Source organism: Papilio machaon, chromosome 28, assembly GCF_912999745.1.
Source record: "Papilio machaon chromosome 28, ilPapMach1.1, whole genome shotgun sequence".
NCBI lineage: Eukaryota > Metazoa > Arthropoda > Insecta > Lepidoptera > Papilionidae > Papilio > Papilio machaon.
In genome coordinates, this window is record NC_060013.1 from 2,838,152 (window position 1) to 2,910,240 (window position 72,089).

General features: G+C 36.2%; 5 protein-coding genes, 2 non-coding genes and 1 pseudogene across 8 annotated transcripts; 4 read left to right on the top strand and 4 right to left on the bottom strand.

Annotated features, from left to right (window-relative positions):
* Positions 1-9,800: 9,800 nt before the first annotated feature.
* LOC123722683 lies at positions 9,801-11,168 on the bottom strand. The gene is made up of 2 exons (XM_045685150.1): positions 10,036-11,168; positions 9,801-10,001 (listed from the first exon to the last, which is right to left on the bottom strand). The coding sequence occupies exons 1-2, from the start codon at positions 10,754-10,756 to the stop codon at positions 9,979-9,981; spliced, it is 744 nt and encodes a 247-aa protein (XP_045541106.1). The 5' UTR covers positions 10,757-11,168; the 3' UTR covers positions 9,801-9,978.
* A 1,319-nt stretch (positions 11,169-12,487) lies between these two features.
* Positions 12,488-16,122, top strand: LOC123722597 (annotated as a pseudogene).
* A 2,180-nt stretch (positions 16,123-18,302) lies between these two features.
* Positions 18,303-19,295, bottom strand: LOC123722681 (histone-lysine N-methyltransferase SETMAR-like; the record flags this gene model as incomplete). Its single annotated transcript, XM_045685148.1, is given in 1 exon segment — positions 18,303-19,295. A coding segment is annotated over 1 exon segment (993 nt), but the record flags the coding sequence as incomplete, so codon positions are not given.
* Positions 19,296-23,033: 3,738 nt separating this feature from the next.
* LOC106713098 lies at positions 23,034-27,865 on the top strand. Its single transcript, XR_006756538.1, has 2 exons — positions 23,034-23,302; positions 26,903-27,865. It is a non-coding gene; the product is annotated as an uncharacterized LOC106713098 (transcript).
* Positions 25,363-28,157, bottom strand: LOC123722680 (protein ALP1-like). 2 transcript variants are annotated; one of them, XM_045685147.1, is made up of 3 exons: positions 27,859-28,157; positions 26,317-26,531; positions 25,363-26,052 (listed from the first exon to the last, which is right to left on the bottom strand). In XM_045685147.1, exons 1-3 carry the CDS (start codon positions 28,155-28,157, stop codon positions 25,643-25,645), a joined length of 924 nt encoding a protein of 307 aa, XP_045541103.1. In that variant the 3' UTR covers positions 25,363-25,642. The 2 variants fall into 2 exon arrangements, with proteins under 2 accessions (XP_045541103.1, XP_045541102.1); XM_045685146.1 differs by having other exon boundaries at positions 25,363-26,531.
* Positions 28,158-32,853: 4,696 nt separating this feature from the next.
* Positions 32,854-35,412, top strand: LOC123722682. Its single transcript, XM_045685149.1, has 2 exons — positions 32,854-33,507; positions 34,588-35,412. The coding sequence occupies exons 1-2, from the start codon at positions 33,181-33,183 to the stop codon at positions 35,194-35,196; spliced, it is 936 nt and encodes a 311-aa protein (XP_045541105.1). The 5' UTR covers positions 32,854-33,180; the 3' UTR covers positions 35,197-35,412.
* LOC106712848 (putative nuclease HARBI1) lies at positions 33,431-35,951 on the bottom strand. Its single transcript, XM_045685145.1, has 2 exons — positions 35,330-35,951; positions 33,431-34,339 (listed from the first exon to the last, which is right to left on the bottom strand). The coding sequence occupies exons 1-2, from the start codon at positions 35,735-35,737 to the stop codon at positions 33,530-33,532; spliced, it is 1,218 nt and encodes a 405-aa protein (XP_045541101.1). The 5' UTR covers positions 35,738-35,951; the 3' UTR covers positions 33,431-33,529.
* Positions 35,952-37,301: 1,350 nt separating this feature from the next.
* Positions 37,302-39,695, top strand: LOC106713155. The gene is made up of 2 exons (XR_006756537.1): positions 37,302-37,774; positions 38,832-39,695. It is a non-coding gene; the product is annotated as an uncharacterized LOC106713155 (transcript).
* The last annotated feature ends 32,394 nt before the right edge of the window (positions 39,696-72,089 follow it).

Sequence of the window (72,089 nt, forward strand, 5' to 3'; positions counted from 1 at the left end):
GGCCATGTTGCGACTATTGCATTTGAAAATCGGTTAACTCAGAGTGGCATACCACAGTTTGTTTACAACAAGTCGTCGTCGCCGAACTTCGAAAATCTAACTCAAAGCGACGCATCACCCGCAAACGATTGAGTATTTGAAGCAGGACAAAGTAGAAATTCTTGACCATCCTTCATACAGTCCTGACCTAAACCGTAACAATTTCTTTACATTTCGTAAAATTATGAAAAGTCTTCGTGGTCAAGGGTCCGGTCCTTTTAAGTCAGCCATTTTGAACACTCGCACTTTAGAGTGGAATAAATGTTATAATAACTGGTTTGAGCGAGTGGAAGAGTATTAAGCTACGTGTTGAATACTTTGAAAAACAATAAAAAGTACTATAAGATTCTAGTTGTGTTTTTTTCTTCAAACGACAGAACTTAAAAGGCATTCCTCGTAATAATAACTTTCCCTTTACATATTACTTTTGTGTCATGAGTACTAGGTACAATTTTTTTTTTCTTTTACGGACTGGAGGCGGCAAGGATTATTTCCCACCCGACGAAGAACTGGAACAGATCGTATCACTATTGGGCAACACGTGTTCAGGCTTCACAGTGGAATTTGGAGGCTTTTTTCATTGATAGGTTTCAAAATAGTTGAAGCACATTCATTACCATCTTGTGATTTATTCAAATCAGTTAGAAGTTTTTCAAGCTTCGTCCCATACTCATTAATGGACTTATGACCTTGACTTATAGATTCAATGTGTTTTTGTATAGCTGTGAAAGATTTTTTTACTAACAATTTTTTTCTAAAGTCAGTGATCATATAACTAAATGTTGTGTAAGTTCTTTCTACTCTTAACTTTGCACTCTATGTTAACCTACCTTTAAGAACAAAATTAATTAATAATTGCTGACCTCCCTCGGACATTTCTAAGTACATTTCAACAGCATCAATTAATTGTTTTACAGTATCTTCCTTACCGTTTAAAACAGGTATAAAACCACATGCTGTCTTTAAATCAAACTCCATTTTTCTTATATTAGCAAATTTTATCATAAGTACAATTAATTAACTTAACTTTTTCCCTATCTTGTCTTTTAATTAAATTAACATGTAACTCCTTACTGCTATTAAACAAAATTTGAGCTTCTTTTAACTTATATAATGCTACTAAACCCTTATATCTACTTTGTCCTTTTTTACTAAATATTTTCTAATTTCTGACAATTCTTCCTGTATATTAATAAACCTATCAATCATAGTTAACTAAAAAAAAAGAAACTTAAAATTATAAATCAATTTTTTTTTCATCTTTCCTCTTTTTTTGATTTGATTTTTCATTTTTGAGTTAATTTGATATAAAATGTTCCACCATATTGGTATTCGGACGCCATGTGTACCCTCATGAAACACATTTTATTTATCGGCACTTTCACTTGTCCCAAATTTATATCCTGGTATCCTCTAATCTTCTTGGATCCGGGAACCTTCTGATCCTCCTGATCTGATCTGATCCTCCTGATCTGATCTGATCCTCCTGATCTGCTCGAGTATCAATTTGACGAGTACAACCAACAGGAACCAAAACATTAAATTAATGCACCGATGCAAAATCTTTTTAACTTCTTTGTTAAGGTTAATAACCAAACAAAGAACCGCCAACATCCTGGCAAGTACTATCCTGTTATTATTCTGTTATCCTGGCAGGGTCGCCATGAAATATGAAATAAATCCACTTATTTTATAATTTGCACGATGCGATCACAATCAAGGAAGTTACAGAAAGGAAGTGACAGCTCATACCAATGTTGACATATAAAAAAAAACAGATACACTCCATACTTCACCATACTCATTAATGGACCTATGACCTTGACTTATAGATTCAATGTGTTTTTGTATAGCTGTGAACGATTTTTTTACTAACATTTTTTTCTTAAGTCAGTGATCATATCACTAACTGTTGTGTAAGTGCTTTCTACTCTTAACTTTGCACTCTGTGTTAACCTACCTTTAAGAACAAAATTAATTAATAATTGCTGACCTCCCTCGGACAACATTTCTAAGTACATTTCAACAGCATCAATTAATTGTTTTACAGTATCTTCCTTTCCGTCTAAAACAGTTATAAAACCACATGCTGTCTTTAAATCAAACTCCATTTTTCTTATTGAGTTATTTCTGAAAACGAATAACAAATTCTATCATAAGTACAATTAATTAACTTAACTTTTTCCCTATCTTGTCTTTTAATTAAATTAACATGTAACTCCTTACTGCTATTAAACATAATTTGAGCTTCTTTTAATTTATTTAATACTACTAAACCCTTATATCTACTGTTTAGGCCAAACACACTTGCTTGGTTTTAATGGTCTTAAAGGCGATTATAATGTTTTAAAGCATTTATTTGATTGATTTGATGCAACTCTGGATGAATGTTCAGGTGATTTGGCTGATTTATCGCTGTTTAATTTGTGGAAAAAAACAAAAGATGAACTGAAAATACTACAACAATTAAACCAAATTAATGATTCTACATTAGAAAGGGTTGAATCGTTAGGTGTTTCTGTAGAAGAGGCCCAATTATGTGATCTGAATTTTGAAGGATTTGACACATCAGGCATCACCATCGATGCGTCAGCATCTAACAATAATAATGGTGTTTTGGAAACCACAATGGAAACAACAGCAACTGCGTTACCTAATACTGTTGATGACAACATGTTAGTGACAATCCCAGGATCACCAACAATTAGCGTTGTTGAAGGTGCACTTAAAAAACCACTATAGATCAATCGGACATCATTGCTCCCACTGACATGCATAAAATCATACCAAAACCGTCAACTAGCGCTGTTACTGATGAATTGAATTCCGGTATCGATAATGTTATTAGCACTATTTCTGACGCTGTACCGGATAATGTTTCCAGTCCCTTTAAAAAAAAAATCTGTTACAAGCGTCATATTAAAAAGGAAATGCCTAAATCACGCCCCAAGGAAAGAATACCCACTATTGTTTCAGGAAAAAGTTATCAGAAATATCTACAGAAGAAATTAAAGCAAAAAGAAGATCTTGAACGAATAAAAGTAGAAAAGGCTGCTGAAACATCCCTCTTATCCTTCCATTTAAGCACCGTTATTCCGTCTTCATTCTCCATAGCCATTACTTCACCTTTCGTCAGTTTCGAATCTATAACAGCCTTAGGTAAACCTCTTCTGTTTTTTCCCAATGTACCGATTAAATGAGTTTGCTTCTCCAATAACTGATACGCTAGTTCTAAGCTAGTGTACCAATTGTCAGTTGCAAGTGTGTGGCCTTTGTCAAATATATGCTCACAGAGCGCCATCACTACAATTGTTGGCGTAGTATTTACTGTGGCGATGTTCTTCCCACTATACAAATGCAGTTTGCAAGTATATCCGGGAATAGTACATAGCTTAAAAAGCTTCATTCCATATTTGTGTCTTTTGCTTTTATTGTACTGCCTGAAAATAATTCGACCTCTGTAAGGCACTTGGCTTTCGTCAACACAAATATCTTCCTTTGCCGAATAATATTTCTGGAAAGTAGCATTGAGGGCATCGATTATCGGTCTTATTTATGCAATACGATCCTTTTTGTCAGCAGTTAAATTGTCGCTAAAGTGAAGGTACTGCAGCAGTATTTCGAAGCGGTTTCTGCTCATTACAGTGGACGGAAAATTTTGTCCCAGTATCTTGTCTTTGCTCCAATAATAAGCTAATTTCGGCAGCTTTACTACGCCCATGTACAAGATCAGCCCAAAAAACTTTTTTTATTTCGGTCTTGTCGGTTGGCTTCCATGAATGAGACCTTGAACCAGGCTTTTTTTTTCTGGCTGTGAAGTTTTGACTAGTAAACAAATTTATTTGGTCAGCAATCATTTGGAAAATTTCTTCATGCACTAAAAGGCTATAATACGTACTCATCTGGCTCAGCTTCTTTCAACAAAGTAGAATATGGAAGCTTCATACCTTCAGACTCGGTGAAAGGAATTACTGATGGCTGTCGTCTTCTTGGCATCGACCATTTTGAAGAAATGCGGTCATTATGCGATATATTGGCGGCAACAAAATCTTCAGCCGACTCAACGTCGGTATCATTATCTGTTCGGAACATCACTATTGCGTGACGTCATCGGTGCAAGCGCACGCGTCGGTGACGCGACCGCTTTGACATTCATTACTGCCACAAGTTTAACAAGAAGACGTGTTGTTCAAATGTATTAAAAATTTGTTATAATAAATTGGCGTAATCATCTGGTGACCCCGACGTGATTAAAATATTGCATTCAAACGTAAACAAAGGACGTTGTATCTCCGTGCTACAAACGCCAAAATCATAAAGGAACTCGCCAGCAAAAAGCTGCAGCCATAATTCCGAGGGAAGTGCCAGTTTTTTCCTTTGTTATTCCAACATTCCTTTCTACCTCAGTCTGCGTGAATATCGTTAATATTCCTTGAGGAAAAGGTAAATTTTAATTATAATAATTTTTTCATTCAATTCAAAATTCATTCAAATTTTCACACGATTTTCAGAAAAGCCAGAGCCTTTAACACCACAGAAGCAGAAATTAATGAAAAAGCTGACAAAAAGTCAAATTGTAATTAAAAAACTGCAGAAAAAGAAAGATAGATAGATAGAGAACATTTCATCTCCAGTGCTAAAGAGCCTAATTGAGTCTTCCATATCGAATCAAAAACGAAAACCTAAAGGAAAACGTTATACAAAATTGAGCAAAAGTGTAGCTTTAGCTATTTATAAAAAATCGCCTAAAGCTTTTAAATACCTTAGCACACTTTTACCTATGCCGAGTATTAGGACGTTACAAACTGTCCTACAAAATATGAAAATGAATCCTGGAATTGATCCTACTACTTTAACCCATTTAAAAAAAATCTGAATGCTTATCAGAAGCTGACAAACTCTGCATGCTTTTGTTTGATGAGATATCGTTGAAGAAAAGGCTAATACGAGTATATAATTCGGCTACCGACAAAATAGATGGTTATGAAGATTTAGGCAATGAAGGTGGACAAACAGCAAATATAGCTGATCATGCCTTGGTACTAATGCTTCAAGGAATTCATAAAAAAATTAAACAGCCAATTGCGTATTATTTTGTGGTACAATATCTGTAGAGAAATTGACTGTTATTATAAAATCAGTCATTCGAGCAGTAACTAAGGTTGGTTTCACTATTCTTGGTACAGTCTGTGACCAGAGTCCAACAAATGTAGGAGAGCTAAATTTATTAAAAAAATTTGTTGGGCTCCCCGATGACTAACTACTTTTTACTGGACAATGAAAAAATATTTATTGTTTTTGATGTTCCCCACCTTTTCAAATCTATTAGAAATAATTTCTATCAAGGTGGCGAAATAGTAATGGACAGCAAAAGAGGCAAATGGGAACATTAGTAAAATTGGAGGAAAAAAACAGAACTACTCTACATTTTAAGAAAATTACTAAAAAAAGGTTTTCATCCCTGATTTTAGTAATGAAATATATACAACTTCATGTATTTGTGTTGCAGTACTTCCAACCCGGAGTATGAAGTGAAACCAGCCACTATTTGAACTACCAACGTGACTAACAAGAACCAGTTATAGTAAAAGAACTGACATTTTTATCACGTTAAAATTTAAACGAAATAAAACTCTTTGAATATAGGTACTCTGTTTTTTTTTTTCATTAATCTACCTAAACTATTAACAATAATTGTCATAAGGGTCATACACTCATATCGACAAATATCGGTATCGATAATTTCTGTGAATTCCCTATTTATTTTGTTCTTGATATTGGCATTATGTATGTCATGAATATGACGTTTGCGGCTTCATATTGGCAAGATTGTTTTCGACTTTTCGCTTCCGTTTCATACTTATTAGAATTTACACTATTTGTAAGGCACTCGCAAAGTACAGGGCCTTACTTGTGATAGTGCAGTGCCGTATTTAAATAGAAATTAATACAATAATAAATAGATAAAGAAATAAATTACATTGAATTAAACTAAGGTTCACCACAGACTATTAAGGAATGTAACAAAGTTGCAAACACAAATTATTCGGTGCGCGTATTGTCATGAGCCTCGGGTATGAAGTCTTTAAAAAAAAAATATATTTAATTTTTGGACAACCGTCCGGATAGATAGGATGCTGGGATGAGACTGACAGGGCCGGATAGCGATGAGAAGTATATAAGGGTTATAGGAATGCTGGATGGGCAGGAAGATAGCTAGGTGTGCATTATAGAGTGCAATCAAGGGATGTAACATCTCCCCCCAGTAGACTAAACTTCGGTGTTTAAGTTACGAAGTTTAGATGAGGGTTATGTATTAACACGGATTTTTGGTAAAGGGATCTCTTCGGGAGAGGAGCGATGTTTGCTTGACTTGAGCGATGTTTTAACAGGCGGAGCAGGATCAGGATTTGGTTTTGGAGTTGGGCTAAGTTTTGGGAGGAACCAAGGAGGGCGGTTGTTACTTTTAATATAAAAATACAATTTGGTTACACAAAAGATTACAATAAAAATTAAAATTACTATTGTTATGATTGAGTAATGAGTTCCATATTTTAACATGTGATTTCCATTTATTAATGTGTCTGCGTCAATGGATAATAATTTTAGCTTAGATATTGTTTCATGAGAAACTATCAAGGTGAAAAACGCGGGAAATCTTCGAATTTGGCGGGCGCGGTTTTTTGTAAAATTGTAATTTTGGGATAATAAGTGATCAGAATAGTTAAAACTTGTCTTTATTTGTAATTTTTATCCTTATTTACATTTTTCTTTTACTTTCTCCGAGTCGGGGTAAGTATTTTATATTTCTATGAACGAGCCACCGGACCCTAGGGGTACGGCGCCCCCAGCGGGGGCGTATATTACGATCTCAAATGAATCCGAAATGGATTCTGACTGTTCCCTTATCTCAAAAATAAAACTGAAGCGCAGCCATCTATACAAAATATGTAACTTTACATCCAGTTGTATTTGGCAGATATTTAAAAAAGAATCTTGTACAAAATATAATAAATGGAAGCTTAAAGCGTATTGGGAGAAATAAAATGACAATTTCTTTCAACCATTATTCAGATGCTAACAACTTTCTCTCTTCGAACAGCTTAGCTGTGAACAAAATGAAGGCGTTTATCCCAACATTTAATATCACTAGGATGGGTTTAGTTCGGGGAGTCCCAACCGAGTGGTCTCCTGAAGATATTATAGAAAACACCAATGTACCCATTGGGTGCGAGCAAATTCTAAAAGTCAGAAGACTAAACTATAAAGTTACAATAAACAACACACCCACATGGAAACCATCGCAAACAGTTGTGTTTACATTTGATGGTCAAGTTTTACCTAAACGTGTATTCATGTGCTACAATTCTATGCCCGTTAAATTATATATATACCCGACTATCCAATGCTTTAACTGTTGCCGCTTTGGGCACACCAAGGTCCAATGCAGGTCAAAGCCCAGATGTTACAAGTGTGGTCAGGCCCACACTGGAGATACTTGTAAAGTGGAGGAAGACAGTGGTTCTTGTTGTTTATGCTCTGGACTACACTTTGCTTCAAACAAAAAATGCCCAGAGTATGTGAGACAGACAAATATTAAAGTAACAATGGCAGAAAATAGTATATCTTATGTTGAAGCGTCAAAATTACATCCCCCTATTTCTAAATCATTTGCTGATATTGTATCCTCTCCCAATTAAATCTGTTCCTGGTGGAAATACAGTAATGCCTGGTTCACCGCCTCCGCGTACCATATCTTATAAAAAAAACAGTCTTCACTAAACCCAGAACTCCGCCTAAACACAGTAAAGGTTTTGATCATGTAGCTCACTACTAAATGAAAAAAATAAAAAAAACAATATTCTAATTAACCTAAGTTTAACTTCGTCATAATGATGTTTCACATGACGCCTGTTTATGAGTAATGATAGTGTATGATTACCATGTATTTTGACGACCTTGTACGGTCCTTTCCATGCAGGTGATAGAGCCTTTCGTAGCCTTAGATGGTTTTTCAGTAGGACATAATCACCTACTTTATACTCTACGGAACGAGTACGTGTATCATAATATTTTTTTGAGTTTATTTTAGATCTCTGAATATATTCTAAAGCTTTGTCCCGGGTGTATTTCATACGATGTTGTAATAATCGAATATATTCGGGGTAGTAGCACCAGGGATATCATCGTAGATAGAACTGGGAATATGTGGTTTGTGTCCGAATAGGAGTTCATATGGTGAGAAGTGAGTTGTGGAGTGAATTGCAGTGTTATAGGCTAGCATTGCAGTGTAAACATATCGTGGCCAATTATCTTGATTCGTATTTACATACGGTCTTAAGTATTCTTTTAGGGTGGAATGTGATCTTTCTAGGGCTCCTTGGGTTTGTGGATGGTATGGACTGGACCATAAATTTTTGATTTTCAAAAATTCGCACGTCCTTTTGAATAATTCGGCTGTGAAATTAGTGCCTTGATCAGTGAGAATGTACTTTGGAATTCCAAATAATGAGATGAAGTGTAATAGACACTCACACGACTCTTCTGTCGTATTGCTTCGGATGGGATATGCTAGGGAGAACTTGGTAAGATCATCCTGCATAAAATTTGAGTTTACCCGGTACCGATTCGGGCAGGGGACCCACTATGTCAAAGGATAATCTCTCAAATGGGGAGGTTGATGTGGACGTGATTTTTTTTTTTTTTTTTTTTTGATTTTCCACCCAAGAGTACACCCTCCCGGGTGGGAGTATATTGTCATGTTCCACAAAATTTTATACATGATCTTACACATAAAATTATATAAAACATTGTTCGCGTGGTCCAGACAGCAATCTTCCTTAGCGATTTGATACTATTGTCTGACTGCTGCCTGGACACAGTGCTCATAATAAAGACTAACTTAAAATTAAACCTAAAGCTAGACTATTATAGAAAAATTTTATACAACAAAATAAAACATATAAATGGATATGACATATGTGTAACTGCAATGAACAAGAAGGGTCAATTTGAGTCTTAAGGGTTGGGATTATTGAACGCTTTTAAATGGTCAACTATATATGTGATGAATTTTGTGAAAGAATCAAGGGCAGATCTCTTAGACAGGAGTTCGGACAGGGAGTATGGAGACACCTTGAGGCACCTACAAAGGAGCTTGTGGTCTAATCTATAATTTTGAAAGCGTGGGCAGTCCTTAATTAAATGATCAAAAGTTTGTGCAGTGGTATCATCACAGGGGCACGCTTCGTTATCTGCGATTTTGAATCTGTAGAGGTATGACTTGTGAAAGCCGTGCCCTGTGAGATACTGCGTGAATTGAAAAGATGTCTTAGCAGCAGACCATAGATTGTCAACGCTGTCTAAAGTGGGGAGCAAAGAACGTGTGTGACTCCCTTGAGGCGCGCTCTGATATCTCCTCTCCCAAGACTGACGATGACGAAGACGTATTTGTTGCTTGATGTGGACGTGATTAGGGTAGGGTGGGGCTTCGCACGAAGAGTAAGTAACGTAAGATCCGCAATTCTAGGTTTCAACCTTTTTTCTCACCCAATAAGTAAAAGGTCCTGCAGGTTTTGGCTTCACTGGAAATCTTAATTTATGTGCTACAATATACCATTTTATTAGGAAAAAAAAGGAAAGGTAGACAACCTTGCCTTTGCGGACCTTTGCCCCACTGTTTGGGGTAAACGTCCGCAGATGCGGGGCAATTGTCCGCAGCTGCGGATCTTTGCCCCATTGAAATGAAATACACGGAAAAATTAACTTTAATCAGTTTATTTATTCACTGTTATGAGTAAAACCATTCCAGTTCACTGACTGAATAAACATTTCGGGTTGTGCTGGTTTTTTTTGGCTCCTTTATACTCGAAACGACTGATCCCCATTCATAATCGAGAATGTCAGGCCGGTCGGGCCATTTCCATAATTTTCCAGCTTTCACCATTGATGATACAGTGGCATGGGTTTCTGAAACGCCAGTAATAACTCCTGGAAACAGTTTTTCTTCATATCGAACGCTACAAAATTCGCCTATGCACCTCTTTGGAGGCACCATCCGCTCAGACGATTCTTCCATCTTCTGATCACTGTCAGATTCTGACTCGTTGTAGACCGAAGTTCCAGATGAAATAGACTGAGACTGAGATGAGTCATCTGAATCAAACTGAAGTCTACGTGGTGGCTTCTTCTTCAGCTTTGCTGCCATCTTGAGCTTGTCTTTCCGTTTCATTGCATTTTTAATTTTACGATCTTCTCTTTCTTTGACCAACCTTTCAGCTTGTAATTTTTTGTCCCGAAGGGCTTTCTTGCGCGGAGAAGATGTTAGAAGTGTCGACTTTAAACTTCTTCCGCTCCGCTTACGTCGTGTTGCTTTGGGAAGCGGTAGTATGTCTGCTGGAGACACAACTGACACAAGAGATGACGTGGAGACAAGTCCAGGAGAATCAGTAGATAAAACAGGATCAGGCAGTCTTGAAGGTCCAGGAACAGGGAAGTCGAGAACGGCATCACAGTTATCGTCGCCAAAATCTAGCATTGGTTCTTTAACGATATCATCTTCTTCCGGACTTTGATCCGTCACCTCGGCTCGGAAGAAAATCAGCATCCGAGAAAACCCCGGGTTCCAGGGGAAAGATTCCCGCTGCGCGGAAGGAGGCAGTTGCTTTTTCAATGGTAGCTGTTCTTTCATAAGCCCGTTTAAAGAGCTCAGCGACATGATAAACTGTTATTACCTGAGGGGGGTGGGACGATTGCCACGAATCCGTGACCTCGTTGTAGTAGGTTTTGAGGGGTTTAAAAAACACCCGGTCGAGTGGCTGAGTTTTGTGGCTCGTATGGGGTGGCAAGCTGAGCATAACCACATTCAATGCTTCAGCCTGAGATATTGATTCGATTGAAACATGCGAGGCATGATTGTCCAGAATAAGAAGAACAGGAGCTTCCGGAGTGGGTTTGGCATGTTCTGCAAAGTGTTTTAACCACTTAATAAATGTAGGAGTGACAACATATCCCTTGTCAGTGACCGCCATCTTACAGCCGACCGGGCCATTTTTTATTAAAAGAGGATTTTCCCTCTTTCTTTTGAATATAAAATAGGGCGGAATGTAGCCACCGTTGGCGTTGAGGCAGCAGATGTTGGCGTTGAGAAAAAACTCAATACCTTATAACGTTACAAGCATATCAAAAAGAGAAAGTCTTAGACGAAGGTACTCATAGTTATAATACTAGGGCTGCTGCTGCAGGCAAGCTGCGTGAAGTACGGGTTAAAAATTACTATGGGAAACGCACTAAAAGATATTTAGCTCCGAAATATATTAATAAATTCTTATGTATTTTAAATAGCGCGACGACACACAGTGGGATCGCCCTGAAGAGAAAACTAAAGAATATATTGTTAGAAGAATAAGTAATTCCTCACACATCTTTGCTATCTAAGTTTTGTACACTATACCTAGTTTAGATTTAAGATAGTTATATATATATATATATATATATATATATATATATGTAATCATTGTTTTCTTTCTTTTTAGTCTTCTTTAAAATTGTATGTTGATTAAGAAGGTGCGACGCCTACAAACTACGGAAGTGGTTTGGCGAGATAGTTATGTACATATATTTTTGTCAACATATTATAAATAAATTAAAAAAAAAAAAAAAAAAAAAAAAAAAAAGATAACGGTAACTGTTTGGCCTTGTTCGGCACTTACATTTTTAGCTACTTCTTTCTGGCCCTGGTCGGACACAATTTTCGGAAGTTTGTCTGGAACAGTCTGAATTCCAGTTTCGTCCATGTATATGTGTATATGGAACCAGGAGCAAACTTGTATTTTTGATAAGCCGATTCTAGGTTAACAAAAAAACCTTCCACTTGATTGCTGTTAAAGAATAGCAAAGAGTTTTTATACAACGAATATATTCAAACCAAATATCGAATGACATATTTTTTACATAATTTATTTTTTCTATTGTTTACTTTTGATATATGTCAATTAAAAATATATAGTCTAAAATTGGATTCAGGACGAATAAGTTGTTTTAATTTTATAAATAGTTTTCACAACATCTGGCGACCCTGCCAATAGATTTTTTCAGTTTAAAGAAATGGTGAGAAAATAGAACAAATAAAAAAGGTATGAATAAAAAGAAGACACTTAACCAAGTCCGAAAGTGTACTAGATTCATTATTGTGTTCTACGGAAAAATATTTAAGCACAATATACCAAGTACATGCCAATTACAAGACGGTAAAAATATTTACGATCAGCTTATAAAATATGACTCCGAAATAAAAGAAATATTAATTGTGACCGAGCCGTTCAATGAAGAGAAATTTGAGAAAGAGTTACATGAGGGAGATAAATATTTTAATAAATGAAACTTGCTCGACGTAACGTACAGGTCACTCTCAAATGAATATGTCGGAGATCAGAAGCAAAAAGTAAATATGAAGTTGCCAACGCTGGAGAATGCATCAGATTTTTGTAATCTTGAGATTTTAGGCATTCAAGATCCGGCGCACGTACAAACAAAACAGGAAAAAGAAGAAGAAGTCCTGAACTATCTCGGTAGATATGGAGTTATATCTCTTAGAACTTTCTTCTTCTGATATTTTGTTTGCGTTTTATAAATATGTTTATTTTGTGCATAGTTTTATTGTAAAAGTTAGTGTCCATTTTGGTTTGAATATTGTGAGGGATTTCTTTTCGCGGTGTGGAGGATGTTAAAGAATAGCAAAGAGTTTTTATACAAGGAATATATTCAAACCAAATATCGAATGACATATTTTTTATATAATTTATTTTTTCTATTGTTTACTTTTGATATATGTCAATTAAAAATATATAGTCTAAAATTGGATTCAGGACGAATAAGGGGTTTTAATTTTATAAATAGTTTTCACAACAATTGCGATTAAAACCCATTGTTCGGGCCACTGAGGTTTTTCCCGCAGTTCGCAAACTTAGTTTGTGTCTTCATGAAAGAAATTGTGTAATCCTTCCCTGCCATTTCCTTTTCTTTATTAAAGTTGTGTCGAATCTTGTTTTCTTCAGCATATTTGAATATAAGAATTCGGAGCGTTTTGAAGGAAACACCATAAAACATATGGTTCAAGGTTCGGCAGTGATCTACAATATCCTTTTATTGCAAATGAGTGAATGTTGTTGTGAACCGGCCCAGTTTTCTGGCGCCGCCTTCCTTTTTCAACCTGTAAAGCCCCTCGCCCACGGCGACTTTTTGTAGCGATGCTGTCGCGCGTTTCGTAAACGCGCGACAGCATCGCTACTAACGCTTGTTAGTCGCATTTGCAACGCGCTACTGAAGCGATGCCAACGCGCTACTAACGCGCTACAGCATCGCGACTGTATCGATGCAACGCGCGACCGTGTCGGACGACATCGGGGAGAGAACGGAGGGAGGGTGGCGCGTGAGTGGAGAACCGAGCAATCAGTGCAACACAGACAGGTCGAGAGTGCTGTTGTCTGTCAAATGCGCAAAATGGAGTCGTTCGACACTGAAACATTTATTATGGCAATTCAGAACCGTCCTGTAATATGGGACTCTCGTCTTCCTGAGTATTCGAATAAGATTGCAAAAAGAAAGGCATGGGAAGAGATAAATGAAGTATTTAATTCAGAATTTGGAGAAAAAACAAATAAAGAAAACAATGCTTGTGGTAAGTTATTTAATTGTAGATGAGCGGTGAGAATAATGAGATGTTCTAGAATGAACGAATCAAGTTACGTTTACAGCTCTTTCTAGTTACTTATAGCCATTTTAGGTTACATTATTTCAAATTTTTGAATCTTGCCACGGTACAGAACCTACACCGGTGAAATAGTCAGTATATATGTTTCGAATTGCAGTACCACTTAGTTCTGAACCTCGTCTTCTAATTAAATGTAAATTTTCACTGGCAGGTGGATCTTGGAATCCGACTATACTCAAAGTGTGATCAAATTTGTACCCATCTCGCTTACGTATAAAATTGTGCAATACGCAACACGCTTTAACAATATTCGTAGCAAAATCAACATTAACGTTTATGGGCCGGTTGAAAATTTTAAATTTGTTACTCAATATACCAAACGTACATTCAATATAACGCCGTGCGCGCGTCAAGCGGTAATTATATATTCTCTTATTTCGTGGTAAATGTTTACCAGCGTATGGTCTTTGCAAGTGTTGTGATAAGGCAAATCCTTCATCGCCAATAAACGAAAACGGTATAGGTATTCCATTGTTAGATATAGGTCTTGATTGAGGTATATTATAATTTCCTTGTCGTAACTTTTTTATCCATTCGCTGCTGTCATGTATTGTTGAATCTGAGCTCTTTCCATAGCATCCGACATCTATATCTATGAAATTGTAATTAGCGTCACATATTGCTAGCAACACGATGGAAAAAAAATGTTTATAATTGTAATATTCTGAGCCGGTATGACATGGTTTTATAATTCTTATATGTTTTCCATCTATTGCTCCAATTAAGTTAGGAAAATTTGCATGTTTCATAAATCCTTCAGCGGTTTCTAAATGTAATTCTTCTGTTGGTTCTGGCATGGAGATGTCTTTTAATTTTTTCCATATTACTTCCACAGTTTCCTTCACAATCGTACGTGCAGTAGTATGTCCACATTTAAAATCCAAATGAAGATCTGTGAAATTACATCCAGTTGCTAAGTACCTGTAAAAAAAGAAAATAAATTATTATAAAATACATACATATATATACAACGTGTTACAAAATACCCCGTAAAAAATATAATTAATTATCAAAGCCAAAAATTTTGTCAACCCTAGTAAGCTGTCATGTCAGGGAACCAGATTATTTAACAGAAAGGCCTACGTACCTATTTTATCTAATAATTGTCTACTTTAAACTTTAACTTTAAACTTTAAACTGGTATATGTTTTTTCAGCTATTGAACTCCAGAAAAAATGGAAAAGTTTAAAAGATTGCTTTAACAGAGAACGGCTAAAGGAAAAAAACTCTCCCAGTGGGTCCGGGGCTAAACCCAGAAAACAATATGTTTATTATAAATTATTGACATTTTTACAACCTTTGACCGAAATCAGACCGCCAAGTCGACCTACAGTTACTGAGGAGGAGGAAAACGACTCCGAAGGCTGTCTGGAATCTTTTGTTATTCCAAAATCAAAGAAGCTTAAAAAAAGTGATGGCGATGATGATGCACAAAACAAATTGTACGAAATTCTAACTGAGAAATTGAACAAAGTCACGCCTACCATTCAACATCCAGATCAACATTTTTTACTTTCGCTTTTTCCACATTTTAATTCCATAAAGGAAGAATATAAACTCGATGCGAAAGCTGAAATGATAAATTTGCTTCGCAAATAGACAATATGGCACAAACGTCTGCATACACCAGTCACTATGGATATCAGTCTGGATACCAAAGCTACGACACAACTACTGCTCGTACAAGTACTGAAAGTAGCGTGTCGCAACTAATAAATAGCTACCCCTCGCCGCCAACGCCTGCTGGTGCCAATGTCAATACTGCAGGTAGTTCATTGCAACATAATGATAATGAAAATGAATATAATTACAGTAATGATAATTCTACACAAGATTCTATTATCACAAACATATATTCGCCGTAAAGTAAAAAGTAAGAAATTACAAACCTGTTTATGATTAATATAGAATTATTAATAAGTATTTTTTAGTTGTGATTAAAAATGTGCAAAATCTATTATAAGATAATTAACATAATATTTGGTTTTTCTTACCTTAAAGTTATTGTTAGTCGTTCTTCAGCTGATATACATTGTCTCATCACTGTATTTTTGCGTGTCAACTCTGGTTTTACAATGGAAAGCAATTCACAAAACGTCGAATAAGACATTCTATAACAACTTCTGAATTTGAGATCATAGTTTTTTAGTATTTTAAACGTTGTTACATGATGTCCACAGAGTAATCTTTCTTTATTAAATGGGTGCATCCAATATTGACGCTGCTTTCGTTGCCTACGCTTCGGCTGCTTACGTAAAAGCAGCACTAAAGACAACGTGACTAATGTTGCTTCAACGGAGTCCATCTTGCAACTGTAGCTATCGCATTTGTATCGCGACTGAATCTGGGCCCGTGGGCGAGGGCACACAGCTAGCGACTGCTTCGCTACTGTATCGATGTGGACGCGCGACACCATCGCGACAGCATCGCTACAAAAAGTCGCCGTGGGCGAGGGGCCTAACGGTACGTTCACACGGCGTCGAGTGTTTCTCTACCGAATCGGTTTTTTGCAGGATTCGGTTTAGTGGCATAAGTATTTCAATGAAGGAGTTCACACATGCATTCGGTTTCAAGACACGACAAAAAAGCCGAATCTTGCTGAAGTTGACATCCGATTTTGCGACTACAAACCGATCCGGCGATACTGCAAAATGCAGATCCGATACAGTGGTATAGGGCATTCAATACATGCGTTCATACGATACACGCAGGGGTAGATTCGGTTTTTTGTCGGATCTTGAAACCGAATGCGTCGCACAAGCTGGGAAGGAGGGGTGGGCGGGAGGGACACACTGCACGTGCGCTTGCCAGTCGCCTGTTCTTTTCGCCCGCTTTGACTGACCGCTCGCTATGACGACGAAAAATATAAACGTTGAAAATTTAATTTCTCTTGTCCAAAATCGGCCAGTTTTATGGGACAAAACTCTCGAAATATACAAGGATAAAAACTTGAGAACTGCTGGCTGGCGAGAAATATGTATAAATTTGAATGAAGATTTTGAAGAAATGGAGGAGAAAAACAGGCAGGATTATGGTAAGTTTGTAATTTTTTAAAGTAAACAGGTTAAGTATTTGTACATTAGCAGTGTGTTACAAAATTAACGTTAGATTGATTCGTCTTGCCAAGGCACAGCTCCTGCTGTAGAAATAAAATAATTTGTGAATTCAGATCGTATAACATTAGCACATCGTCCACCTCGTGTACTATTTTGTTCATTGGCTGCATCTGTGAACACGTTAACCACTGATGATACATTGCTTGTTGTTTCTATGTTCGACTGTACACCTTCCATATCTATTATAAAATTATGAAGTACAGTGCAAGCCTTTACAATCGATATTGCTGTGCTGGTATCAACATCCAGTGGACGATGAAATATTCGCCACTTGTTAGCTAATATCCCAAAGGCGCACTCAACATAGCGTCGAGCTCTGGTTAATCTGTAGTTATATATTCTTTTGTTTCTATCCAAATGGTTTCCGCCGTAAGGTCTCATCAAATGTTGATGCAAGCCAAAACCTTCATCGCCTATTACTACAAACGGAATCGATAAATCGGAATCGTTTGTCAGTGGACATGCTGCCGGTAATTGCAAATCACCATCTATTAGTTTTTTCCAAAAAGTACACTCCTTGAATATTGTCGAATCGCATTCTTTTCCATACGAGCCCACACAGATGTATGTAAATTACTTTTTTCAAAATCTTCTGATTGCGATAATTTCATATATTGACGATAGCCTACTGTATAACTCTTTATTGGATATGTTAGCTGGTAAAAATCTTATAATTCCTCACTTTTCAATCTGCGCAGCAGGAATTAAGCTTTCATTTCGTATTTATTTAGGAAAGATGAATTGTTAATAAAGTTATTTGCTGTATTATACTGTTTTTAAAAATAACTGCAATTTTATTAGCATTCACTCGTTGGATTGCCGTCACACCTTTAATTTCATTTGAAAAAATGTGATTGAAAATAAGTGGGGCTCTTGTTGCCCAGTCTGTCTTTATTGGTTCTTCGACAAATACTTTAAATTCGGTATTAACAGAATTCTCTGTATAAAGTTTATAATTTGGTTTGAGAATCGTTAAATAGGAGTCATTACGCTCACCACCACCGCCCACATCAAGGTCCATCTTGGGGTCACCACCACGATCCATAACGCGGAGACGTTTATATGATGAAGAGGGCGGGTTATCCCCGCTCCCCTCCATTTCTAAGGGTCACTACTTATAATTTATATTAAATTTTTACTCTAGTTATGTCGTGCGGTCAGGGATAGGGCTTTTAAAAATATATTTTATTATTTTACAAGACAACTATACTCTAAGAAGGTTACAAGCGAACTTTATAATTATTTTTTAAAAGAAAATATTATATGTAATATTAGGTCCTTACATATGAAATTGGCGTTTTGTATGGGAGGAACAAAAAGTCAAATATTTTTTAATATAATATATTTAATTAATCAAATTATGAACCATTATTTTCTATGCACTTTTGCCATCTCATAGGTAGTTCATTGATCCCTTTACTAAAAAAAACAGTCGGACGGGAATCAATAAAATCTTTGAAGGCGATTTGGACTGCCCCATCGGAGTTGAATTTTTTCCCTTGCAAGAAGTTATCCAAATTTCGAAAAAAATGGTAATCTGTTGGAGCAAGGTCCGGGGAGTACGGAGGATGTCTTAGACTTTCCAATTGAAGCTCTTCTAATTTAGTAGCCGTCTGTTGCGCAGTGTGTGGTCTAGCGTTGTCGTGAAGCAGCAGTGGCGTGGAGCGATTGACCAGCCTAGGTTGTTTAGCCGCTAGCTTTTCCATCATGGTTTGCAATTGCTGACAATAGACATCAGCCGTAATAGTCTGGCCAGATTTGAGAAAACTGTAATGAACAATACCGGCACTAGTCCACCAAACGCTTACAAGTAACTCTTTTGGGGTTAATTTTCGCTTGGGGCAGGATTTGGCTGGCTGGCCAGGATCCAACTATTGCGCTGAGCGCTTCCGATTATCGTAAAGAACCCATTTTTCATCACAGGTAATGATTCGGTTTAAAATACCTTCATTATTGTGCCGGTTTAGTAATGTAACGCAACAGTCGACGCGCGTTTGCCGGTTTGCTTCAGTCAATTCGTGAGGTACCCACCTTTCAAGCTTTTTAATCTTCCCAATTTGCTTCAAGTGAATTAAAACAGTTTTATCACTAACATCGCAGCCTGCAGCTAACTCGGACGTGGTTTGCGATGGATCCGCTTCCACAATAGCCTTCAACTCTTCATTATCAACTTGAGTCTCAGGCCGTCCACGGGGCTTGTTCTGCAGATCGAAATTTCCAGAACGAAAACGTTGGAACCAAAAACGAACTGTGTTTTCTTTTGCAACACGACCGCCATACACATCATTCACCCTTCGAGTCGTTTCCGCAGCACTAGTGCCACGGCGGAACTCGTACTCGTAAATAATGCGATATTTTAAGTTTTCCATTTTGTAAAATGAGTGACGCAAACAGAAAAAAACAGAAGAAAAAAAACAAATGAATGACGGTCATCGAACCACAAATACATGAGTCTATAGCTGTACAAATTTTAATTTGGAATTCCTTACCAAAGAGGAGAAATTCGTGATTAAAGTGGCCAGTACGAAAAACGCCAATTTCATATGTAAGGACCTAATATTAAATCCTGAGTATCTTGTATATTTTCATTATCAGAGTGTGCATGAATACAGTTGACTTTATTCTTTATCTTACATCCAGCCGCATAGTGGTTCAATTTTTTGCAGAAAGAACAAGTTTTACCAAATGCAGAACAATTTCTTGGTCCATGTTTAGTGTTAGGTACACTTCTTACAAAGATAAAAATTATTCACTCAATTCATTTTCTTGTGGTCATAATTTATGGTCTTAACATGTAATAAAAATGTAATATAATCTCTTTCACACGCAAACGCAATCCTTTAACTTATGACTACTGTATTGGTAACAACATCATATCCGTGTCAATTGTATCCGGGACTTAGGAGTCACGTTAGATTCTAAATTAACATATAATAGTCATATAGACTCTGTAGTTCCTATTGCTTATAAAACACTAGGCTTAATCTTGCGTTTAGGAAAACCTTTTAAAAAATTGGAAACACTTAAAATTCTATATTGCTCATATGTCCGTAGTATTTTGGAGTTCGCTAGTGTGGTCTGGAATCCACAGTATGAAGTACACTCAGCTAGGATAGAAAAAATACAAAACATATTCCTAAGACATTTAAACTATAGATCTCGAATAATAACCGGATTGGAACTCAATAGCAACTCAAATATAAATCTCGAATCACTAAAAACTAGAAGAAATTATCTCGATTCAATGTTTCTTTACAAAATTATTAACAAATATATCGACTGTCCCCCTCTTCTTGAACAAATTTCCTTTAAAGTTCCAAATTTCAATACAAGATCCAGAGACACATTTCACATCACATTCTCTCGAACAAACCACTTCAGGTCCACCTTTTTTCTCCGCACCTGTAATTTCTATAATAAATTTCTCTCCGAGGTTGACATATTTTTACTTAAACTTGCGGTCTACAAATTTAAAGTACGTAATATTCTGAAAAGTGTTAAGATGTAAGCATAATTTTGATAACTTGTTATGTTAAAGTCTATGTCAATATTGTGTCTTTTTTATTGCGTTGTTCATTGCATCTATGTTGTGTTTCTTTTATTGCGTTGCGCTGCGTCGCATGTTTTAGAATACTTAATACTTTAAGATTTGTCTTATGTTAGTTATATTAGTTTGTAATTAATTAATGGTACTTCTTAAGCCTTTTTGTGTATTATGTTATTTTATTTCTTCTCTGTATTATGGCTGTTCAGTACCTTAATAAAATAAAATATAAATAAAAAAAAACATGCTCAGTAGCCAATTCCGAAGACCGACAGATTTCCACTGCAGTATCCAAGGATAAGTCTTTAATCGATAATAATTTTTGTTGTAAATTCCTATCTTTTATTCCAATTACAATTCTGTCCCGGAGCATCCGGTCCAAAAAATTATCAAAGTTACAATTTTGTGCTAATTTTCTTAAATGTGTATAAAAAGTATCAAAGTTTTCACCATTCTCTTGCATTCTTTTATTAAATTGAAAGGTATTAATAACTTCATTTGTTTTGGGTTTAAAATATTCGTCGAAACTTTTAATGACATCCTACCGACTGCGTCATGTACTGTTTTGTATATTGTGTTAATATTACACACTTTTAAAAAATAAAAATCATTGAATATTTCACTAATATATTACAAATTTTTTCACAAGCTACCTACTTACATGACATTAATTTTTCTAACGCTAACAAAACATAAATTAAAAATACAGAGTATGTCACTGCAACCCTAAGGTTGCCACAAATATTATAACTGATTCTCTGAATAAAGCTGCATATTCTGCTTCTGTATTTAAAAAATATACACTCATGGGCACATTTAACCGTACACGCATCTCGCAATGCATATCGTTTGTTTACTTTACCTTACACTTTGACTACTAGGCGTAACTTCATAAGTGGGTATATTTGAAATAAACAAAACCGTAATACCCGCGTTTTGTTTACTTTTTGGGGCTTTTATTAAAAAATAATCAGTTTAGTCGAAATTTTACAGTCTCGCCTCACATTCAAAGTTAAGCATACATTTGTTTTAAAACGATTCGTAATCTTTTTATTCGAATAAAAAGTATTGGAGGGCTTTTATCATTTAGCGTCGAATTGGACGAATTCTTGGATATCCACGAACCACTATCCAAGATGCTATCCGGCGTTACAGAGAGACTGGTTCCTACACAAGGAGGCCTGGGCAAGGTCGCAGAAGGTGTACATCAGAAAGAGATGACCGTTACATCGTCTCGAAGGTTCTTCGAAATCAGTTCACGACAGCTTCAATTAAAGAAAATTTAAGTAGTTAACTAGTAAACTATAAATTTTGTTAAAAAAAAACAACTCAGCATTTCTTGTTTCAGTTTTAACAATATGGCCCACACTCCGAGAATACTGCAACAAATTAAAGCTCAGTGGGGCATATTAAAAAAGGCTGAAAAGAAAAAGAAGTGCCTGGAACGGAAAAAATTCTCCGGTGGTGGTCCACCACCTACTACTGACCCACTAACTGGTGATGATATAGCAGTGTGGCTTCCTCATGAGTTCACTGTAGACTCAAATGAGTTGGACTTAGATATCCAGGTAAATAAATAAATCTATTTGCGGTAAAAAAAAAACATACACTTAGCAGTACAATTAACCGCCCACCCTTTTAAAGTGGTATAGTATGAATAAAGCGTCATTTAGTTATTTCGAAAGTACGATGGTTTATTGAAGTATAATTCTAAACTAAAATAACAAAACAAAAAAAAGACGATTCCAGATTCACGTTAAAACTAGTTAGGTCTCGGCGGCGTCCCGACAGGATGCGCACGCGCGTGCTACTCGTGTAATGGCTCGCGGCTAACTGGTGGTGCGGGGGAATTCCGACGGGCACGCAGTCGGGCGGATTGTCGGGACGTCCCCGGAGCCCGTCCAATCCGAGAGGTGGCGTGATTTGACCGCGGTGCTATAACCTCCCCCCCCAAGTCACTAGCACGACCCGTCTGTGACTTGGCCGGACGACCACGTCGACGCCCATGTTCGATCGCGGTCATTTCGCCTACGTAAGGAGTCAGAGCACTGGCGTGATACTTGCCCCTAATGGCACCAGTGTTATCAACAACTAAAAATGTCGTTGGACTAATCACCTGTGAGACCTGATAGGGACCCTCTCTCCTTGGCGCAAATTTACTAGTAATTCCTTTGGCTGCATTACTTGCCATATGGGTCACCACGAGCACTAGGTCCCCTTTCTTATAGGTAATAATGTCTCTCCTATGCTGATCACCAGCAGCTTTCCTAATGTCTTGCTGATCTTCCACTCTATGCTTCACTTCGTGCAAGATGCGAGCGAAATTCTGTAAATACGGTGTTATCTGAGGCACAAAGTTTTGTTGCGACACGATAGCACGAAGGTCGGTATGCACCGTCATGGGTGAACGCAATTCCCGGGCAAAAGTTAGCTAAGAAGCTGTTTTACCCGTTCCTTGGTTGAAAGGGCCGAAACACATAAGCGCGTTGCGGCGCCGCGCCGCTGAAATCGGCAGTGCGCTATAGCGGTGCGGCGCCGCAACGCACGACGTGAATTCCAGCGTTATGACGTTATACTTGTTGACAAGGATGCAGTTTGTTTCTAACACTCTTGCAAACAACACGTGTCAACCGAGAAGCAGTTTTAAAATTAAAATGTCTGACGTTGACGTCGATCTGTTTATATCTTCGGTTCAGGAACACCGTTGTTTGTGGGATACTAGTGACGAAACCTATAAAGACAAATTTATAAAACAAGAAGCATGGAAAAGCATTTGTGAGATCGTTTATATTGATTACAAGGAAAAAAACTCAACCGAAAAATCAAAACTGGGTAAGTAGTAACATATAGTCTTAGGCAATGATATTTTAAACTAAAGATAAGTTACGTTCATAGTAATTTACGTTTTAAATCTGAGCCTCGAGCACGAATAATTTTCGAATTCGTATCGTTAAGGTATCGAGTCCTCGATACGATAACGGAGTATTACGTTAGGCGGCAGCACGAGGCACACTCCGTCGACTATCGAGAGCTCGATACGATTTCGTTAGTGACGTCATCCTAACGTAAGTAAGGACGAGCCCTTGTGAGCGTAATGAACGTTCTATTGAATGAATTATACGTCCGAAAACTGAACGAATTAGTGAAGTTTTTATTATTTTAACCTTAACGGCCTATTTAGTGTAAATTAAATTAAAACCAAGTCCTTAAAATATAGAAAAACTTTGAATAAAGTACAGGATATTTTATATTATATTATATAGGATATTTTATATATATATATATTTATAGGATATCTTATATTTTTTTACGGTTTCTGAACGAAACGGCACCACTTGACATAGCGTCTTACGTCGCCAAGGTTAAGTTTGTTTTAGTATTGTGTTTACAAACTTTAGAAAGCATTCTACATTATTAATTATTCGTGTCGCGTTTTAGTGTTTTTAAATAATGAGAACGATGCATTTGCAATACTTGATGATGGTGGAGTTTATGGAAGTGTAAGTTTAAAAGTTTTTAATTTGCAATACTAAGTGGGTGGATCTTACTGATGAAATGCCAACGGAAATCGCAATTTCTGTTCCAGAAATGGAGATTTATCCAAACCTTCTGGTGGTCCACGAGGTCGGCATTTCATTCAAATGAAGTGGAAAGAACTGACTAACAAATTAAATAGTGATGGCACAGGAGATCCTTTAATGGTGAATGGAAATGCTTTCTACAGTAAAATAAATGTTCTATTTCTTTATTGGGTGTAAAGATATGGAAATGACTTCCATCAATACACCCTATCACTCCAGGGAAACCATACTTAGCATAAAATCTGTAAGATAAAAATAGATATCAATATGTGTACCTAGATTTATAGTTTACATAGTGAATCATGTTTATATTAAATACAATTCATATTTCAACTAATTATTTCTTCAAAGTAATATATTTATTACTATTAATTATATTTACTAATTGTAATTAAATACATTTGAAAACTATGATAAATAAATGTTATAATGTACTAACTTGTTTTTTATTATATCTCTCTCAGCTCTGGTATTTGGAAATTTAATAAAATGACCTAATATTTCGGGTGTGATAAGTGCATCAGTTACCTCCTTGACACATTTACTGACTGTCGTTTGGTCTAAATACTTTGCCATTCCCACTATCCGCTGGTATGATCCAGTGGCGTAAAAAGATAGCGCGCAAAGAACCTGTAATATATTTTTAATTTAATAATTTTGATAAATTGTTGATGCAAAACACATTACATTCATACCCCCCCCCCCATTTTTTAACTGCGCGCGGACGGAGTCGCGGGCGACAGCTAGTAAATATATATTATCTTAGTCAACTATATAACATTTATATATGGCTAGCAAATTCATAGTATAAAGTTAAATATTACATTAAATAAGATTTGCTTACCTAGTTTCACGTTCAATTCCCTCATTTTCTAATAATCTTGCAGCAAGAACATAAAATAAAGCACTACGTTGGTAAATTGGTGGCCTTTGCATTTTAACAAACACACAAAAATACTTAATACTTAAATAAAATGTTTTTTAAAGCGGTTTAAAATGCTTCGAAACTTTTCTCACCGACTAATTCTAAGTGACAAAAGATTCGTCTCTACTCGATAGCCAGCCTTCGAAATTTACGATACCATACTTCAAAACTATGTTCGTGCTGCCACTTTTGTTTATAAAGTCTCGAGTATCGTAGAGTTGTCGATACGTTAGCGATACGAAAGTAAACAAAAATCGTTCGTGCTCCCAAATTTAGTTACTTTTACGCACGATAGGGGCGCTGTACAAATCTCATACAAATTTTTGTCGATCTCGATACGAATACTTTTTCGCAAGTCGTTCGTGCTCGGGGCACTGTTCCTGTGTTTAAATCATTACCTCCCAGCAATCCAAAACTGCACACATTTGCAAGTTTTACTGATAAGCAAACCAAAAGATATGAAATAAAACGCAATTGAAAGAGATAGCTATAATTTTAATGGTTGCACTTCAAACGTTTCTTGTGCATAGAGTAACATTTATAGTCGTAGAGTGGACACTTGATTCAAAACTATTCAAAAGTACATAGATAAGAAATAAAACATCTTACAAAAGTAAAAATAATAAGGTATTATTTGTATTTTGAACTGAGTAGGTATACGAACATTCATATTTTCTTTAATTGCCAACTTAGGGCGCCAACATCACTGGAAAAGTAATTACAAAAATCATTCCGTATTAGATGTGGGCTTAAATTATTTTCATTTGCTGTGGGCAAATGCAACATTTGCAGATCAGAATCATCAAAGATAATGTCATCGGTCGCTTGTACTCCATCTCGATTCAAAACAAAGTTGTGCATTACACAACATGCCTTGATAATGTCTGTCGCAAATTCGTATTGCACATTCATAGATCGATGAAATATGCGCCATTTATTGGCTAGGATGCCAAAAGCGCACTCGACATATCTTCGGGCACGACTCAGTCGATAATTGTAAACTCTTTGTTGTACCGACAAATGTTTTCCTGAGTAAGGGCGCATGACGTTATTCGAAATTGAGAATGCTTCATCTCCTACAAAAACAAATGGAGTTTCATTTTGAGAACCTGGTAAAGGCTTTGGTACAGGAATAGGTAATTTGCGTGTCATAATCAAATCATAAAGTTTAGAGTTCTGGAAAACGGTGGAGTCACTTTCCTTGCCATACGCTCCTATATCGACAAAAATGAATCTATATCTAGAATCTACAAGAGCTAATAAAACTATTGAATTATAGCCCTTATAATTGTAAAACAGTGATCCACTGTGCGCAGGACATGTAATACGGACATGTTTACCATCAAGAGCTCCTATGCAGTTAGGAAAATTTGCTTTCTTGTCAAACTCAATAGCGACATCTTCTAGAACCTGTTTTGTTATAGGAGGTATATTTTGACTTGATAGATGTTTCCATATGGCGCGACAAACTGTCCTTACAATTTTTGCTATTGTACTTGCTCCTCGGAAGTAATTCGTATGCATGGTTTTAAAGTCACTGCCGGTTGCTAGAAATCTAAAATGAAATAATAATTAGTAGGCAAATAATAAAATAATACAAATGTAGGTATAATCAAACTCAAACCGCGCAGGTAATAGTGTTGCCAAAGGAATAGATTTTCAAAGATAGACAGGTAGTTTTTCAAAGAAGTACTCAATAAATATTTTACATTATGGTTGTTCTAGGCAAAGTCAATCAGTTTTTAACTTGCCTAAGTCAAGAAAAAGCAGAAAATTATTCTTTTTCGGCGGCCAGCCATTTATATGAAATTGGATGGACCGAAAGTACTTATGAAAGTTATATCAAATTTTATATGTAGTATAAATGGAATCTAGGGAATTTTAGTCTTTATTACTATTTTTCACTTGTGAAGTTTTTTGTTGCAGGTAATGATTTAGTCAAGAAGTGGAAGGCCATAAAAGATAATTTTGCTAAATATCAACAAAAACTAAAAGATGCCAATCGATCAGGAGCTGGAGCTGCAAAAATTAAAGAATATCACTTGAATAAACAATTACAGTTTTTGAAAAAGGTTTCACAAAATGCAACTGATTCCAGTTTATGCGTAGCGGAAGGAGATATTGAGAATGAAATAACGGCATTGCCTCGTTATTAAAGTCAACCACGAAAACGAAAGGCAGATGATAAGGATGATATTGAAGAAGATTTATTGGCAATATTAAAAAACACCGGAGAATAGACATTTGCATTTTTTCAAGGGGATTTTACCATCTCTACAATCGTTAAATGAGAATCAAACATTGATATTTCAAAGTCGGGTGCTTCAAATATTAACCGACATTCTTCAACCTTCAATTCATCAAAATACACATCACGGCTATAATCAAGAATATCAGCATCAGGGTTACAATCAAGGATATTCAACTATGAGATACGATAATACGGTTCAGAGTGGCTACCACACTTCTACTCCTGGAAGTTCGATTACTGAACAGAGGACTACCTCATCATCAAACCAACAACGTCCAATAAATTCACCATTTTTACTGGACGAAACGTCAGCTACTTCCTATGTTTCACAAGATGAGGAGTTTGATTTTTCTTAAATTGATCATTACATTTTTTAAGGCCTATTAAAGTATTCTTAAAGTAAGAAAATTGTATAATGCAAAAAGCTTAATTTGATTCTGTCTTGTTTCATTTGAACCTGGCTTTGTACCACTAGGTACCCCCAAACCATGAACACTAGTGATGCAAAATTTTTATCGACACCCCGCTAGTACCACAGGTGTATAAAGCCAGGGGTACAAATAAAACTAAACATTTGATTCCGAGTGCCATAAACATCAATAAAAAAAAATAAGAAACCTATTTGTTTTACCTTAAAGTTAAGCCCAGCATTTCCAAAGCAGTAACTGGTTTTCTTCCTTTATTTTTTTTCTTCTGTATATATTTTGATAACTCGCTTAATAGCTCTTCAAATGATGATATACTCATTCTAAAGTAGGCAACAAATTTTTTTTCGTCTATCTTTAATGCTTCGTATTTTTTAGAAAAGAACTCGCCATTTGGATTCATACCCTTACTTAATGGATGTATCCAGTATCTTCTTTGCCGTATTTTTAAGATAGAATAATGTCTTCTTAATAACAAATAAGCAATAAGTTTATTACGATCCATCGCAGAGAGACGTCTATCCACACTCAAAAATCACGAGAAAATGGTTGCCCTACCATAATGCCCTGTTTCGCGACGCCGCAACTGCCGATTTTGGCGTTGCGGCGCCGCAAAAATAAGCAGTTTGCGTTATGTGTTTCGGCCCTAAGCGCTGTTCAACGCGAAGCGTACCATAGGCAGAACCATCGGCCAGCGTCGATGCTCATTTCCTACCAAAATTGAAAGAAGTTGCTTCAACTCCCTATTCTTACGTTCTGCTGGATTAGCTTCTGGGTGGTAGACCGGTATCAAGGATTATTGAACGCCAAGAACAAACATAGCCTTTTGCATAGCAGCTGAAAAGAATTGAGTTCCATTATCGGAGATCACACGTCGAGGCATTCCATAGCGCAAAAAAACTTCTTCTAAAAGAACTTTGGCGCAAGACTCGGCGGTAGCGTCGCGCAAGGCAAATAACTCAACCCATCGGCTGGCTGTATCTTCGACCAGAAGAATCCACTTCTCAATCTCCTTCCTCATCACCTCTTTCTTCGCAGGATTAACCCGATACGGCGGGCTAGCAATTGGCGTGGCATCTCCAGTATCAATACGGTGGACAGCGAATTGAGTAGGTCCTCCCCCCGGCGTAAAAATGTCCTCGTAAACATTCAGGAGGTCAGTTAATCGCTGACGTTCATCTGGAACCAGATGGGTACCCTCGTCATCACGAAGACCCACAGACGAACAATAAAGTGGTTTTAAAGAGCGAGCTTCAAAAGTGATAGGTTGAGGATCCCTATCATGTCCCACAGACCACAGACTGAGATCAAAGTCGAGTATCACGCCAAACTCCTGAATAAAATTCATCCCTAATAAACTTTCGGTCGCGTCGGGAAGCATAATAAAATCAACCTCTCGCGACACCCCTCGGACTGTCACGCTCACGTGTGCTAATTCCACAATTTGCGCACACATGTGCCCATCCGCAAACTTAAGTTCTACATATACATTTTCAAATTGATGTCCATGCTTAATTAAGTGAGCTTTTAAACTAACACTACCTATAGAGTGCTTAGCACCTGTGTCCACAAGCACTGTACCTACTTCACCATAAATTTGTATTTTTAATACGGGACGCACTCGCGAATCTATTTTGTCACACGTGGTGACCGATTGGAACGAACTCGATACGGGTTCTATCGATTTCTTGTCTTTACATGTCGGACAGTTCGAACGTATACGTCCGAGTGTTCCGCACCCGAAACAGGTGACTGTCGGTTCCTTCCTCTCTGTAGCGCCCTCTTTGGCTTCAGAAAACTTTCCCGCCAACCTCTGACATGCTTCCTTCAGATGACCATAACGCTTACAGTAAGCACACTGCGGTCGCTTACTAGAGCTAAACGACGGCGTAATCGATGGCTGTGTACTGCTTAATGGTAACATGGTTAATGCAGGTTTAACATCTGACGTTACATTCAATGGGCGAGACTCATTAAGGATGTCCTCTGATAGCTTTTACACATTTTATCATGGAGGCTTGTAATAACTACCGACGATGACTGAAAGAGTTCATTTAGTTTAGTAAATTTAGGTAGTATAAAGTCCAGAAAAAGATAAAATAGTTTGATGATCGGATTGTTGAGAGCCTGGACAATCTGTTCAACAGATTTTAATCGAATAGTTAGCATTTGGTCTCTAAAGTATAATTCGAGTGCAGGCCACTGTTCAATTATCCTCGAAACGACCGCTTTTAAAGATAACCAACGCGTTTGTGCTGGGCGGAGAATTTTGTGAACATCAATGTCTAAAAATGTTTGGAACTTTTTGAACAAGTGCTGTCGTTTAGCGCTGTTTTAAATTCACCATAGACATTACGAGCCAGATCTTCACAACTTCTTGGTAATTTTTTACATGCATTGCTGGCACAAAGATGCAATGAGTGGCATATACACTTGAAAATGTAAATGCCAGGGCATTTTTCGAGAAATCTTGAAGCTACCGAGTTATCTTTTCCCATCATTGTACTGGCTCCATCCGACGCGAATCCAATGATGTTCTCTAATGGAATCTCGTAATCTTCAAAGGACTTCATTACTAGTCCGAACAAATATTCTGCCGTAGCATTCTCCACCTCCGAATCTTGCTCGAAAATTTGACAGAGCTCCCAAAACTTGCTGACCACTCGACCCTCTTCAGCGTCAAAAAACCTGTTTTACAAAATTTAAAATATAAAAACACATAATAGATAATTATTATCCGTAAAAACAGTGAAATATGATTATTATTTTTACCTCACAATGATGCACATCGTTTGTATGTCCCCAATATCGGTTGATTCGTCAATTAAAACACTGAACCGACTGATCTGCAATTTTTTTTGCAGATGTTCTTTTTCAGCCTCAGCAATGACATTTTTTATTATCGCAGTTCCTTTCGTCGATTTCATCTGCATGTTCTTAACAATTTCAGAGTCAGGCACAGAACTTTTCAATAGTGTTGTCAAATGATCTAAAGTGGTGAAGGATATATTATGTTCAGCTAGAAAACCACATAACTTTAATTCAAGTGCTTGAGTTGCTTTGGCTTTCATGCTGATTTCGTCAGTTTTTTTTTATAAAAGTAGAAATTGACTGTTGAGATGCTAAAGGCTTTCGAAGATGAGTTTTCGATGTCATGTGATTTTTTATCACAGTCAACTCTGTAGTTTTTCTTTTATGTTGTTTACTGTTCTCATATTTTAGGGTTCATTGAAAATCGATCGATGTCGAATGAACACCTTTTCTTTTGAATAAATGTATTTCTTTCTTTCTTTTTTTCATTATCGTTATCGTTGCCATACTGCTTACATAGCTTCAGTGGCATTAAAAGTAAACAATTTGAGTTTGGTTTGGTTTCGTAACTTAAAGCTAGTGTTTGGACATCACAAACATGCCTTTTGATGCTAATTCAGTGGCGAGAGCCGTCGCTGTTATTGACGAAGGGTTTAGTCAGCGTTACGTGGCGCGGAAGCTTGGTGTCGCACGTACCACCTTAAGGGATGCAGTGAAACGGTTTCGGGAAACTGGCTCTTATGAGCGAAGACCAGAGACTCGAGCACGAATAATTTTCGAATTCGTATCGTTAAGATATCGAGTCCTCGATACGATAACGGAGTATTACGTTAGGCGGCAGCACGAGTCACACTCCGTCGACTATCGAGAGCTCGATACGATTTCGTTGGTGACGTCATCCTAACGTAAGTAAGGACGAGCCCATGTGAGCGTAATGACCGTTCTATTGAATGAATTATACGTCCGAAAACTGAACGAATTAGTGAAGTTTTTATTACTTTAAGCTTAACGGCCTATTTAGTGTAAATTAAATTAAAACCAAGTCCTTAAAATATAGAAAAACTTTGAAAAAAGTACAGAGCCTCGAGCACGAATAATTTTCGAATTCGTATCGTTAAGGTATCGAGTCCTCGATACGATAACGGAGTATTACGTTAGGCGGCAGCACGAGGCACACTCCGTCGACTATCGAGAGCTCGATACGATTTCGTTAGTGACGTCATCCTAACGTAAGTAAGGACGAGCCCTTGTGAGCGTAATGAACGTTCTATTGAATGAATTATACGTCCGAAAACTGAACGAATTAGTGAAGTTTTTATTATTTTAAGCTTAACGGCCTATTTAGTGTAAATTAAATTAAAACCAAGTCCTTAAAATATAGAAAAACTTTGAATAAAGTACAGGATATTTTATATTATATTATATAGGATATTTTATATATATATATTTATAGGATATTTTATATTTTTTTACGGTTTCTGAACGACACGGCACCACTTGACATAGCGTCTTACGTCGCCAAGATAGTTACGTATGCTGAGACCCCCACGAATGCCTGCGTCAGCGAGTTATTCTAAAAACATTGTATTACATTGTAACAATCATCGTCTGACTTAGCGTAACGGATGTTGATGACATTCCTGAGGGTCAAATTACCAGATAGGATAATATTTCTCTAGCATAAGAACAATAGCATTGTAAGTTAGTCTTAAGCCAACTCTGGTAGCGAGCATACGAACTTTCGTTAGCACTTGTAATCAATATACATGTCTAATTAAAATAAAGTCGTATTTTTAAAAGGCCTTCCGGCTCCCACAACACTTGACTAGGTTAAGTTTGTTTTAGTATTGTGTTTACAAACTTTAGGAAGCATTCTACATTATTAATTATTCGTGTCGCGTTTTAGTGTTTTTAAATAATGAGAACGAGTCATTTGCAATACTTGATGATGGTGGAGTTTATGGAAGTGTAAGTTTATAAGTTTTTAATTTGCAATACTACGTATGTGGATCTTACTGATGAAATGCCAATGGAAATCGCAATTTCTGTCAGAAATGGAGATTTATCCAAATCTTCTGGTGGTCCACGAGGTCGGCATTTCGTTCAAATGAAGTGGAAAGAACTGACTAACAAATTAAATGGTCATAATCTGTTGGAAATTTGGATAACTTCTTGCAAGGGAAAAAATTCAACTCCGATGGGGCAGTCCAAATCGCCTTCAAAGATTTTATTGATTCCCGTCCGACTGGTTTTTTTCATGAACTACCTATGAGATGGCAAAAGTGCATAGAAAATAATGGTTCATACTTTGATTAATTAAATATATTATATTAAAAAATATTCGACTTTTTGTTCCTCCCATACAAAACGCCAATTTCATATGTAATGGTGCTCCCACATTGCCGTTAGAAAATGTTTAATAACGTTAGTAAACATTTGTTAGCAAACATTTAATCACAAATAAATTTTCATGTTAGAAAATGTTTAGTAATGTTAGTAAACATTTTATAACAAAACAAATTATAACAAAATAAAACATGTGTTATCTTTTGTTTGTAAACATTTTATAAGGGTGATGGCGGGATAGGCGGTGCGGTGCGGTGGGGGTTAGAGTACGCAGGTCGCTGCGCGTGGTGTCTCGCTTGTCAGTTCCTTTGTGTCAGCGTGCATCGCTGTGCGTGTGTATTAGTGGTTGCGCGTGCGCCAAGCAATAAAATATGTCCGGTAATTGGAATAACGATGATGTTTACAAACTGATTGAAATGTTTCAAGCAAGAGAAGTACTATGGAACACGATGTCAGAGAGCTACAAAGACCGAAATAAAAAACACGATGCTTGGATGGAAATTGCCAGTGAATTTAATATGGATAAAAAAGTAATTGAAAAAAAGATTCGATCACTCGTAGGTCAATTTAACCGAGAATGTAAATCTAATAAATCTGGTGCAGGAGCTAATGAGTCAAGTAAATGGTTTGCATTTAAAAAACTCATGTTCCTTAAAGGCAAAAATATTCCAAGTTTAACTGTCGATGGAGGGTTGCAGGTGAGTTTTATTTTAACGTCTTTTAATAATATTTAGATGCCCAGTCCAAAAACCCTTCATTTGAAAAATATTCTGCGAATTCTTTTCTTATTTCTTTCCCATCATCTGTCAGGGATTCACATGCTTCAAGTGGTGTTAATTGCTGCTGTTCTAATCTCCATTGTCCATCGATACGTGTACCAGTTACTATGTCATCTCCATCATAGTATTGAGATGGAGCGTAAATCATGCTCGATTCAGTTTTTCTTATAAAATTATGCAGTAGCACGCATGTCATAATTAAAGTAGTAGTTTTTTCTGGATCTAATAATATTGTAGTTCGTAAAACTCTAAATCTGGCTGACAAAATCCCAAATGCGTTCTCTACTGTTCTCCTCGCACGACTCAGTCTATAACTGAAGATTCTTTCCTTAGAATTGCTATCCTGTGGTCCTGGAAAAGGTTTTAATAAGTGTTTTTGTAAAGGGAACGCATCATCTGTTACGAACACATAAGGAAGAGGTTTGTTTCTGCCTGGTAGTGAGCTGTCACTGGGTATTTTTAAACTATTGTCGTTAATTTTATTTCGAAATTTTGTGTTTGCGAAAACTCCGCCATCACTTATGCGTCCTTGGCAGCCAATATTCACGTACAGAAAGTTGTATTCTGCGTCCACTATCGCTAAAAGTACAACGCTGTAAAATCCTTTATAGTTGTAATATTCACTGCCGCTATCAATTGGCTTTTGTATGGCTACGTGCTTTCCATCGATACTTCCTAAGCAATTTGGGAAATTCCATTTTTCTTCAAATGAATTTGCCACGTGTAGCCACTCTTGAGGTGTTGTTGGTATCTGGAACAAAAATAGAAGATTAAGAAATAGGCGCGAAAAATAAATTTATAACTCGTTATTCTAACAAATTTTATTGGATATTTTTATTAAGTATGAAATATTAATAGAATACACTGTAAAAAAATATGATTTCAGTTAAGGGTTGTTAAGTAATAGAAAAAGAAAATCGCGGTTATAGATTTTTTTACAATTTTAGCTAATTTGACGCGCCTATAACTTGAAATTATCGTTTAGTTCTATTCTTTCAGGGTAACGAAGAAAACAGAATTGCTTCAGAAAACACTCTCAGTTTGAACGAAACAGGAAATACTGTCACTGATGAAACTACGGGCACGCCTTTCGCCACCCCAAAACCATTTCGGAAAAGAAGACGGCCTGAAGTAGAACAAGATCCAACACAACAAGAAGCTGTAAATATTTTACAAAGAATGTACGAATCTAGAAAAAGCAGGGATGAAAATGACGCATTTGGAGAGTATGTCTCGATGAAACTGAAACAAATAAAAAACAGTCATGCTAAGAATACTGCTCAACATCACATTAACAATATTTTGTACAATGCGACAATGGGACAATATGATTTTCCAACAACCTTTACAGACCCAACCGCTAGTAGTTCCTGGGGATACAACTCTGAACCAAATCTATCCACTTTTTCGGAAAATAATGCTGACTGTAGCTCGAGAGGATACTACACCGCACCGAGTCCCTCGGCTTCATTTGAAACCAGTTCTTCGGATAACTCCAGGACACATACTCGTACCAGCGCAAGAACACAGAGTCCGTCTAATTTATCGGAATCAAGCCAAGATTCGACCCAATCATTAAACGATTTGTTGGAATCAATCAAAAATTAAAAAATACATGTTTGGTTTGTTAAGTATTAAAAAAATTATTAGTAAGGTAAGATAGGTACCTACCTAAAGTATGATTAGATTAGATCATATTAAAAGTAAATAAAAAAATAATTAAAAATGTTGTTTGACTTACCTGTATGTATTCCTTTAAAACCTCATTGAGAGCCTCGCACACTTCTGGTACGATAATAGATATCACTTGGTCTGACAACTTGAACACATTTCCAAGACTTTTATAACTGCTACCAGTTGCCAAAAATCTTAACGTTACCGCAAGTCTTTCCGTCACACTTACAGATTTTCTAAATGTAGTGTCTCGTTTGCCTATTTTTGCCCCAATTAAATTTTGTAGATATTCAAATTCGGAACTGTTCATTCTTATAAAATCTTTTAAGCAACCATCAATACCTAAATCCTTGAGATAGTCTGTGGCACTATATTTTCCTCTAGCTTTTAGCGTTTGGCGCATCCAATAAGAGCGCTTTTTCTTCTTTTTTAAACAAAAAATAAAAGCTATTCCAATGAGCAAATCTTCTTCCATTTTCGTGTAGACGTCCTCAGCCCTCAGAAGGCGAAACCAAACTGCGAGCCAATACTAGATGTTATAAAATGTTTAAACATTTTCCATCAATGTAGGAGCACTTATAACATGTAACAGTTTCTAACAAAGTGCAACAATTGTTAACATTTGTTAGTAAATGTTTTGGTGTTATAAAATGTTTACAAACATTTTATAACGGCAATGTGGGAGCACCATAAGGACCTAATATATATATATATATATATATATATATATATATATATATATATATATATATATATATATATATATATATATATATATATATATATTTAGAAATAGTATATCTGGGCCAACTAGTTTTATATTTAATAAATATTGTAATATATTTTAGATTGGAATACTCCTGGTACCAGCAAGGAACTCACTGTTGCACCTCCATCTATGTTGTCACCACCAGCACCTACAGAGGCCCATCATACATCACCTCCAAATGCTCATGTGGAAGAGGAGTGGAAGCCTCCACCACAAAAAAAAATTAAAAACAACAACGAAGTAATTAAAATGTTAATTAAAGGAGATATGCTAGGGAGCGTGATAGGGTATATGAGGAGACAGAAAAGGAAATATTAAGATTAAAGAATTGAAAGTGAGAGAGTTAGAGATACGAGAAAGAGTGAGACGTGAGAGAGTGAGTGTAGAGCTACAATTGCAAGCTGCATGGCTGGCGGTTATGAAACAGGCTATGGATGTTTTTGTTAGGTATATGGAAAGACATTGATAGTATATTACTTTTTACTTAATTATTATTTAATTTACAAAAGATATAAACTAATTATTTTGCAACAATGTTAAATTATGAATTTTCTATAACCAAAAAATAAGTGAAAAAAAACTTTTTAACACGCGATTTTTAACAGATTTGTTCCCGTTGATTATCATGGCAAGAGTTAATTTATTTTTTGAAAACCTTTTTCTCGGCCGATATGAACACTCAGTTTTGTCTCTTTACTTATGGGACATCCTTTATACTCACTGATACTAACTTCACATCTGACCTTTTTAAAACCACATGCAATTTCCTAAAGATTAAACAACTCTGGTCCTCTCCTTAACATCCACAGACTCAAGGTGCCTTAGAGAGGAGTCATTCCACTCTAAAGGAATATCTCAAATCATTTGTTAATAACGATCAAGACAACTGGGCTACTTACGTTTATACAGCCATACTTACCTACAACACCACCGTCCATTCAACTACCAAATTCACCCCTTATGAACTTTTATTTGGTTCAAAACCTTTTATACCAAATTCAGTATACGAAACTATGTCAAATACGACATATACATACTATTTGAGGAAGTTACAGCATAAGTTTACTAACACCCGTCAAAAAGCGTTTGAAAATATCTTAAAATCCAAAGAGATATCTAAAAATTACTATGATTCACGATGCAAAACTCCACCTAAGTATAAAGTGGGCGAATTTGTATACGTTAAAAATCACCTTAGAATGAGAAAAACTCTCTCGCCAGTTTGAAAAGGCCCTTATAAAGTTATCAAAGTCAATCATAATAACACCCTTAGGCCTCTTTTCCATTACACGGTTTCTCGCCGTGAAAATCTACGGTTAATTCGCCGCGTGTAGGCACGGTCGTCAGTGTGGTATGGATCACTATATGAGCTTGTCGACATGCACGGTGGCGCCAAGGCACGGCGCCGCGGCCGCGTGCGCCGTGACTGCCCCTCGGCGCGCCGCGTCTACGCACGGCGTGATTTTCACCAGTGTTGTATGGCAGTCTATCGGGGTGTGTCGACGGTGCCGGACGTACGCACGGATTCGTGACCGCTTATATACGCTGTTTCGCGATTTTATTATAAAATGAACATAAATCAAGAATTATTAATTACGTTGATTCAAGAAAGGCCTGTAATATGGGATAAGACCATCGACGATTATAAAAATAAGCGGCTTAAATATGATTCCTGGAAAGAAATATTTATTCATTTCCAGCCCACATTTGAAGATTTAAGTGGTGATGAGAAAAACAAGTTTGGTAAGTTACAGATATTTAATTATTAACTTTTTACTTATGCATAGTTGTTTTGATAGGAGAGGCGACCTTCGTTAGATACAAAATATTGTGCAAATCTGTTGCGAACTTCATTAGCCGCCAAACTTCCGCGAACTGCATTCGTGATAGGTAACTGGATTAGTTCCGATTCTGAATCAAGGGTGGACTCATTTTCACTCGCATTGTGAAACTGAAAGTTTTCCTGCTTATGTATAAAATTTTGCAAAACACAACATGTTTTCACAATATCAACTGCCAAATCGATGGACACATTCATTGGCCGGTGAAAAATTCGCCATTTATTGGATAAAATGCCAAACGCACATTCAACAAATCTTCGCGCTCTTGTGAGTCTGTAGTTAAATGTACGTTTTAATTGATCAAGCTGATGACCACCAAATGGACGAAGCAAGTGATAATGCAAAGCAAAGGCTTCGTCCGCAACGAACACATATGGCAAATCGTAGTCAATTCCAGGCAAACGTGTTGCATCGGGTAGATTTAATCCGTTGTTTGTTAAATTTTTCCAAAATGGGGTCTCTTTAAACACACTGGAATCACACTCCTTTCCGTAGGCGCCAACGTCAACAAATATAAAGTTGTAATCGCTATCTACTACTGCCATCAAAACTATAGAAAAAAAATGTTTGTAATTTAAAAACATCGAGCCACTATCAATTGGCTTAATAAGTCTGATGTGTTTTCCATCGACCGCTCCTAAGCACAGCGGGAAGTTGGAAGATTCTTGAAATTTGCTTGCAATGTGTAGCCAGTCTTCTTTAGATGGCATTTTCATATATTCTTTATACAGTTCTAACCAAATGTAGTGGCATACTTCACGTACGATGCAACTTATGGTTTTTATTCCAATTCTATAGCTGGTCAGTAAAGGTATCTCCTGTTGCTAGATACCTGAAATATAAAACAAAACGGTTCAGGTTCAAATACTAAAACCCCATTTTAGGTCGGGGTCGATTCAGTTTAGGTCGGGGGTTTTCATAAATTTTGAATTTAATAATTATTATTTATTTATTTTCAGGGCAAATGGTGATGAAGAAGTGGACCAATATGAAAGATAGCTGGATAAAATATGACAAAAAAATTAATGAATGTAAGTCTGGTTCTTCAGCAAAAAAAATAAGAAAATATATGTTCTATGATGAAATGATGTTCCTAAAAAAAAATGTTGAGCATCGCAAGACCGATTCTAACATGACTGAACATGTTCATGATTCTAGCCTCAGTAATGAAAATTTTGATAGTGCAGTCCCGAATCAATCAAGCTCGGGATACACTGAACGGAGACGCAAAGGGCTAAAAAAAAAAGAAAAAATGAACTAAGTGAAGTTGACATTAGGTTTATGAAGTTTATGGATTCAGCAGAACGAGATGAGAAAAAGAAAAGCCGTAGTATGAACTTTTTTATGGGAATCGCTGATACAGTTGACAAGTTCAGTGATGAAAATATGATAGACTTTCAGTTTCAAGTAATTTCAATAATTAAAAATATTCAACAAAGACAGTGTACTCAGTATATACCTACATCAAGAAACCAATGGGATCAAGGCCATCAAGGATATTTAAGTGGTACAGCATCCTCAAATGCGCAATCGTCAACATATGGATATTCTACAGCTGCTAGATCGAGCTATGGAATAAGTCGTCCACAGACGTCTTCTCATGATTTTGGACACGGTTCTGGTTTAGAGCCAATCCACTACCGACCCGAATCACAATTATCTGTACATAGTGTAAATGCGGAAAGTATCTCGGCAGATTCTCAAGTTTCTATTGAAGACGAATTCGATTTTAGTACCGAACTTGAGTAGCATTTTCAGCGTAGTGTATTTTTTGATTTACTTGTTCTTAAATTAATAATTATTAAAATTCAATTACATGTAATAATTTTGTTTGTGTGCAATAAACAATTTTAAACTAAAATATGTCATTTAATTTTGTACCTACTTACGAGTACCTCAGAGTTACAGCCAATCTTTCTGCGGGCGATATACTCTCTCGCATAAAAGTATCTTGATGTTTTAGTTCCTGGGATAATTTTTGGAGCAAGTTGTCGAATGTAGTTTCCTGCATTCTAAAATAATTGTAAAACTTGTCTTCATCTTCTCTCAATTGATTCTTGACAAGTGTATGAAACGCGCCATATTCCTCCCTTTTTTCTAAAATCGGATGTATCCAAAACCTTACTTCCCTTTTTTTTTCTATTTCCTTTTTCCTATATATGTAATAAGCAACTATAATCTTTTTTTTCGTAAGAAAATTCATGACGCAGCACGTCCTACACAGCCCGAGTAAAAAGCGCTACTAGCCAGTACTTACCAATGTCTCGCGCGGTGATTTTCCGTATCATGTACAAGCTAGCACGTTTTTTCAACCGTACGGCTTACACACCGTACGTTTGAACAACCGTGTAATGGAAAAGAGGCCTTACCTTATTAATCAATCGACGCCATGTGACGCACCACTTTGATAAAATTAAGTTGAGCGAAAGAATCAATAATTCTTAGCCCTTAGTATTAGTTCTTTTATAACTTAGTAGTAGAATATACGTACAAGATAAGCACTAACGCTACCTTACTACGATTAACTTACAGAATTACCGCTGTGTGTTGTAGCGAAACGATTGCGAAAACCAACAATGCAACATTTATTGTCTACGCAATGACAAAAAATCCTATTTGTCCGCTTTTTCAAATGAACCATAAACTATTTTTTTAAATATTTTTTGTTGTCTTTAAACTCCAACATTAAAATAAACATTTTTTCTGCAACAAAGTTTAGTTGTATTTTAGGTACGACGTTGAAGAGTAATGCACACTCGATTATTTTGATTGCAATTCAACGCAGTGTTTATCTTTTTTAATAGATTTTGCGTCTCACGTATAACAATTATTGTATTAAGAGTAAAGTGTTTTCGAACCTTATGTTGATTTTATAACAAAGTCTTGTTCTAAAAAAAAGTGATGTTAAATAAATGAAAACCAGTTTTAATATGATTAAATGTAATAAAGACTTTTCGAGATATTTGTGTAAATGTCACTATTCCACATGACGAGAATCTCGTGAAAGCTGAAAAAGAAAAATTACTAAAATACTTAGACTTAGCTCACGAGGTTACCGCCATGTGGCGTATGAAATCGACTACCATTATTCCGATAGTCGTATCGGTGAGTGGACTGATAGCGAAGAGCTTCGACCAACATCTTAAGAAGCTCTCGCTAAACAGTTGGATTAAGGGCCTGATACAAAAGGCATTTATTTTAGAAACCGCGCGCATAGTTAGGAGGTTCCGGTCTCTGTAGCCCTCACCACTGGTTGTTTGAGTAATGGGATTCCGCAGCCGGTGGTATACTATTTTTTATATAATATATTTTGTTGTTTTTTTTAAATAAAATGTATTATATAGATAAGTGAATAAATGAATATGATAAAAACAATATTATCTTTCATTTTACTTCAATATACTTACGTTATAAAATAACATTCACAAGTAAGGCCACAATTTTTTTTTAAACCAAAATCGTAAAAAATCAAGGTCGGCGGTTAGTTGTGCCGCTGAGTGTGTATGTCTATTAAAACATTACAATATCAATTCATGTTTCAGCTAACAACTGTCAATAAAATGGAAAAACCAGAACCACCAATACTTAATAGTATCTGTGAGAATACTGAACCAGAAATAGAAATGGTATGTGAGTCAAGTGCTACAACTCAGGCAAGTGCTGTGCCTGCAGTTACCATCACAAGTTTGTCAGCAGAGTTTACAACATTCCGCACATTCATTATGTCGGCACTGAAGTCACTTCAAGAACAAGTGGCACTCCTCTCTTCTCAAGCAGATCTGGAGTCACAGAGTCGACGAAAAATTTTGTTACTTCATGGGGTGCCCGACCACATCGGAAGATACTGTCTCAGTAGTGGTTCATACTATTGTGACTAAAATGAAGCTGCAGAATTTTTCTGCTGCTGACATTAAGCAATGCCACAGAATGGGCCAGTTAGCTTCGAATCGGCCTCGTACAATATTGTTCAAGATAGATAGAACCATGAACGCAGAACCTCTATATGGAAAAAGAAATCTGCGCTCAAGGGCACGCCGGCTGCCAATCCGGCGGCCAGGCCGCCGGCAATCCCCTGCGGCATGCGCGGCTTTTGATTGCCGGCAGCAGTTTGCTTGCGGCTTCGATACGGAGTGGTAGTGTTGTAGTATTCGTGAATAACATAATTTCATATACTTAAATAACGAAATGACAGAATTTAACTGAGATGATAGTGCTTAGTACTTTTACTAATAGAAAAGTATCCAGAAAATGAACTATTGTGGAACCCAAGGCATATGGATTTCAAGAATCGCAATAAAAGAAATGATGCTATTAGATATATTGCTTCTGTGTTCAACATAGCATCATCAAAAATTGAGAGAAAACTGAAGAATTTATCCAGCCATTATTTTCGAGAAAAACGCAAATATGAAGAATCTAAAAGGAGTAGATCTGGACGGGAAGATGTTCAATTGCCGAAATGGTTTGCTTATAAGGCGTTATTCCTTAATGACAAGAATGCACCGGTACCGACTCTGAACAGCCACACCACCTAGTGTAAGTACCCATCAAATTCTCATAATAAAGTAGACTAGTTGGTCGCCCATTGGTCGAAATTCGACCATAATTAATTTAAAACACATTATTTCAATAAGTAATATTTTCGTAAATAGAGGTACAAAGATTTTGCTTCGCGTATTAATATTAGATACCTGCTACCTACTATAGTTAGTTAGGGGTTAAGGTTAAGGTAAACCTATCAATTAAACACTATTTTTATAACGAAATATAAATGTTTATTAACATCGATAAAACTAAAAACAATAAAGCGCGGCGCGAGTTACCTAAAGACATGCATTTCCTTTTTATTTTCAGTCTTCTCAAGATAATATCACTTCCCAGACTACGCTACCTACGACAAGGACTTCACGAAAACGAAATATAGAGAGAGATCCTGAAGTTGATTAAGCTTTACAATTACTGAGGGAGATTACATCTGATGCAAGGCAACGCGATGATGCTGCTATATTTGCAGACTATATAAGTAGCAAGTTGAGGAAGATGGATCATTACACGATGTGTACAGTACAAAATCAAATCCAGAATATTGGCTACGAAGCAGAAATGAGAATGGGTTCGACGTCAAAATGTTCGTCCAGGATACTTCCACAGGACAACCTACAACGTCAGAAATATCACCGTCGTCCTCAACTTCGCGCTCTTACTCTGTTCAGACTATGAAATGCAAAATAGTCCAGATGTCAACACAAGTGACAGTCTGTTACTAGTCTTGGAAAATAATTTTACCGAAAATAGTGTAATATATTAAAATAAATGTTTATATTTTCTTCTTTATATTCAAGATGAAAGTTGCTTTTACTTTTTTTACTCGAGTTACATCCACGTAACGAAGGTTTTCTTACAAAACAACAGGAAGAGATAAGGAAGCAATAGAAACGATAAGGCCACACGCATCATAACAATTAGTATTCTGTTCGCGGGATAACTCTAATGGGCCTTTGTCAATGGATCACCCACACCTTAAGTTAAGATAGTAGATATAAGATGTATTTTTGTTTAATAAAGTCTGTTCTCTCACAACACAGCTAAGGGACAGTAGTCCCTGAGTTTGCTTTTTAAAAACTCGTCCACCCGGTGTCCCAACATAACTGGCGCAGTCGTAACGGATTTAGAATCAACCGGTATAATTGCACAGTGAAGATTATCGTCTGGAGTCAACGCTTCACATCGCAGAGCATCCGACGCTAAAATCCGAAGAACCTACAAGAACACCAGGGCTGGACGAAAGAGGAACTCAAACAACATCGGTCATGTTATTGAGGTGAGCATAAAACTTTGATTATCTCAAGACATTTCCTACTATACTAACTTGTCTATTTTTATCTTCAAAATCAGTATAAATAGAAAAGTTGTACTATATACTTTTATATCGTTTTGTGTATTTTGTTACTAAACGTATAAAACATGACGTCTGAAAAAAAAAACAGTAATAGTCAAGGAGCACGACATTAGTTATAAAACACTAGCGATTTTGTTACCCAACTACGATGGAAATAAGAAAACGCTACCGTTATTCATAAAAAGTGTTGAAAATGTGTTAAATCATATTGAGGACAAAGATGACTCAAGTATAGCATCTTTGATAGTAAATAAATTAACTGGCAAGGCACTAGAAGCCTTAGCTGAAAATACAAAGTTTAACGATTGGAAGGATATTAAGAAAATACTTACACAACGTTTTGGGGAAACTCGTAGCGAAATAGATATTTTGCAGGAATTATTAAAATTAGAAAAGAATAAAATGAGCTTGGATAATTTTGCAGAAAAGGTCCGCGAATTAACATTCATTTTAATTCAATTAGATAATTCAAAAAAATCGTATTACGAACAAGTGGCAATCAATATATTCTTAGATCAGTTGGAGCCTATAGTGGCCTTAAATGTTAAAATACATAAGTTAGAATCGATTGATAGAGTCATTACGTGTGCAAAAATAGAAGTTAGTAAGTATAAGAGGTAGATAGAAAATAAAAATAAGCAAAGTACATTTATTCCGAAACCAAATGTAGTCGCATTTGCAGGGTATAGATACAATAATCAACCGAACCAAATGCAACGTTTCAACAATAATAATAGGCCTAATTTCGCACCAAAACAGTTGACAGCCCCTTCGGTAACGGATGTTAATAAAAAACCGATACCAAATAATAGAATCAACTACCAAAACGATGTAAATGTTGAAGAATATGTATTACATTTATACTCTATTCCAAATAACACCATCCTGGTTCCTAATCATCCCTATCTTGTCTTGGGTAGTCAAGTTTTTGCGTACCTTCACGAAACATGTAAACCGATAGCTGAAGCAGAAGCTATCTGTCAGCACTTACAATGGCAGTCTCTACGGGAATCCGAAGATTGCGTCGCACAATTATTACAGCATAAGAATCCACACAATTGTATTTACGCAACCGCAACATTTAACAAAAATGTAGTACAGAAGATTAAAGAAAACAGTTGGATAGCAATACTGAAACATGAACAAATCATAACCACTACGTGCGGTGACAACGTAGAATATCAACGCAGTAAAGGAGTATTCCTTATAACAACAAACAACGAATACATCATTCAACTGGCAGAGAAAACAATTAGAACTCGTAACAAGGTATTAAAAATAAAAGAAACAATTCCGTTGCCTCAAACATATGAGATACCCAAGGAAACATCAATTAAAATAAAATTAGAAGAATTACCCTTAGATAATATAAAACAAGTATTACAAAAAGCTGGGGAAGAAAGTAATCAACAAGAAAACACCAACATTAAATTGACTCCAAGTTGGTGGACAATTACATTATATATTATTGGCACTTTAGTGGCATGCTATTACATTGGCAAATACATCTATAAGAAAAGGAATTTTAGAAAAGAAAATATTCAAGAAAGTCAAGAGATGGAAGAAATGCACACCCGCAAAAAGGATTCCGCAGGCTTCACACTTAAGGTGGGAAGAGTTACATCCACGTAACGAAGGTTTTCTTACAAAACAACAGGAAGAGATAAGGAAGCAATAGAAACGATAAGGCCACACGCATCATAACAATTAGTATTCTGTTCGCGGGATAACTCTAATGGGCCTTTGTCAATGGATCACCCACACCTTAAGTTAAGATAGTATATAAGATGTATTTTTGTTTAATAAAGTCAGTTCTCTCACAACACAGCTAAGGGACAGTAGTCCCTGAGTTTGCTTTTTAAAAACTCGTCCACCCGGTGTCCCAACATAACTCTCGTTATTAAATATTTTTTTTATTTGATGCTGCCATGAAACTTGACCCCTTAGGAGATTGAAAGTAAGCTGAAAACAAGTCTCGAAAATTAAAAGCATTTTCGGCACTGTTCATTCCGTTTTCTAGTATTGGTTGCAGGAAACCATTCTCGTTGTGATGTATTGGTTGCTGTATCTCATGTTGATTTAGATACTCTATTTCATAACTTCGCATAATACATGTCGGCGGGTTACCACACTTCAAAACAAATCAGAACGAAAACATGTTTCCGGAATAACATCAAAATCAAATCAGATTTGTTTATTGTAATTAGTTAATAAATTCCGTTTAAAAACTTAAAGTAATGGATTAATATTGCTTAAGATTTAATACGGACTATTTTTGATGTATTTTGTTGGTAAGAGAATGCATTTCTGAAGTAAAAACATGTGGTCATTGTTTATGTCACGTGTTTACATTTAAAAATAGATTTACACATGTTTATAGCTTTTAAAATAATTTAGAACGTTTGATTATCAAATTGTAATGATTTTTAACTTAAAACTATTTTTATTGTACAAGGGCGATGTTTTGTTCAAATGAATGACTCGCCTAGTGTTTCTATAAAAGGCCGAGCGCACGCCGCGCACTTAGGCAAAAAAAAAAAGGTGCGAGCCATGATGGCGAGCAAACACACAGATGCGGAAACCGCCGACGCGCGAAAACCACCAGCACCCAGGCATAAGAAGCCTTTTCCAAGACCCAAACCCCACTTCCAATCTAGGGAATTTCCACAGCCTAAGGTACAATCAACAACTGAAACTCCATTAACCAAACGGACTTAGGCATTCTCACTTGAGCCGTCGTAGCGATCGGATCTCCTCAAAACTCGAGAATAAATCAAAGAAAGTGTTTTCTTGTGTTTACTTTTCATCATCGAAGATGAGCTACAATCCTGAACATGGAAGTTGTGACGCCAGCAATGCTGGTGTCACGCTTTTTAAAAATAACCACGGAGAGCCTCCTCCGTCATATATATTATGTAATATACATGAAAAAATAGCATCAATATGTCAACGTGAATCGGGTTCACATTAATACTTTTATTATAAATGCCAAATTTCTGGTACAATATTCCAAATGCATCTTCCACAACTTTGTGTGCTCGTGATAAACGTTCATTGAATATAGTTTGTGCCTCAGATAAGCCACGACAACAAGGGTATGGCCTCATTAAATTTTTCATTAGAGGAAACGCCTCATCTCCTATGAAAACATGTGGTATATCTCTGTTATCGTTTGGAATGTGTAATGAATTACTTTCAAGACGTCTCGCTAATTTCGAAGATGCAAATATTCCACCGTCACTATTTCTACCAAAAGCACCTATTTCAACTATTATAAATCTATATTTATCATCAACCACAGCCAATAGGAGAACAGAAAAGTGCTTTTTATAATTAAGATACAGCGAACCACTATTAGCAGGTGCTATGATGTTGACATGCTTCCCATCTATAGCGCCGATGCAATTTGGAAAATTCCATCTGTCTTGAAATCCTTGAGCTATACTTTTCCACCGCTCTTCAATTGGCATTGGAATGAAAATTCCCAGTTACGAGGGGAGGTCCAAAAGTTCGCGGAATGGAGGGGATGGAGTGGGGATAGGGTAGCTCGCTTAGTGTCATACTAATTGGGCACTCATAATTAGTATATATATAACATTTCAACCCTATAGTGCCATTCGTTTACGAGTACTCGCCTGCTGAACAAGTCAATCCGGAAGCAAACTGCAACTATGGAGAAAATTGAACATCGCGCTGTGATAAAATTCCTTACCAAGCAAGGAAAAAACGTTCAAACCATTTTAAATGAAATGGAAGCCGTTTATGGAGATCAGTGCCCTGGTAAAACAATGGTTTATAAGTGGCATGGTCTTTTTAAACATGGTCGAGATTCAATTGAAGACGACTCTCGCTCTGGGCGGCCAGCTGACGCCACCACATCAGACATCGTCGAAAAAGTCGAAAAACTTGTACTCGAAGACACACGTTTGAAGAAGAAACAATTATCTGCATTTGTTGGAGTATCAGATACAACTATTTTGCGTATCCTGCACGACCACCTGGGCATGACAAAAGTCAGTGCAAGATGGGTGCCGAGAATGCTCACGCCGCTTCAAAAACAGCAGCGCGTCGACGCGTCTAAGCACTTTTTGGAGTTGTGTGGAGACGAGCCCGTGCAGATTTTGGAGCGGATTGTTACTGGAGATGAAACATGGGTTCATCACTTTGAACCTGAGTCCAAACAGGAGTCCATGCAATGGCACAAAAAGGGTACACCACCTCCCAAAAAATTCAAGGTGTCAGAATCGGCGGGAAAGTTGATGGCCACTGTTTTTTGGGATTGTAAGGGAATATTACTCATTGATTATAAAGAAAAAGGTACCACTATAACCGGAGAATACTACGCACTCATATTAGAAAAGTTAAAGGAGTCAATTAAAGAAAAACGTCGAGGAAAATTGGCCAAGGGTGTGTTGCTTTTGCAAGACAACGCGCCGGTTCACAAGAGCCGAGTTGTCATGGCTGCTCTGCACACACATGAGTTCGAACCACTTGTTCACCCACCCTACAGTCCAGACCTGGCTCCTAGCGATTTTTATTTATTTCCAAATTTAAAAAAAGAGCTAAGGGGAAGGAAATTTTCCGACGATAATGAAGTGAAGGAGGCAATTTCGGCCCATTTTGAGGCCAAAGACAAAAAATATTTTTTCGATGGTTTAGAAAAATTAATTCATAGATCGAATGTATTAGACTTAAGGGTGATTATATTGAAAAGGAAAAATAAATTTATTGTTATATTTCATTGACAACCCTTTCATTCCGCGAACTTTTGGACCTCCCCTCGTATTTGTTTATGATTGCGTTACATACTTCTTGTATAATTGATCGGATTGGTGATTCGCCTAATCTAAAGCTTGAACTCAACGTCCTTGCTGAACTTCCCGTGATCATGTATCTGAATCAAAACTTTCTCTATTAATATTTCTAAACAAAACAGACATCTCTTCACTTCGATTTTTTCTTTTTCAGAATCAGAGTGCAAAAAAACATTGGCATAGTTAGAGACAGGTATAGATGGAAAGTTGTTAAGAAACGCACAAAAATTGGTCAGACTGCTCTACTTCATCAAAAAATGGCAATTTGAAGAAGAGATTTTGTTGCAGCATATGAAACAAAGAAAAACAATTACATCATTAACGGAAGATGATAATTTTTATGTTAACGAATTGTTGTCAAATCACGATGATTCTCCCATGTCATCGAATGACCCAGAACTTAATATCACCAACCGACCAGAATCTTCTTCAACAAATACGTCAGCAAACTCTCCAGATGGAAATCGATAGCGTAGATGCTTGCATCGAAAGAAAAATTAAATAAAAGGTAATAAACGGTCCTGCAGAGTATCTTGGTATATGCAAAGAAGCAAGATTAAACCCAAAGCAGTATAATGTGGAGTATTTAACTCACGAATACTTTAATTCGTACCGTGACATGATTTTTTTCAAATATATTCCACCTGGGAGAAAGCCCGGAGACCCGGTGGTCACAGATATTAAAGCAATAAAATATACGCCTAGTGGTGAAATCGTTTACAAACTGAAATTTTCAGAGCCTTGGAAAACTTTGCCACAGCGCAAAAACCCTACTGTTGGGCCAACAGAGTTGAGTGCCTTGCCAAAACTCTACAACGAAAAGCTTATTATGCGTATTAAGGTGACGATGTTGAGTTGGCGTCCGACCTCACAACAGAGGCCTTCTTGGCGTGTCTCAATCGATTCATATCTAGGCGTGGCATGCCTACTAAAATATTTTGCGACAACGCCAAAACCTTTAAGGGAGCTGAGAATTAACTAAAAGATTCGTATAGTTCAGTCACATAGAGACTCTGTGCGTAATTTTTGTACGAATAATTTTATTCAATTTATGGTTTATTCCTAGTTATTCGCTGGAGTTCGGGGGTCTTTGGGAAGCAGGAGTGAAAAGCGTGATATTTCACCTTAAGAGAGTAGTTGGCAATGTTTGCTTGACATATGAGGAATTAAATACTGTCATTGTACAGATTGAAGCAGTTCTTAACTCTCGACCTCTGCTTTCCACAAATCCCAACGAAGGTAAATACCTTATAATTGGTGCGGCTTTGACTAGTTATCCAGATGTAGACCTTACGGAAATTCTTTTAGATCGCTTGAAATTTTGGAAACTTGTGAAAGATGGTATAAATGCCTGGATTTTATACAAGCAAACGACAGGAGATAATATCTCGACACAAGTTTTTTTACTCAAGCTAGCAGTAGAACATGCCGACGATTTTCGAGTTGCCCGTGAACAACCAAAAGAAAAAACAAATACTAAACGATAGTTGCCTAACCCTGTTTCAGATTCTAATAAACGTAAGAGGTGTCAGATAGGATACTGCAAAGAGAATAAAACTAATAAAATTTGCTCCAATTGTAAAAATACTATTTCATATAATTATAATACATATTTTATAATCATTATATTTTTATTTCCTTTCCAACATCCATATTTCATACATAAAAGTAGGAAACGTAAATTTCGGGTCATTTGACCCGCTATGGTAAACTAGGTATCTAATAAGTGTTAGTATGATTAGTGTTAATTTAAAATATTTTCATTGCAATTATTATTTTGTTCTTTTCTACACTTACATTTTTCTCCTTAGCACAATGTGTTCTATTTACGTTGTTTTTTCTATTTTAAATAAATTTTTGTAAAACAATATATTTCCTTGCCTAATCATTTACTGAACAGTTTAAAAAACGCACCAGCAACTTTTCAAAGAGTGATGAATAATATTTTTAAATTAGAAATGGCACGAAACAATGTTTACTTTATTAAGACGATATTATTATTTACTCAAAAACGGAACAGGAACATATTGATAAACTCGTGGTCAAGCATCGTCTATAAAAATCAGAATGTCTAAAACCAATCCTTTAACATTAAAAGAAAAACAAAGTGAAAGAGAAAACTATTCCACCTGAAAATTCGCGTTAAAGACGAGTCTTCAGCATGAAGATCTGTATTGTCTTGTATGTTATGGTATGGTATGATGTATTGTATCTGTAAGAATTTCTCCTCTTTGGTAAGGAATTCCAAATTCAAATTTGTACAGCTATAGACTCATGTATTTGTGGTTCGATGACCGTCATTCATTTGTTTTTTTCTGTTTGCGTCACTCATTTTCCAAAATGGAAAACTTAAAATATCGCATTATTTAAGAGTATGAGTTCCACCGTGGCACTAGTGCTGCGGAAACGACTCGAAGGGTGAATGATGTGTATGGCGGTCGTGTTGCAAAAGAAAACACAGTTCGTTTTTGGTTCCAACGTTTTCGTTCTGGAAATTTCGATCTGCAGAACAAGCCCCGTGGACGGCCTGAGACTCAAGTTGATAATGAAGAGTTGAAGGCTATTGTGGAAGCGGATCCATCGCAAACCACGTCCGAGTTAGCTGCAGGCTGCGATGTTAGTGATAAAACTGTTTTAATTCACTTGAAGCAAATTGGGAAGATTAAAAAGCTTGAAAGGTGGGTACCTCACGAATTGACTGAAGCAAACCCGCAAACGCGCAGTCAGAGACGTGTTACTAACAGTAAGAAAACTTAAATGGAACTGGACTGGACATATAATGAGGACTAACAAGGAAAAATGGACTAAAGATGTAATAGAGTGGTATCCGAGGAACGGGAAAAGAAAACGAGGAGGTAAAATAAAAAGATGGGAGGACGACTTGCCAAAAGGATGGAGACGGTATGCCAAGGATAGAGAGACGTGGAAAAAATTGGGGGAGGCCTATGTCGACAGACAACCTGACCAAAGCGGTTGCCAAGAAATTTAGTATTAGTTGCTATGTTAATTAGATTTAAGAATACTACTGTTTTATAAGAATAGCATGTAAGTTAAAAAGGTCAGTGAATAAAGGCTTTTATTATTATTATTATTACATTTAAATTATAATTTTATATATAAACATATTATTTTCAGATTTGTGATAGCGACTGTCGTATCCTTAATGTGAATGCTAAGTATGGTGGAGCTACACATGATGCATTTATTTGGGACTTAAGAATAGGTGGCGTTGCCTAAGTAAGGATCGCACCCTCCATTATAATCCTGAGAGGTGTGCTGCTATAATCATGGCATGTTGTGTTTTACACAACCTAGCAATTGACTTTTCGGTGCCAGATCCACAAGTTGAAGTTGTTGAGCAAAGTACAAATACATCTGAGGTAGCTCTACAAGAATGTGATGGAGATGATTTACTTCGGGGCAGAACTTTTAGAAATATTCTTATAGATAAAATTAGTAGACTCCATAATATTTAATTTTATGTCTTCAGTTACATGGTATAACTTAATCCTAAATTTTTAAACTATTATTAGATGTAATTAATTAATTATAAATTTATATAATACTAATAAATACTTTTATTCAGTTCATCAAAGAGATCACCTTTCAAAATATTTCTGAACATCTATTCCTATCATCATATATTTTTGTCAACCACAAATTTATTCAACACTTTTAAAATCTTTCATTACCTCCAACAATTGAGCTTGCAACTGAAGCTCTACATCACGCTGTCGTATCCTTTCTCTCTCAAGCTCTAACACTAAACTAACTCTTTCATTCTCAGATTCTCTTGCTTTTGCCTCATTCTCACGTAACATTTTCAATAACAATGCAGTCTTGTCCATTTTTGTTTTCTTTTTTGGTGGAGGCTTCCATAGTTTTGGAGAAGGAGCCACCGTGGGTTGCTGGCTTGTCCCAGTCCAATCTACTAAATTAGAAGAGCTATAGGCTACTAAATTAGAAGAGCTTCAATTGGAAAGTCTAAGACATCCTCCGTACTCCCCGGACCTTGCTCCAACAGATTACCATTTTTTTCGAAATTTGGATAACTTCTTGCAAGGGAAAAAATTCAACTCCGATGGGGCAGTCCAAATCGCCTTCAAAGATTTTATTGATTCCCGTCCGACTGGTTTTTTTAGTAAAGGGATCAATGAACTACCTATGAGATGGCAAAAATGCATAGAAAATAATGGTTCATACTTTGATTAATTAAATATATTATATTAAAAAATATTCGACTTTTTGTTCCCACGCCAATTTCATATGTAAGGACCTAATATATTCATATTCTGGACTGTAAAACTGCAAAAGAGGTATGGGATAACCTTGACAAAGCCTTTGATGATTCGGGGTTGACACGCCGGGTAGGATTACTGAGGGATGCACAACAACACTTCAGGCATGTCAAAATGTTGAGGAATACGTGAGCATAATTATCCACCAATGCCATTTTATTGCAACTATCATTATGGAGGATTTTTACGTGGATGATATGATAACGGGTCACGACGACAAAATTCAGTTGTTACAAATTTGCGAACATATAACGGAATTACTTCACTCGGGATGTTTTCCATAACGTAAATGGTTATTTAATTTTGATTGTAATAATGCGGAATTTTTAGATTCAAAGACTTCACACTTAACTTCAAAACCATTTAATTTTGTAGAAAAGTTTTTGTGTGCTGAACTCCGCCAGAAAACAAGTGTAAAATCTACCAAAAGAATCAGCTTAGAAGAAAAGATACTCCATATATTATTTCTCTAATCACTGTTATTTATCACTAATTCAAAGCAAACAAAATATTATTTCCTTGCGTGAGTAACATCCACGTAACGAAGGTTTTTAACAAACAACAGAAAGAGATAAGGAAGTAATAGGAACGATAAGGCCACACGCATCATAAGAATTAGTATTCTGTTCGCGGGATAACATTGATAGTCCTTTGTCAATGGATCACCCACACCTTAAGTTAAGCTAGTATATAAGATGTATTGCTGTTTAATAAAGTTATTTCTCACAACACAGCTAAGGGACAGTAGTCCCTGAGTTTGCTTTTTAAAAACTCGTCCACCCGGTGTCTCAACATAACTCGTGCTAATAAAGTTTTAATATTATCTATTCATTGCAGGTTTTATGTGCTTTGTCTTTTTATGCCACTGGATCATACCAACGACTGGTTGGAGAGGAAATACTTAGGGCGAACAACTGTTAGTAAATATGTAAGGGAAGTAACAGATGCCCTTACAACTCCTGGATTAATTAATTACTTTATAAAATTCCCAATAACAAGGTCATGGAGGGACTTCATAAAAAAGAAGTATGTGATGGCAATGAGCTTAGAATGAAATAAGGTACAACCTTCCTTATCATCACTACAAATCAACATCCAGGTCAGTGTCACCAAATTTCTGAGTAGGATCTGTCAAGTGGACGCTAGGACTGTTATCCGGAAGTTTCCCTCTGAGCCGCCACTGCACAGATGGATGACTGATCGAGCACAGGGACTTGTGTTGTTTATACGTATTTTTAAATTGTCATTTAAAAATGGTTTAATTAAAGGACAATATTTTCATAAAATTTATAATAAGTGGGTAAAAGTAAAGTTGATGAATACCCGCGAACTAGTAACGCGACCCTGAGAAGAAATGTTATCCTTTATTATCTCTGATAGGAATTTCGAATTAATAAGCATTAAGCTAAATAACATATTAATACATTTCTATAAAAAATAAAAACTATCATGTCGGTATGCGTAGTCATTTCCCCACGTTAAAAAAAAAGGACTGCAAATATGCCATGGTCAGGTTAGACCGAGCCCTGGTAAGATAGAGGCCTTGGTTAACACGCCTGCGCCAAGCAGTGCAAGTCCGGCAGTTCTTGGGCTTGGCCGGCTATTTCCGTCAGTATATTAAAGATTATGCGACGAAAACTGCAAGTACTCGTATTTCTAAACTTTTACAGAAAGGTGTTAAGTGTGAATGGGGGTTCGAGCAAGAACAAATAAGGCAATATCTCATCAATCAATTAACTAACGAACCCATACTTGCAATTTTCGACCCACAGTTAGTCACGGAGCTGCACACAGACGCGAGTAGTATAGAATACGGTGCGGTATTGATGCAAAAACGTAAGTAAACGCGTAGTAAGATACTTTAGCAAAGTAACACTAGACGCAGAGAGCAGATATCATTCTTATGAGCTAGAAACACTAACTGTTGTCAAAGCATTGCAATACTTCAGACATTATTTAATTTACTGATTGCAATGCTTTGAAAGCTACTGAGTGTAAGAAGGACCTGCTCCCTCGCGTCGCGCGTTGGTGGATTTACCTACAAGATTTTAACTTTACCATCGAATATAGAAAAGGCGTAATGATGTCGCATGCAGACTATTTGAGTCGAAATCAAAATCGAAAATGAGGACCAACACATAGGAGCGGATAAAACTTACGATCTTATACCAAAATATTTCTGGTTTCCAGGTCTGAAATAATTTGTAAAAAAAATACACCAAATTGTGTCGATTTACGGCTGATTGTTTTCTATTTATAAAACATATTGACGAAAAAAAAAAAATCGACCATTTCCCAAATTGTAAAGAGGCTATCGAGGAAGCTGGAATCAATTTTAATTTTAAAAATGATAAAATGAGAGATATTTTAATACATCTGCAAAATCAGTTCAGTGACAGATTTAACGACTTCGAAAAGATTTCTAATGAAATTAAGATTTTTGCAAATCCTTTTTCGTGTGACATTGACGATGTGCCGAGTCATTTACAAATGAACGTGATTGATCTTCAATCTAATGACATTCTCAAAAACTCATTTCATGAGATCAATGATCGTGTTAAGTTCTATGGCAGCTTACGTACTGATTTCGACGAATTGAAAAGGTTTGTTCAGAAGTTTATTACAATTTTTGGCAGTACTTATTTATGCGAGCAAACTTTTTCTATCCTCAATCATAGAAAAAATAAACATGCTTCCCGACTTACAGATGAGCACTTGAAAGCTATTCTTAGAATTTCAACTACAAATATGAAAGCTGATGTACAAAAAATAGCCACTCAAACACAGCCTCAGACGTCACACTGAATGTATAAGTACAATTTCATTTATGTTTTTTTTTATCTTTGTTCATTTATTGTTGTTTTGTCGTTGGCACAGTGCTACACCCCTATTAATTAATAAAAAAAATTATAAGATAAAACATTGTCTTCTTTTTCTATAGATAACGAAAACAACAATCAAGATAAAACCGATAAATATGCGGAACCTGTTCCAGAAATAGACCTGGACCCTGAAATACTTACCGCCTTAGGCGAAAAAACAGAAGAGACACTTAAGTTTGGACCAAAAATTCATGATAAATTGGCTTAGCTTTGGCAGCCAATACTTAGAAAAGGCCTCAGTAAAGAAGCCAGGGATAAGCTTGTGAAGAGCTATCTCATCCCGGAAAATTGCTCCCTCTTGCAGGCGCCGAAAATGAACCCTGATATTTCGGCCGCCGTATCCGAGGCCTCCCGAGGCCGTGATAAGAAAATCGAGGCGGTCCAGCAGCAACTGGGTGAGGGTATATCTGCCCTTTATAGAGGCTTGGGATTACTATTAGATGACGGGAATAAACTCCAAGCTATAAGTTTTCTACTTTACGTTTAAGCAATATTACTACCCGGTATCGGAAGAAGACAGTGAAACTGATAAAAGAAGAACAAAAACCAAAAAGAAAAGCATCGAGCGATAGTTTAGACAAGCTGTTTGAGGCAGCAAAAACTAAGAAAAAGAAATTATGTACATCGGTTTCCCGAGCTGTGGATGATGGAACAGCTGTTTTGAATACTAACAGTGACAATGGTGATAGTGCAACACATTTAATGAAGATAGAAATATATGATTTGAAAAAAATATCCAAAATTCCGATAACGGATCAATGGAAACATGCGAACATTCGTGTGAAATATTACGCAAAGGAAAAATTAGACAAAAACTTTGAAAATGTTAATATTATTTTAAACATTACTAAAGGAATTACAAAACAAGATAATTATAAAAAATTTTTTACATTACAATTACATAATTATATACATAATAGAACTTAAAGGTGCAGTAGGTGTAGTTAATTAGGAGTTATTAAGTTGTTTTAAATGTTTATAGTATAAATAGTATATGAAAACTTAGCCTACATCAGTTAACATCAAATCGTTCACTGCTCACTTCGTCTAACTTTGTGTTTTGGTGTGCTAATAATATTATCAATGAATGTTGCTAGTGAAAATTGTACTAAAAACTTTCCGGTGGATGATTCCGTGGAGGATAAAGAGTTGTATAATCTCTGTGAACATATAGAAAGGGTGGATTTATAAAATTCCTACTACGATCAACAGCTATATGATATTTGCTCCGAAGTCGAGAGAAACATCAAGTAAGTACAATTAAATTATACAGCAACCAAAAAATACAATCACAACATAATGCTTTATAGTGTTTTTTAAACATTTTTTTTTTCTTTTTAATTAACTGACCTACCTCAGCAAGATCAATTTTACAATTCTATGACTAACTCTAACATAACTGACGATGACTACAAACACGCTCAAGATATTTGAAGATACTTTAAGTCTTACACTTATATGGCAGACTACTCTGACCTATATTTAAAAACTGACGTTTTAATGTTAACTGATATTTTTGAAAATTTTAGAAATCTTTGTATTAAAACATATTGTATAGATCCCGCACATTATTACACAGCACCTGGCTTAAGTTGGGATGCTATGTTAAAATACACCAAAGTTGAACTTGAATTATTAACAGATATTGACAAAATTGCATTTATTAGGTCAGGTATAAGAGAGGGAGTCTCTCAATGTAGCAATAGATATGCTAAAGCTAACAATAAATTTATGGAGGATTACGACAAAAATCAACAAAATTCATATCTTGCATATTTTGATGCTAATAATATTTACGGTTGGGCAATGTCCCAATACCTTCCTGTAAGAGGTTTTGAATGGGTTATGTAGTTTATGTAAACAGAGTGTCGTTTGTCTCAAGCGTATACGTCACAAGTGCAAGCCGGTACACCTGTACTAACGGTATTACCTACCGAGGTAGGGAGGCGGTCGGGCTCAGACGGTTGGACCGGTAGCACGTGGTGGTACGTAGGTGAGCCAAATATAATGGACGAATACTACAGGTTAATCCCGAAACCAATTTTCAGGTACTTGATACTTCTGATAATGGTTACATATTGGAAGTGGATTTAGAGTATCCTACAGAAATTCATAACTTGCATTCAGATTTACCACTTTGTCCTGAAAATATATGCATAGGAAATACTAAAGAGATTAAAATAGTTAAGTGGAGTTATTATCAGCAGGTGTGTGCTGCAGATAAATCACAAGGGAGCTTCGATTATTAGACAAAATAACAGAAGAGCATATAATACCAGAAAAAATTAATAAAATGCGGGTAAAGGCTGCAACCCAAATTTTTAATCACAGTGTGGATGTGGTAACTGACCATTTAGTAGCTAGAGGAGATTTGCCAGCAGTGTGTAGGCAGTTAATAGATATAATTTTGTTACTTGACAATCTTTTCGATTCCCTTAATGTGAGTAATTTCACCATACCTCATGGTAAAATGTATAAAGGGGCAATCAGGAGGCACTCACCTCACCACCAATTGTGGAAAATGTCCCAAGAAATATTAAGAAGTGTGAAGTTCGTTCAGAAAAAAGTTTCTGGCAATTTTATTTAAACAATAGTAGGTATGGAAGCAATTTGCAAAGTTTTATTAAACAAATATGGTTTTGATGCAATATTAACAAGGAATTTTAATCAGGACCCTATAGAAAACTTTTTTGGGAACATCAGGAGCTATGGAGCCAGAAATAATGCCCCGAATACCGTATCATTTGAAGGGGCGTTTAAAGCACTTCTTGTAAGTAATTATAAATCAAATCATTCAAAAAATGCGAATTGCGAAGACTCTAATGAGTGTCTCCAAAGTCTACGTTTTTTCCTTACTGATAAGGCTGATGCACCTGATGTTCTCATAGAAGATAAAATTAACTTTTGTAGTGTTTTAATTGATTATTCAAAAGAATCTGATGCTGGTCAAAGAAATTATATATGCGGTTGGGTCCTGACAAAGTGTTTAAAAAAAATTGTAAAATCCTGTAAAAATTGCAGAATAAACCTTATAAATCCTAAGGAAGACAGTAACAGTTTTATAAAAGCCAAAGAATATAATAAAAAGAAATGGTTATGTTATCCAAATAAACACTTGAAAAATTATTTCCAGGACCTTCAAAAAATAACAGAATCTTTTTTTAAAACAAACAGGTCCCAAACACTTTTGCAGATGTTTTGATAGACAGTCCTTTTAGTTGTGTCATGCACAAAAAAAAAATTAAAATAATATTTCTTTGATCTAACAGTAAGTCTTTTAATATAGTTTGTGTAGATCCATTAATCGTATTTTATCCGGAAAGCTGACATACAATGGAGACGATGAAACTAATGTTTTAGCACGAATATATTTTGATAAATATAAACATTATAAAAATAATGACTAACAAAATGTACTTGTTTTATTTCTCATCATATTCTATGATATTTCTGTTCATTCACCTTATAAAATACTATAAATTATTACTTGGTACAGTTGCACATCAATGGTAATTAAACCAATTCAATAGTGCCCGTCTTGTATGAAACTCTCATATTTAGACGGTTCTATAGTGAGATGTGCCAACTAATGTTAGAATTAATATTAACAGCATCTAAAATATATACGAATATATATATATAGGTATATAGATACTGTCATTAGTTCCGGAAACAATTCATGAAATTTAACACAGATAATATAAGATAACATAGTCTGGGCGACAGCTAGTATATAATGTAAAGAATCGTTTATTACTACTAATTTACCAGTTTATAAATTACTATATTTTTGGGTAATAATTTTTAGTATTTTTTTAAAAACACTAGTCTGTAAATAAATCTCCCTCGAGGCGCTGCTGCGCCGGTTGGCATAAAGTAGCAGTGAGAGTGCACTCTTTTCCCATATATTACTTTACTCTTTGGACTGCCCATGGTGTTATAACTTAGAACAAAAAAGTAAGCAGTTACAACCCGACCAATTAGTACGTATTGAATCATATTGATTAAGATCTATTTTACGTTACTATTATATTTGGTCGGTTAATGTAACCGTAACACACCGTGAGATGGCGCTTTGTCAAATTCATTTATGTTTAATAAAATTATTTATATATTTTAAACAATACTAAGCAGATGCATAAAAGTTATTTTTAAATGCAAAATAATTTTAGAAACAAAAAAAATATATAATTTTACTGGAAAATGTATATATTTTTGGTCTTCTACTTTATTTTGTCCATGGTTTATAATTTGTTTATGACCTAATGTCTGCTTAACAAAAACTGTTTGTTTTGTTACGTTTTTCTCTTGGAGTAAATGCGTGTGAAAAAAATTTTTAATTTTGCATCAGATTTTCGTACCAAATATTCCAAATTCAATGCAAGCCGGCTCCATCAACTTCACAGACTGTAACTACTGTAATGGAGACATCGACTGTGAAAGGTTTAAAACATTTTTGTACATAGTAATTAATACTTAAATTAATTTTCAATAAACACTCACTTGTCTATGATCACCAAGTTGATATAAAAAAGCTCAATATATCAATATTACTGAAAGTAATAGTATTTTCCTTTTTGTAAGTTAATTAATTCTTTTATTTCACTATTTTACAGATAATGCCCAAAGAAAAATTGTTAAGAATTTCAATTCTCAAATAAAATAAATTAATTACAAAATGCAAAAGATTCTGCAAAGACAAGACCTAAAAAAGCGCAAGACTGTCTGAAAATATTACTTTTCAAAAAGCCTTAAAAAAATATACCACTACTGCTGCAGTATTAACAATGCTACAGTTCCGAGAAGTAGGGAAAAAAAATACAGGTAGGCGTTTCAAAAGGAACGAAAAAGCTTTGGCCTTGTACAAGCAAGGCCCTAGAGCTTATAGATGGTTGAGGAAAGTGTTTGTGTTACCGTCTCCATTAACACTGAGCCGTATGATATCACGGGCTTCGTTAAAACCAGGTGTCAACAAAAACATATTTGCACAATTAAAAAAAAAGGTGCAAAAAAAATGACAAAACATGAGAAATTATGTGTCTTGTCGTCAAACACGAAGTTTCTCTCAAGCCACATTTTTTTACAATAGAGGGAAAGACAATATTACAGGTTTTGTTAATAATGGGCAAATTGTTAAAAAACAAATAGCAGATCACGCACTTGTTTTTATGATAAGAGGTGTCTACAAAAATTATAAACAGCCCATTTCTTATACATTTTGTGCAGGAAGTACACAAAAAATTGACCTAGTCATGCAGCTAAAGGAAATTATCAGCAACTTCGAGTATAGGGTTTATAGTTATGGCCACAATTTGCGATCAAGGTGCCACCAACATTATTGCTATTAATTATTTAATTAACCAAAATCGTGAACAATATCTAAAAGAAAATAGAGAATTTAAAAATAAAGTCTTTGAGATAGATGGACACGAAGTAATACCTTTATTTGATGTACATCACCTCATCAAAGGAATTAGGAACAACTAGCTTACCAAGAATTTAAAAGCTTTTATAAATGATCATAATATAGCTGCAAAATAGGACCACATTATCAAATTGTATGATTAAAATGAAGCCTACAAAGGATTAAGGCTAATACCTAACTTCACAGAAAATCATGTTTTGCCAAAAAAGATTTTTAAAATGAAGGTAAAATGTGCAACACAGATATTTAGTCATTCTGTTGCAACTCATATGAGATTCTTAGCAAGTAAGTTGCGTCATTTTACTGTTAGTCCTCAGGCTTTTATATAAAATTAAAAATATAATAATATATAGGCATAAAATATTTGGTAGTATGCAAATTATAAATCTCCCCATGTAGTATATAAAATTGCATTGCCTAAAGTGCCTTATTAAAGTTACTAGCTTTGTAAGAGAATTTTAAAGTTCAAACATTAATTCTTCTTATTAAATTATTCAAACTTTCGTGAGACATTATCACTAACTTATATAGAAACGGCTAAAACACTCACGTTTATATATCCGGTGTCGTCACCGACTAGTTTCGAGCCCTACGGGGGCTCTTCATCAGGGTGAGTGGGATTGGACGCGGCCCGTCGCTCACTGCTGCGGCAGTGAGCGACGGGCCGCGTCCGCGAAATAATACCAATCCCACTCACCCTGATGAAGAGCCCCCGTAGGGCTCGAAACTAGTCGGTGACGACACCGGATATATAAACGTGAGTGTTTTAGCCGTTTCTATATAAGTTATTAATTCTTCTTAAAATAAACAAATTGGTTTCAAACAATTGAAAATACTGAGTACATAGTTATGTATGCTGAGACCCCCATGAATGCCCGCGTCAGCGCAATATTCTAAAAACAATTGTATTACTTTGTAGTTATCATCTCCTGACTCAACAAACGGATGTGATAACATTCATAAGGGTCGAGTTACCAGTTAGTATTAGATTACTCTAGAATAAGAACAATAGATTTATAACTTTAGTCTTAAGCCAACTCTGGAAGCGAGCATACATACTTTCGTTAGAACTTGTAATTAAATATAAGTCTAATTAAAATAAAGTTTGTATTTTTAAAAGGCATTGTGGAAATTTTGTCAATAAATTATGGTTTGACATCTTTCAAATTTAGATATGGTAATGTCGCATATATAATGTCTGAAAAGATATCAGCTGATACGAAGACATTTACATTTTGTTGACAATACAATGGACAATGCAGACAAATATTTTAAATTTCGTCCAGTAATAGAGCAATTACGACAAAATTGTCTGAAACAACAGAAAAAAGAGACAAAATTTAGTATAGATGAAATGATGATAGCATATAATGGGACTAAGGCCAGTAAAAAAAACAATACATGAAAGATAAACCTAACAAATGGAGATTTAAAAATTATGTAAGGGCCGGAGTTTCCGGAACCATAAGTTCACTGAAGAAGAATCGTCTCCAGGTTTTGGTGCTCAGTTGGTTATAGCATTATGTCAAAGTATTTGTCTAAAACTATCGTTCGTGTTTTGCGATAACTTTTTTTCTTCACCGGAATTGCTATTTATTCTCCGAGAAAACTATGTTTTTTTTTTGCCTTAGGCACTATTCGAGGCAAGCGCCTTCGAGGAGCAGAAAAAGTTTTACCTACTGAAAAGGCTATGAAAAAGAAACCTCGAGGACATTTTGTAGAAGCTATATGTGATAAAACCGCTTAGCTGTTGTTCGATGGAATGATAATAAGGCTGTCACATTTATTAGTTCCTTTGTAGCAAGTGAGCCTATAGAAAAAATACACCGATATTCCAAAGACGCAAAAGCCAAAATCGATGTCCAATGTTCACAGATTGTGCGTCAATACAATAGACATATGGGAAGTGTTGATCTTTGGATAAAAAGTGCTAAAAAACTAAACAATCGGCAGTGTATATGCGCCAATTGCAGCTATGCACATGAAGCAGTCTCGATAGTTTAATGTTTATATGGTTTTAAGTTAAAAGTTAAGCACAATTAAATTTTTTGGTCGACCGATAGTAAGTCGCTGTAGTGTGCTTACTTCAATACATGCTTATTCACATTATGTGCCGATTAGACTATTGTGCGAATAAGTCTCTTGTCTGCGGAGGCTTTTAGATTCACTTAACAATAATCAAATATTTCTTTTTTGTTCTGATGGAATTTTTAAAAACTTTATACTGTTACTGGCAACACTATTTTCAAACCCAACCGCCAATCTAACCGCGGTCTGTCATTTCTTTTCTAAAGTACTTGGCTGGATTATCCACACTCGTGCTTTTTAACGATTTTATTACTCAAAACTCAAAAACTGCGATTTCGACACTCAATGTTTTTTATATTCACCTAAATAATTAAACTTTGGATTTTTTTTAGTAATGGCTGAGCAGCAAGCTGTCCCCGATCATCGTCACCCTGGGGCTCCCAGGCCACCTGGAGCTCCTCTTGTAGTGGACGATTTCAATGAAATCGTTCCCTACAAAGGGAACTCGAGGTGGTTTTCTCGGGATGATATCACTTTTATGTGGTCAGTCGCTCGAGGGGGGCCTCGACAACCATGAGGTGCGCCAGCGACCGGTGTCACTGGATACTGCGGGACGGGATAGCTGGACCGACGATTGGGCAGCACAATCATTCCCCTACTCCCTGGGTGCTTAATCGGTGAGATAACAAAAATACCTACTTTGTTTTTATTAGTGTATGACCTTTAGGTTGAGTTGCAGGCTTGTTTTATTGTTCACAAAGAATACTGTAAGTAATATTGTAAAAAGTCAACTACAACTAAGTCACTTGTTTTGTTGTAAACTTCATGCTGATGTGCAAAGTTTGTATATGCACTTTTGCTTGACAGTATATGTACCTAGTCTAGCCATAAATACTGTCCCAAAGTTTTGTATTAAAAAAATTCGAAAATGGAATGTCATTTCAAATTTTTTTATTTTCATGTGACATTAGCAGGCTTCATTCTCCTAGAAAACCCTCACTTGATGGTATTCATCCAAGAAGTCATCATGGAGTGGGGCGTCAAAGACAATCGAATCGCTGTAACAGCTCTACATAAGTGCAGTAAAACTTCGAGCGAGATATTCAATCTGTTACAATCGCTTCGAATCTCAATGAAATTCGTGTACCTTACTATCAAAAGATTCAGTGAGATGTCCTCTATCTATGACAGGCCCAGGAGCGGCAGTCAGCGGAATTCCAGGACGCCAGCGGTGATCAAAGCTGTCGCTGAGCGAATCTGAAGAAATCCTCTCCGCAAGCAGAAAATCTTGTCTAGGGAGATGAAAATTCCACCAAGAACCATCTCTCGCATGACTAAAGAAGACCTTAGACTTGTCGCTTATCGATGAAGTACACGATATCGCTTGACAGTTGCTTTACGAATCATAAGAGCGACCAGATAGTCCAGTCATTTTAGTAAGTTCACCTCGGAATTCGAGATACCCAGCTGTAAGTCTGTGAATACTTGTATATTGACACCCTAAATGTTGTCTCAAAACCTACATATGGTAGGGTGTAAGCAACTATTAAATTTCAAGGTCAAAGGTCCCAAAAATCGGTTTCTCGCGCTTTCTTTGGAAATATCTCATTTCCTATGGGTTTTTTGCTATTTGTATTTCTTTTCAATATTGTAGAATACAAAATTCTCTACAAGTTTTGTTTAAAAATTTTTTTATACGGTGAATCGTTTTCGAGATAGAGGGCGGAGAGCGCGCGGTCACAGCATCACTTCAGCCTCCGGTCGAAAAGCGCCATATACTTGTTGAACTATCGCTAAATCAATGATTATAAATATTTGTCAATTTTTTATCAACTATTATATTATACTTTATCATTTTTTTCCTAACTTATCCACTTTTTATTCAGTATTAATTTATTTAACAACACTTACCTGCCCATGTAATTGCAGAATTGTTAATGAAAATATAGGAATTATATTTGAATTTTAGCCTACTTAATATTAATATCTTCTTACATGATGAAAAAAACAAATAAATTATGAATTAATCTTTTTATTAAAAATATCATTGAATACATTAATTTTTATTGAAAGTAAAAAAATGAAATAAAGGGTACAAAAATATATAATTTTACAACTAGAATTTATAATTTTAATCATCTTCTTCCTCTTCATCGTCGTCTTCTGGCTGCTGGTAAATTTCAAACTGGTCTTCATTATCGTCTTCAACGACATTTGTCTCAAGTTCTTCCATGATTTCTGGGTTAAAGGTTCCATCTTCGTTAATGTCGCTCTGATATCGTAGAACATTGAGACAAGCTTGCCCATTACCAAGTTACCAAGTTAAAGAGCATTGCAAGCCCGCTTTCTTGCATCCGCATCGCGAACCACAACCACTCTTGCAGTTGCAGAAAATTGTATTTAGCAAATCTTCTGGAGCAGGTGGTAAAATTGTCATGATAGGCTCCAGAAAATCTTTTCGTATTGCCCAACCCCATATCTGGGGTTCCAAATCATGTCCTAACCAAGTTTGAACTTAATAATATACACGGTTGAAATGTTGATGAGCAGCTGCACTTGTTGGTGGAATATTTGAAAGCTGCACAGGTTTATTAAGTTTTGTAGACTTGACGTAATGCATGTAACGAAGATGATCGAGACTTTTCACAGATTTCGGAACATTATAGACTGCCAATAAGGTTTGACTTCCTCTCTGTAATAATTTCTGGCCCGAACAATTTTCTTCCTCAAATGCTGCAGCTAGTTCATCCAAATTTGTCAGTAATTAATTAATTTGACAAATATTTATAATAATTGATTTAATGATAGTTCATCAACTATATGGCGCGTATTCGACCGGAGGCTGAAGTGATGCTGTGACCGCGCGCTCTCCGCCCTCTATCTCGAAAACGATTCACCGTATAAAAAAATTTTTTAAACAAAACTTGTAGAGAATTTTGTATTCTACAATATTGATAAGAAATACAAATAGCAAAAAACCCATAGGAAATGAGATATTTCCAAAGAAAGCGCGAGAAACCGATTTTTGGGACCTTTGACCTTGAAATTTAATAGTTGCTTACACCCTACCATATGTAGGTTTTGAGACAACATTTAGGGTGTCAATATACAAGTATTTACAGACTTTCAGCTGGGTATCTCGAATTCCGAGATTCTTACCTAATTTAACACATTGATGGACAGTAACGTCTGTGGGCGTTCCTATAGTAAAAAATGATACGACAGAACGCCTTTAGTCGTAATAGTTTATACTCGTGTCACGGCAGTACGGCTGAGGGCGTTTGATTTTCAATACTTTTACAAGGAAGAGAATGTTGTAGTGTCACCGCAAAAGTAATGCGGCTTTCCTACTGTCATCGTACATAGTTCTACAACACGTCAAGGGACACACACATTGACAGAATTCCGGTACCCCTCCCCCCGTACAGTACGCCCGTGGGCGTCATGTTTTCATACATTTAGTCACGTAGTGCGCGTCGGCGGTGGGCTTCGTGTCACCTCATATTTTCGCGCGCAAATAACGGCTCGAGTGGTAAGTTATTGACGTATTTTTGTGTTTTTGTTTATCGAAATATTCAAATTCAATTTTGTATAAGGTAATTGTGCTTCTAAAATTAGTGGTTGTTTGTATTGAATGCAGTTTTTTGGTATTGAATTAATAATGAATTTATCTACAGATGGCGCCTGGAGATCCGTACGAAAGGGAACAAAAACGACTGTTAGAATTGTTCAATGAAGCTGAAACTCCGGAATCTAGTGAAGATCCATATGCTGATGATGGGGAATACGGGTCCGACAAGGATTACCACCCTTCAGGCGACGATTCGTTGAGTTCTGACGATGCTGCTGGACGCCGCCCACGAAAACAAGCTAGTAATGCATCTGGTGAGTGTTCTTCGTCTAGTGATTCGGATGATAGTGATAAAACATTTTGCCCTTCTGAAGACGATTTACAGAATTCACGGAATGAGAATATTTCAGTTACCCAAAACCTTCATGTTTTGGAAGCTACGTCATCTGGAATTCCTTTATCATCAAACGATCGGCTTGTAAATCAAGATAAACGCCCCAATTCACCAGATATTTTTGATCAGCCTACTAGCCCAATCAGTCATGCTCCCGAGACATCTGCAGAGATACCTTTAGTGGAAGAAGGTTGGTCTGACACGGTGACTAATATACCTGATTTTAATTTTGATAACGCTGCTTCTGGAATTAAAGTAAACATTGATAACATAGAAAATGTTATGGACTGTTTTCATTTAGTTTTTCCACGGAATTTCATTGAGTATCTGGTAATATGTACTAATAATTATGGTAACTCTTTGTGCCAAACTAACAAACCACATACAAGATATAGCCGCAAAGCTGTCTTTCGTGAAACCAATTATGAAGAAATGCTGAAATTTCTCGGACTTTGTCTTCTGAAAGGTCTTATAAAATGTCCTAAACAAAGGAACCTTTTTACTATAACCAAAGCAATGTATTATCATCCGATATTTACCTATACTATGTCAGGGCGAAGGTATGAACAATTATTACGCTGTCTATATGCATCAGAATTGGAGGCTAAAGGACAACAGAAGATTGTAAAATTGATAGATATGTTGACTATGAACTTCAGAAAAATATATAGTGCAGGCGAGAATTTGTCATTAGATGAGTCCCTGCTTCTATTTCGGGGTCGGCTACATTTTCGACAATATATAAAGTCAAAAAAAGCCCGATACGGAATTAAGTTCTATGAACTTACTACGTTCGATGGCTATGTACTCAATATATTGATGTACTCTGGTAAGGAAACAACAAATCAGAATATGGATGGGGATGATTCTAAGACAGAAAAAATTGTGTTAAGGTTGATGCGGCCATATTTGCTTCGTGGTCATCATTTGTTCATGGACAACTATTATAACTCTGTAAAATTGTCACAGAAATTGCTTGATTTGAAGACTCATAGCACCGGTACTTTACGTAAGAGTCGTAAAGATAATCCTAAATTCATTACGACAAAAAAATTGAAAAAAGGCGAGCATGTGTGGGCTCGCAAAAACAAAGTATATGTTTCCAATTGGAAAGATAAACGCCCTGTCCTGATGGTTACCACTAAAGTTCATCCCTCGATCATAGAAGTTTCAAACAGATTTGACAAGACCCGTTTAAAGCCTGCTGAAGTTGATATATATAACAGAAACATGTCTGGCATTGATCGTTGTGATCAGATGGTATCTTACTATTCTTGTCCCCGTAAAACCATCAGATGGTACAAGAAAGTAATATTTCACATGTTGGACATTGCAGTGTGGAACGCCTATTTTCTTCATAGAAAATATATAAAAAATAATTCTTGCTCGTACTCGTACATAAACTACCGAGAAGAACTGATACAGGAAATGATTGGGCTGGACAAAAATTTGAAGGGAAGCGACATGATAAACACATCCAGTATTCACAATAACAGGCGATTCCAACCCACGACGACATGCACTAATAACATACTCCAAAATAATTGGAGTGTAATGCATGGTCACTGGCCAGAACAAATGCCTGCGCGACCTGGAACTTCAAAAAAATTTGCATTTTTAAAATGCAAATTTTGTACAACAAAAAAGATAAGAAAGGAGACGAGTTACCGCTGCAAGGGCTGTCTCGATAAACCTCCTCTTTGCCCATCTTGCTTTGAACCATATCATGCAAGTCTACAAAATCCTGGTGATGATTAAATTATCTTGTAACGAGTTTATTTTAAATAAGTTTTGATTAATAAGAAAAGTAATTATTATTGAGGCCAGATTTTGTCATTAGATTGCTTCTTAAATGATGCTGGCAGAGTACAATATTGTGATAATTTCGGAATATAAAAAAGGCTGATTACATAAGTAAATTAATATTAACCTTATGGTGACCTATAGTATTGTGTTCAAATTAGTACTAAAATAAGATTGTTAGTAAAATGTTGCTGTGATTACTATCATAAATATCTAGTGGTAAACGTACATTCAAAGTTAGAAGAGTTTTAATGTTTTATTTAATTTCAACAAAGGCAAGATAAAAAGTTGATTATTATTAGAAACATGTTAATTACAAAAGAGGCTGATTAAGTTTGTGATTATTATTAAACAAATCTTTATAACAAATACTGGTTTTATTACTGTTACCTGTATAATCAAGTTTACGGCTATAGGCGTATAATGTCTATGCGTAGTTTTCTTAAGCATTAAGTTTGACAGTACGCCCATAGACGTAAGCGCCTATAGGCGTACTGTCACTAAACAACATTTTACATGCAACCGCATTGACACTACGCCCATAGGCAATGTATGAGATTAAGTAGTGTCATTTGGGAAGTAATTCTTAACATGTACTGTCCGCCAACGTGTTAAGCTTAAATGACTGGACTAAGAGCGAAATAGCTGTTTCAACAGCATGCTAAAGGCGGGTACCGAAGAATCCTGTTTTCCGATGAGAAAATTTTCACGGTAGAAGAGAAATACAACCTTCAAAATGACAGGGTCTATGCTCACAGCTCTCAGGAGGCTTCGGAGAAGGTTGCCAAGGTGGAAAGAGGCCATCACCCGGCATCAGTCATGGTTTGGTGGGGCGTGTCGTACGAAGGGGTCACTGACCTCCATTTTTGCCAAAATGGCATAAAAACGAAGATGGCAAACTACCTGAGTGACATTTTGGAGCCTGTTGTGAAGCTACTCACTCAAACAATGTTTTCCAATGAGCATTGGATCTTTCAACAGGACTCGGCCCCGGCACATAAAGCACGAACCACTCAGCAGTGGCTAAAGGACAATTTGACGGGTTTTATCGCGTGTGAAGATTGCCCTCGGGCAGTTCAGACCTCAGCCCTAGGGATTAACAACTGTGGGCAGTTTTAGAGAGATAGCCTGCTCAAAACCTCACCACAATATCAAGTTGTTGAAACGTTATTTGGTGGCAGGAGAGGCTTTGATACCTTTGGAAACGGTGCGTGCGGCGATAGACAAGTGGCCAGATTGATTGAAGATATGTGTGAAGCCAAAACTAGTCATATTGAGTAAATTTCTTATTTGTTCCTTTAAATAGTTAATAAAGAATAACTGTGTTGTATTTCATTACTTTTAGCTAATTTATTTTTGAGATAGACATGTTTTAGCTAGGGACAGAATATATGGCAAGACTAGGTAATAAAATATTTTGGATATTTTGTTCTGAGACAGCCCTGCCCATGTTATATTTTTTGGTCCTTTTCTGTGGGAATGGATTTTCCCGATTTAAAAGTAATTACTCAAGGTTATGAAAGTTCAGATATTAAATAACCCTCTCTTTTTTCTCAGCCACGCACCTTGGAGGAATATGCGGTGGCCTTATCAGGCCACCGCTTGTTAAGTCCTGTTCTTTTCGCCACTGTGTCGGTGGCGGAAGGAAAAGCTGTCATATTAGTCATGCTCGGATTCGAGCGTTGCATCGCTGACAGTGAAGTGCTAGTCATCGATGGAACGTTCCTGACTGTCCCAGCTGGATTGTCAATTTGCCAAATTTTAACGGTACACAGTATAATTTCTGGATACAATTTTCATCCTGTTGTAGTCCTGATGCAGAACCGCCGCCGTCCTCTGTATGAGGCAGTTTTCCTTAGAATTTGGCAAGCAGCTGGCAATCCAAGACCACAACAAATTACAACAGATTATGAGCAGGCCTTACGGTCTGCTCTTGCTTCTGTTACAGGAATTGCAACCCAAGGCTGCATGTTTCATTACGTGCAAGCTTTGGTGAGGCAGGCACGACAGCTCGGGTTGCAGGCGCAGCAGCGCCAGAGAGCGGCGCACCGGCTTGTGTCGCTGTACAGCGCGTTGGCGCTCCTGCCGGCGCCGCAGGTGGCGGCCGGCCTAGCCGAGTTGTCGCACATCGCACAGCAGGAAAGGCTTCCTTACAATGAAGACTTTCATAATTACTTTGTTGCGCAGTGGATGGCACGCGTGAGTAATACCCCATAGTAAATGATAATAATAATTTGGTGTAATTTAACTTGTTTCACGAGACTTAACTAGATAGTAATAGTATAGGTGTTTTATGTGTACCTCTAAGGACCGTATTAAATAGTATAGTTTTCGAAATATGGACCTCCAGCAGCATGTTAAAATTTCTCACTACAATATTATTACAAAAGCTGGGAAAAATTTATAAATTAACACTACAAAGTTGGGAAAATACAAGTGATTTTATACGTTTTTACTCATTACGCTTTCTTTTGATTCCGACTCCAATATTGAATCTATACATTCAGAATTGGAATCGAAGTCAGTTACATTTATAACGAATAAATCCACACTAACATTAAATAAATTCACATAAAATCTTCTTAAAATAACATTACATTGCAAGAAAAACTTGCAAAATATGTCATAAATTAATGAATTTTGAAATTAATATAAAATATTATTGTAGTGTATGTAAACAGTGTGTCGTTTGTCTCGAGCGTATACGTCACAAGTGCAAGCCGGTACACCTGTACTAACGGTATTACCTACCGAGGTAGGGAGGCGGTCGGGCTCAGACGGTTGGACCGGTAGCACGTGGTGGTACGTAGGCGAGCCAAATATAATGGACGAATACTACAATTACATATAAACAAAAATCTATTTTTATCCTTTTATCCATTGAATAAATCATTACATTAATGAATAATAATTGATATACAGTGATTTGTTTATGCAGGTGGGCCCAGAAGGGTTATTTTAGTATTCTAGTGTCCTGTCAGTAAGAGTTATGCTGCTATTTTCGGCTTCAGGAAACGTCGTAAGAAAATTAAAAAAGGTAAAATGAAAACTATTTTCATATTATTTTTATATGACCATCTTCCCAATATAAAAATAATTGTTA

Excerpts from the sequence above, each read along its gene's own strand:
- LOC123722683 (XM_045685150.1), bottom strand. The coding sequence starts at position 10,756 with ATGTCGCTGAGCTCTTTAAACGGGCTTATGAAAGAACAGCTACCATTG. Across the intron at positions 10,002-10,035 it reads TCGATATGAAGAAAAACTGT|TGCCACTGTATCATCAATGG; the intron begins TTCCAGGAGTTA and ends TTCAGAAACCCA.
- LOC123722680 (XM_045685146.1), bottom strand. The coding sequence starts at position 28,157 with ATGGATCGTAATAAACTTATTGCTTATTTGTTATTAAGAAGACATTAT. Across the intron at positions 26,532-27,858 it reads ATGCTGGGCTTAACTTTAAG|ATTTCTAGCAACCGGCAGTG; the intron begins GTAAAACAAATA and ends ATTTCATTTTAG.
- LOC123722682 (XM_045685149.1), top strand. The coding sequence starts at position 33,181 with ATGTCCGGTAATTGGAATAACGATGATGTTTACAAACTGATTGAAATG. Across the intron at positions 33,508-34,587 it reads CTGTCGATGGAGGGTTGCAG|GGTAACGAAGAAAACAGAAT; the intron begins GTGAGTTTTATT and ends CTATTCTTTCAG.
- LOC106712848 (XM_045685145.1), bottom strand. The coding sequence starts at position 35,737 with ATGGAAGAAGATTTGCTCATTGGAATAGCTTTTATTTTTTGTTTAAAA. Across the intron at positions 34,340-35,329 it reads TTTTAAAGGAATACATACAG|ATACCAACAACACCTCAAGA; the intron begins GTAAGTCAAACA and ends TTTTTGTTCCAG.